Genomic DNA, 71,918 nt, shown 5'->3' with positions numbered 1-71,918 from the left:
AGTGCAACATGACACGACATTTTTTTAAAAATTTCGGCCAGTCGGCTACTATAATTTTCGTCTTGGGGCTTAGACAAGGGGAAGTAGCCATGTCGGGGCGTGAGCCCGCCTTTCGGCACCGGGAGTTGCAGACATTTATATCTGATAACCAGCTACGAGAACAACTTTAGCGCGACTACATGCTTCTTTTGTTTACAAAGAACAGGATTATGTACCCATAAATTTCATATGGCATTCAATTGACCGTAACTTTGGTGTTTCTCAATGGATTTGAGTGAAATTTTGACCACACACTCCTGCCACTATGCTGGCCCTCAGGACATGATTTACAAGTTCTTGCGCCTCACTGACAGGCTTTCCAGGCCGGAAAAACTCAAATTTCCGGCATAGTGCCACGGTGTGCGAGCCACCCAGGAGCCAAACAAATGCATTTACAATTTTTTCACATTTTCGTGCTCATTCTGTTCGTGCGCGGGACTCAAACCTAGAACAAGTCCAGAAGCAGCCATGGGTGATGGGGTAGGGCCCCTCAACGAGGCCCTGGAATCTGTCACAGCGGAACGAGTGGGCGTTCTCTCACACACTCCCACAGACCCAAGTCAATTTTTGAATTTTTTTAGGTTTAGCACGTGCTACAAGGTCGTACCTTTGATACAACATCCAGTGCTGGGACGTGCACAGCAAGCCATTTCCACAGCGCTGCACACCAAATCCAGGATACCCTCAGAAACCGGCAAAGACTACCACTCACGTTTCACTACTGCCTAGTACTGAATCCTACCTTACTTCTTGACACGACTCAAACTTGCCAAAGTCGCTAAATCAACGTCAACTACAATAATCAAGCCACATATCTGCACCGTCACGAGGGTGCTGGCAAAAGTCCTGCTGCACGGCGGCGGGCTTCGCCCGCCGCCGTGCAGCCCAATACGTGGCTCAAAAACCTGATTCAAGCCAATCAAGCCACATATCTGCACCGTCACGAGGGTGCTGGCAAAAGTCCTGCTGCACGGCGGCGGGCGAAGCCCGCCGCCGTGCAGCCCAATACGTGGCTCAAAAACCTGATTTTTTGGAGCAAAATTCTGCACACTTTCACGTGTTTCCATGATACGACAAGTTGCGCACGGTCTGCTCACATTCAAATACAGTGCTGCCAACAAATGACAGCGTGCAACAAAAAAATCTTTCCTTGCAAGGGCACATTTTCCGCCATAACTCTTGAACGGCCGGTCAGATCGGGACACAATTTTCAGAGAATTTGCAGCTATTCATGCTCTTTCAACTGACGTAGCACTCAATATGAATTTACAAATTCGATTTTTCAGCGAATTTTTGGGTAGTCTGCCACCTTAACATAACTTGCACGGCACAAAACAGAAAAGTGAGAAACATCGTACACACTAAGACAATCTGGACGTGATAACAAGTGACACAATACAGCTGACTTTTTGCTCACGTCGCTCTCTTCCGTCTCATCCCGCTCCTTTCCTTCAACCTCCTCCGCCTCATCCTCGTCCTCCGTCTCATCTTCATCATCATCGTCCTCATCACCATAACTTAAGTTATGGATACTGAGCCAGTAATAAAATGTAAAAAAGAGAAGAAACACATGACAATTTATTCATGCATTAACTGGCATCTTTGTTCACAAGATGGCGTGTATCTAGCAGTATCTAGCAGTGTTGTCATGTGACCTTCTTATTTTGGAATTTGTTTGTTTCTGTGTGAGTGGTGTTGCATCGAAGCCCGAGAGCTTGAGTTTCTTATGCTTTAATACCACCGTTGTATTAGAGGGGATGCTATGAAGATTACAGTCCATGCTCGTACACGTATCTATTTCTCGCCAGTGACTAAGCGCTATTATCCTCCCATTCCTACACTGCTACCTTTTATGTTTCCGTTGACACTTTGTGATCCATCAGATGTTTAAGTTCCGTTACTACGCCTGTAAGCTGTTTCGCATCATGGCTTCCTCCCATTTTCCTTCGTACTTCGCAGTACTACGTGCGTGCAAAATGGAGAGTTTTCTTAAAAGCGTGTGTTGATTCCACTGTAGCAACTTTATCTCTCATACAATCACTCAATCTCTCATACAATCATATAACTCTACCTAAAGGGTCACGATCTATTCTCACCACCTAACCTCTGCCCTGGTAGACCACTATACTCACTAGCAGATCCATCACCACATTCATACCATTACCGGCAACTCACACTTTTTGAAATACAAAAGCATAGCTAAAGCATAGTTCATCACAAGGTGCACTTACTGTCAATTTCACAGAGGAGTTTTAGTCGTACTGTTCCCTTGACGTCTACGTTCGTTTTCGACTTAAAAAAAACACTGGTTGACTTTAGGAAACACTGGTTGACTTTAGGAAACACTGGTTGACTGTATTCGTCCTGCACTGTTTAACATTCACAACCACTTAGTCCTTGCAGATTGCTGCGGACCATAACGCACTTGTGAGCAGACCAAGAGCTGTGCCCTGCAAGAGTACCCTTTCCTCGTGTGCCAAAGGTTGGAGGCAGTTCTACTACCGTTGGTTTCGTAGAAGGAGTAATGGCGACGAACGCTACTGCTGATGCTGTTATGCCGGAAGAGGCCGACGATAGTCAAAAGCGGGATGGCATGGTGCCCCAACCAGCTTCAACAAACCAGGTGTGCAAGTGGCGTGTGCCCAACGGTGCAGGTAGCGCTTGTGATCAGCTCTACACAACTGGCCGAAAACTTCGATTTCACATTTGGAAGCAACACCTGAAAGGAAGATCATACGACAGCAAGACGCCGCAAGACCCCGCTAATTGCCGTTGTCTTTGGGAGGGATGTGGAAAGACATACCCGTGTAAAAAATTCCTCAATAGGCACTTGCGCCTGCACACAGGTGAACTCCAATTTATATGCGATCATCAAGGCTGTGGTTGGGCCTTCCGTCGAGCTTCAACCTTGAGGCACCATAAGAAATGGCACCCAGGAGGCAAATATTTCAAGTCTCCAAAGCCTGGCTGCTCTCCTTCATCACATGCTGAGAGTTTATCGGACACAGAGCAGCCATTACCAGGCGTCAGAAGTGCTTCTGAAGCAGATGCTGCATCATTCGCTAACATCATTGCATCAGCACCGCCACCACAACAGAAGCAGGACCCAGCACCGTCACCACCACGGGGTTGGCACCCAGCACATCCACCACCACGGGAATGGCACCCAGCACATCCACCACCACTGGAGTGGTATCCAGCACCTCCACCACCATTGGGTTGGAACCCAGCACCTCCACCACCATGGGGTTGGCACCCAGCACCTCCACCACCATGGGGTTGGCACCAAGCACCTCCACCACCACTGGAGTGGTATCCAGCACCTCCACCACCATGGGGTTGGAACCCAGCACCTCCACCACCATGGGGTTGGCACCCAGCACCTTCACCACCATGGGGTTGGCATCCAGCACCGCCACCACCATGGGGTTGGCACCCAGCACCTCCACCACAGCAGCACCAGCAGGATTCAGGATTGCCATCATATCAGCTGCAGCACCAAGCACCGCCACTACCCCAGCAGTAGCGCCCAGCAACGCCACCACTACGGAATCATCAGTTCCCCGTACTTGCACCACCAGAGACGCTGCACCTGCCAACACCACCACCATGGCAACTGAAGTACCCAACAGCCCCTGGCACCGCCACTCATGCAGCAGCACCCAGCACCTTCAATATCACCATAGCAACAGTGCGAGGCCCCATTATCACCATAGAAACAGTGCGGGACACCACTACCACACCAGCACGTAGCCAATCACCACAGCAGCAAGTCTGTCCACAGCAACTACCACAGTAGCAGCCGATTTCACTGCCACTGACACCAAAATGGCAGCATCCCACGCCTGAGAAACAGCAGCATCACCTTTACCACTAGCATTATCCCGAGTAGTAGAAACAGCATACACAGCAAGATAAACAGTTTGCATCTAGCGTCACCACCGACAAGAATTCCAAAACAGCTTACTCTTCCGCATGATTGTGATCATGGCCTCCTGGTCACGTGATGCTGATGAACAGCAGCTTAGTCACAACGCTCACAACCTGCGTTCACACATCTAGCCTTCAGAAGACATCAATGTAACGAAACATTAGTAGATAGTTGAGTCATTAGTAGATACAAGTACATTGATAAAATTTGAAATAGCTGGCGACTTGTCACTGTTGGCTAACCCACAATCACAAAAGAGTTCAGGATGTCTCAATGGCGAGGTATGCACCTTCTAGTTCTGCTTCACACCCATCTTTGTCGAACTCTTCACGTCTTTTCTTCAAGTTTCTCGCATATCCTACTATTATTGTCTTTCAGATAATCGTGCTGGATTTTATCACTAGCATGAGGCGCCGATAAGAACTTCTTGGCCAGAGTCTCCTCTGCTGTAGCTGTCTTTGATGTCGTTTCTTGTTGTCGCAATCCTGTTCCGTCATATGTTCGTTTGTTTGTCGTAATACCTCAGTTGTATTTAGGTTTAGACCAAACCTTCAGTGTGCAAAGACGACTTATCTGTGTTCACAAACAGTATTTTCATATTTGTGAAGCCAATTGTTGATGGGACAAGAGGTCCGTAGAATCTCAAAACCATAAACCGACAGTTGTTAGTTGTTGCGAAATTGGCCCTTGTCCCATAAGTAAACGAGCAAAAAGAATAAAAGGAAGAGGAGAATGATATGGTACAACCCACCCTACAGCCGTGACTTGAAGACAAACATCGGCGGAAGATTCCTTGCCCTCATCAAGAAGCTCTTCCCCCCACAGTCGAAACCCGGAAATTTTTCACAAACAACACCATCAAGATCAGCTACAGTTGCATGCCAAATATGGCTACACCCATCTAAAGCCACAACAAAGTGGGTCTCCGCCTGCAAACGAAAAAACAGGAAAAGGCCTGCAACTGCCGTGACAAGCCATCTTGTCCTCACAACGGGGAATGCCAAACCACGGAGCGGATCTATGTATCATCCATAACGTCAGGCCCTACCAAGAAGGAATAAACCGATATGTCGGCGCCAGCGTAAAAGTCACGCCATGACAACCACATGACAACAACAAGATACGAAAAGTACTCCAGCAGCACTGAATTCTCCAACTACATCTGGAATGGGTTTGCTCCCACACTGGAGCTCGCGCTATTCCGCGGACTTGACTTGACACTTGACTGACTCACGACTGCCATCCGGAGCACACGGGAAGTCCATCGAACCTTCGACTCGGCAAACCTGCAAGAAAGCACCACTCCCTGCTCAATACACAGTGTTTCGGGGAATTCACCCCTCATCAGTTGAGCTTGAGTAGGCTGAAAAAGATTGTGCCTGAAGAGCACCACTTATATAGTGCTCTCCAGGCACAAACATCACCAGGGATACAAACTTACAGAGACGCTCCGTTTCCAGCGCGGGAAACACCTCGTGAACACCACCAGATGGTTATGCGACAGTTCGTCGAGAACCGATTCGCACCCCAACGTTTCATCGCGCGACACCTCAAGGTGGAAAGTTCGCAGCCTGGACAATTCACAGAGAAGTCGCTTCTCAGCGCGACTTTTGGCAGGGATTTGCTTCACACCGGTACCTTTTCGCAGTGTTTGAGCAGGGAGTGGTGCTTTCTTGCAGGTTTGCCGAGAGGAAGGTGCGACGTGCTCCTCGTGTGCTCCGGATGGCAGTCGTGAGTCAGTCAAGTGTCAAGTTCGGCAAGAAGCGTGTGTTCCTAGTTGGAAAAATCAACTTCATGACTTTTACCGCCGAAGTCGCAACTTCTATGTTCGTGAAGGCATACTTTTGGCATAATCATGTCCTTTTGAGAAGGAGTATAGAATGGAATCCGAAAAACAAGGGCAGATGCCCAATGAGGCTGTTATAAATTTTAATTATACACACCTGCTATTGAACGACCATACATAGCTAGGCTTTTTCCAAATCAGCCCGTTTTTTGCCAACTAGTACATGTATCCGGCTTTTCGCCTAGGTCAAAATACATCAGATTCGGCTGAAACATCAGCCGATTGTTCCAAAATCGGCTGAAAAATTGGAATATATTGGAAAATAGGCTAAAAGAATTGTTGGCATATTGGCTTCAAAATTGGTGAGATATTGGAAATACAGCTCTGCTACATTGTAGCATAGTATTTTACTAGTAACGATATTCCTAATGCCAATGGCTGATGTTTGTTTGAGAGGAGGTCAAAGACACGAGTCACACCACCTCAACGCACTAGTACTACGACTTGTCACAGTACAAGACAGTACAGAAGTAGTTAGGTCCTGTCCAGACTTACTGCCTTAACTCGAGCGGTCATGCTTGCAGCAACATCATTCGTTCATAAACGCACTTTGCGACAACTTCAATAGTTTTGGTAGTTTTGGTAGATTTTTGGTGATTCTCAAAGGAACACTCCGTAATCCGCGAAAAGCTTAGCGATTTTTCGGCAAATCTCGTTGTTGGCGAATTTTTCGGCCGATTTGCGGAAAGCCTATACTATTATTATTATTAGACACAATCTCATAGCATGTGACAAGCATAGCTAATGCAGGGACAGAATCCCCTGAGACAAGGGCGTTGAGCCAGCCACGGCAAAAGTAAGCTAGGAAAACAAAGCAAATATGAATGAAAGCAGAAAATGAATGGAAAATTACAAAGAAAAACGATTAACGGAAGTGAGCACTATCAACGTTCGTGCATCACCCAGGTATTCGAGAATGTTCTTCGATGATAATTATTGCGTCTAGTTCAGTTGTGATAGTAGATCTTTAAACTGACCAATAGAAGAACAAGTTTTCAGACCGTATGGTAATGATAACCAATGAGAGTAGCCGGAAAACAAAGGGGACTTTAGATACTGGGCTGACATAACATGAGGCAGGATGAGCGCGTTACGGGTTGAGCTTGTTGAAAACCAATTGTACTTCATCATGTGTGAAGGGGTTTTATGAAGAAATATTTTATGAACCAGTGTACAGAGATGGTGCTTATGACGAACGGAGAGAGGAGAAGTGTGTGCAAGTCGATAAAGGGCATCCGAAGGAAAACATCGATCCTTGTTGTAAAGAATTTTAAGTATAAATCTATGGTGGACTTCTAATTGGTTCAGAGTTGTGTCAGAAAGGCCACACCAAGCGGTATCGCAATAGTCGCATCCAGTCCTCCTCTACCATCTGGGCACGTTTGCAACCCAGAACGCACTTTCGTGGTTCTCCAGTTACCTTGGTGACCGGCAATTCACGGTCAAAGTCACTTCCTCCGTATCCACAACCCACCCTATAGCCGCTGGCGTACCACAAGGATCCCATCTCGGCCCTATCCTGTTCCTTCTGTACATCAACTCTCTCCCGCAGACCATCCCAGATGAGGACCACTGTCAAGTTCTTCTCTTCGCCGATGACACGACCATTGGAACGGAAGTCGCTGCACCTACCACTCCCTCTTCCCAGCATCATAGTCACCCACTCCAAGTTGCCACGGATGCCGCCCTGAAATGGGCCGACTCGGCAGGTGGACGCTTTAACCCCACGAAGTCCTTCCAAATGACGTTCTCCCCACGTACCAACGGACCGGACCCTCCAAACATCGGGCACCTGCGAATGAACCAGGAAGAAGTGCGCACGGTCGACACGCACCGACATCTTGGCGTGCAAATTGATAGCCACCTCAACTTCCAGTGCCACATCGAAACAATTACCACCAAATTTCGCTAACGCGTGGTACTACTTGCCCACATGTCGAGCCGCCTAACGCAGGAAGTTACAAACCGGCTTTATACTGGTTATGTCCGACCCACCATTGAATACGCCTCGCCACTGTGGCAGTTCCAACTGTCCGCATCCCAAGCGGCGGTGCTTGAGCGTCTGCAGGCCAGATTGGCACGAGTCGTCTTGAGACAGTACGGTGTGTTTCCCTCCGCTACTGAACCGAAGGCATCTCTGTTCGCGCACCTGCAATGGCCCAGTCTGGCATGGCGGCGACACATCCAGTGCCTCCGGGAGCTCCATCACCTGGTCCACCACCAGACCACTGCCCTTATGGAGCTGGGCTATAGTCTCTCCACCAGCGCGCGGCGCCCTCTCCAACTTGTACCGCCTGCCAGGGCGAACAGCTACTCGCGTGCCACCTTCCTCTTTGTTACCGCTGCCACCTGGAATTCTCTCCCCACTGACATTAGAACCACCCAAAATAGTCATTGCTTTGTGTCTCGTGTCCGTACTATCTTTGCCAACACCCGCTTCGAACCCGCTGGTTTCATTCCTTCCAGAGTTTCTATAACATAGCAAAGAATGGTATGGCTGATTTCTGCAGTATGCATTTGTTATAACCCTTCCTCTTCTCAATCTATATGTTATAATTTTGCAGATATATTCCCAGTAAGCCATGAACGGAGACCGACTCGACTTAGGCCTCGGCCTTTGGGGAATCCATAAATAAAATTAATAAAAAAAATAAAAAAATAAATAAATAGTCGAATACAGGGAGAATATAGCACTGATAAAATAATAGTTTACACTGGATACACGTAGTAACATATCGCTTCTTGTCGATTTGGAATAATATTTTAGCAGCCACTATAGGACACCTCCCAAACGTTCAGCGTTTGCTTGTGAATTTGGTATTCCTCTTGTATAATTGTACAGTAAAACCTGTCAAGGCGACCACTCGGACAAGGCGACCACCTGTCCTAGAAGACCACTGAACCCAGGACCAAGGGATCTGATTTCCAGTCAAATGACTCTGGATAAGGAGACCACCTGGTAACAGAGGCCACGTTTTGATGGTCCCTCGAGCGGTCGTCTTAGACAGGTTTCAGTGTATTGTACTTGCAGAAAGCTCCCAGTCCACATCATGACAATGGTCTGAGTTCTTTTTTCATGACGATTATCTGTTTGAAGTATTGGTTGCGACTTCGGCGATAATTTGTAAGAAAGGGTTTGCTCCCCACACCGGAGCTCGCGGAGCTCGCGGAAGTAAAGTCGGCGGAATAGCGCGAGCTCCGGTGTGGGGAGCAAACCCTTTCTTACAGATTATCTGTTTGTTTTTTTTAGTTTTTTTTTTAACAATGCAACACAATAAATATTGTGGAAAGGTCACAACAATAAGAGATAAGATCAAGAGGAAAGCTTTACAATAATAGTAGTAGTAGTAGTAGTATTTATTATTTTACTAGGGCAATCCCCACAGACTGTGAGTCTTTTTACAGGGTACCCTAGGTAAGTGCGTGAAATAGAGCTGAATGAAGAAAGCCGTAAGTGCGTGAAATAGAGTAAAGAAAAAAGAAAACGGTGGCTGAATACTGTGCCATTATGTGTTGCAAAAGAGGCTGCGAAGAGTACTGTTGAACATTGCAAAGGAGGCTGCCTGGCGGCATGCTGCTGGAAGCGAATTCCACCTGTCAGCAGCCAGGTAAGGCAAAGCATAGAAACCGTACTGTGACGAAGCATTAGGCGGGGCTAAAGCCAGGGCGGACTGTCCCCTGGTCAAGGCATTGGTATGGTTGCTATTTGATCTAAGTACAAAAAGCTCGATAATTACAGTAAAACGTAGCCTGTAAAATGTAAAGAGTCACTGAGTACAGTTATTCAATATCCATGTCCAGTATTTACTATTTAGTATAAAAATAATCTGCTGCAATTTATAGATTCTCACATTCGAGCAACCTGGGCCTCGGCAACAACCAGCTCAGTAGACTCCGGATGCCGAACCGATCGCTCTCTGTTCTTTTAGTCTTTTTGGTGAAACATATGAAGGCATAATCGGCTGTTTTCTCTAGCATCCTGCGAGCATCCACTAGAGCATAATCTGGTATATTGTATTTGTATTTATGTCATTATCTCATGGCAAATACATAAAACCTATAATTGAGCAGATATTTTAGCAACAAACGGTCATTTTCTGAGCATAATCCGCTTACTCTGCCAACACACCAGCCTAATTATACTGACCGCACTCCAGCTCCCTTCTACCCGTCTTTGATCCCCTTCGCTCAGCCTTAAAATCCGATTATCAGTTCTCTCCATCTTCCTACGGTGCACTGCTTTTACTATTGTTTTGTCCTATCTCAATCTCAAATTCTCCCCAGTATCATTTGCAAAGCCGGTGCTTCCCTCTTGGATGCACATGTTTCTTTTCTCCTATGTATCGGTGCACAGGAGTAACGATGATTCCGAGACCTTTGGTCGGAGGAGTTACTTTTGCCCCGCCCCCACTTCCATCCAATATGCCACCGCCCCCGCTGTGCAGCATCTGATGGTACTGTGGTATTCAGTAAAAAAAAAAAAAAACTCCTAACTGTCATAAGGTGTGTATGGCTCTGCCAATTTCACTGCTGTTCGAACGGAATCTGCCAAGTTATCGAGAATTATCCGCTAAGGGCTACTGGGTAAGACTTGACCCGGGCAAGTGGTGACAAACACAAGTGGTGTCACCTATCTGCGTTTGTGGTGTTTCCTATGGTCATGGCTAGTGGTAGATGTTCTTGTGGCCAAACGAGACGAGACGAGACGAGACGAGACCAAACGAGACGAGACGAGACGAGACGAGACGAGACGAGACGAGACGAGACCAGACGAGACCAGACGAGACCAGACGAGACGGGACGAGACGAGACGAGACGAGACGAGACGAGACGAGACGAGACCAGACGAGACGAGCCGAGATGAGACCAGACGAGACGAGACGAGACCAGACGACACCAGCCGAGACGAGACGAGAGGAGACGAGACGAGACGAGACGAGACGAGCCGAGACGAGACGAGACGAGACGAGACGAGACGAGCCGAGACGAGACGAGACGAGACGAGACCAGACGAGACCAGACGAGATCAGACGAGACCAGACGGGACCAGACGAGACCAGACGAGACCAGACGAGACCACACGAGACCAGACGAGACCAGACGAGACCAGACGAGACCAGACGAGCCCAGAGGAAGCTTGCAGACACCAGCACGAACACAACACTGCACCAGGCACACTCCATAAAGGCTAGACGTTGCTAATGATAAGCCTTGTTTCGTTCCATTATGATGTTGGAACTCATCAGATGAGAGGTAAATATTGAATGAAATGGTTTGAACTAAATTATACTAGTATTGTTTTATAGAAGATATCGCTGTATTTTGCCTTGTCAGTAACTACAAAACTAATAGAGTCCCGTATAAAAGCATGCCTATACTAGAAGCCGGTACATGCGTGGCAGTGTGCACTGCACATTGCACATGTACACTGATGATGTTGACGTAGAAGCATGTTTTGAATAGAAGTACATATACATGTATAACTTGATAGAAGCGTGGTTTGAACCCCGGCTTATACGGCTATGGACGCAATGTGTGTACACTCACGTACCCATGTGTGACAAATCAACACGAATGAAATAGTTTAGAACGGAGGTGTTGTGAACCCTACCGACACAACTATCACAGGTGCTAAGTCAATCACAAGGAGAAAGAGAGGTACACAGAAAAGGTTGCGCTAAAAGATAAGTGACCACACGCCACAAAGTATAGTGACGTCACAGTGGTGACAAATATGGGTGTAGAGTATAACTAGAAGGTTCGCCGACTTATAATATTTGAGCTTTTGTTCGAGGGTGAGGAATTACGCGTGACAATTTATTCATGCATAAATTGGCACCTTTGTTCACAAGATGGCTTGTATGTAGCAGTGTGGTCATGTGACCTTCTTGTTTTGGAATTTGTTTGTTTCTGTGTGAGTGGTGTTGCATCGAAACCCGAGAGTTTGAGTTTCTTATGCTTTAATACCACCGTTGTATTAGAGAGGATGCTATGAAGATTACACTCCATGCTCGTACACGTATCTATTTCTCGCCAGTGACTAAGCGATATTATCCTCCCATTCCTACATTGCTACCTTTTATGTTCCCATTGACACTTTGTGATCCATCAGATGTTTGAGTTCCGTGACAACGCCTGTAAGCTGTGTCGCATCACGGCTTCCTCCCATTTTCCCTCGTACTTCGCAGTACTACGTGCGTGCAAAATGGAGAGTTTTCTTAAAAGCGTGTGTTGATTCCACTGTAGCAACTTAATCTCTCATACAATCCTACACATCTACCCAAACGGTCACGATCTATTCTCACCACCTAACCTCTGCCCTAGTAGACCACTATACTCACTACCAGATCCATCACCACATTCATACCATTACCGGCAACTCACACTTTTTGAAATACAAAAGCATAGTTAAAGCATAGTTCACCACTAGGTGCAATTGCTGCCAATTTCACAAAGGAGGTTTAGTTGTACGGTTCCCTAGACTTCTACGTTCGTTTTCGACTTTAGGAAACACTGGTTGACTGTATTTGTCGTGCACTGTTTAAGAGTGCCTACTTTGTCCAGAATACCAAGACGACCATTCTCCATATCTGGTAAACCATTCACTACGAGTTAGTCCTTGCAGATTGCTGCGGACCATAACGCACTTGTGAGCTGACCAAGAGCTGTGCCCTGCAAGAGTACTTTTTCCTCGTGTGCCGAAGGTTGGAGAGAGTTCTACTACCGTTGGTTTCGTAGAAGGAGTAATGGCGACGAACGCTGCTGCTGATGCTGTGATGCCGGAAGAGGCCGACGATAGTCAAAATCAGGATCGCATGGTACCCCAACCAGCTTCAACAAACCAGGTGTGCAAGTGGTGTGTGCCCAACGGTGCAGGTAGCGCTTGTGATCAGCTCTGCACAACTGGCCGAGAACTTCGATTACACATCTGGAAGCAACACATGAAAGGAAGATCACACAAAAGCAGGAAGCCGCAAGACGCCGGTAAATGCCGTTGCCTTTGGGAGGGATGTGGCAAGACATACAAGAGTTACGAATATCTCTATGTGCACTTGCGCCAGCACACAGGTGAACTCCCCTTTATATGCAATCATCAAGGCTGTGGTCGGGCCTTCACTCGAGCTTCAAACTTGAGGAACCATAAGAAATGGCACCCAGGAGGCATACATTTCAAGTCTCCAAAGTCTGGCTGTTCTCCTTCATCACATGCTGAGAGTGTATCAGACATAGAACAGCCATTACCAGGCATCAAAGGTGCTTCTGAAGCAGCAGATGCTGCATCTTTTGCTAACAGTATAGAATCTGCACCGCAATCACAGAAGCAGGACCCAGCACCGTCACCACCACGGGATTGGCACCCAGCACCTCCACCACCACGGGGTTGGCACCAAGCGCCTCCACCACCATGGGGTTGGAACCCAGCACCTCCACCACCATTGGGTTGGCACCCAGCATCTCAACCACCATGGGGTTGGCACCAAGCACCTCCACCACCATGGGGTTGGAACCCAGCACCTCCACCACCATGGGGTTGGCACCAAGCACCTCCACCACCATGGGGTTGGAACCCAGCACCTCCACCACCATGGGGTTGGCATCCAGCACCTCCACCACCATGGGGTTGGAGCCCAGCACCTCCACCACCGCTGGAGGGGCATCCAGCACCTTCACCACATCAGCACCAGCAGGATCCAGGATCGCCATCACATCAGCAGCAGCACCAAGCACCGCCACTACCCTAGCAGTATCCTCCTCACCACCGCTACCCCAGCAGTATCACCCAGCACCACCACCACTACGGAATCAGCAGGTCCCCGTACTTGCACCACCAGAGACGCTGCACCTGCCAACACCACCACCATGGCAACTGAAGCACCCAACAGCCCCTGACACCGCCAACCATACAGCAGGACCCAGCACCTTCACTACTACCACCCAGCACCTTCACTACCACCACCCAGCACCTTCACTTCCACCACCCAGCACCTTCAATATCACCAGAGCAACAGTGCGGGGCCCGATCATCACCATAGAAACACTGCGGGGCACCACTACCACACCACCACGTAGCCAGTCACCACAGTAGCAAGTCCGTGCACAGCAACCACCACAGTAGCAGCCGATTTCACTGCCACTGACACCAAAATGGCAGCATCCCACGCCTCAGAAACAGCAGCATCACCTTTACCACTAGCATTATCCCGAGTAGTAGAAACACCATACACAGCACTATAAACAGTTTGCATCTAGCGTCACCACCGACAAGATTTCCAAGCACAGCTTACTCTTCCGCATGATTGTGATCATAGCCACCTGGTCACGTGATGCTGATGAACAGCAGCTTAGTCACAACGCTCACAACCTGCGTTCACACATCTAGCCTTCCCAAGACATCAGTGTAACGAAACAATAGTAGATAGTTGAGTCATTAGTAGATACAAGTTCATTGATAAAATTTGAAATAGCTGCCGACTTGTCACTGTTGGCTAACCCACAATCACAAAAGGGTTCAGGATGTCTCAATGGCGAGGTATGCGCCTTCTACTTCTACTTAACACCCATCTTTGTCGAACTCTTCACGTCTTTTCTTCATGTGTCTCGCATATCCTACCATTTTATAAGTGTCTTTCAGATAATCGTGCTGGATTTTATCACTAGCATGAGGCGCCGATAAGAACTTCTTGGCCAGAGTCTTCTCTGCTATAGCTGTCTTTGATGTCGTTTCTTGTTGTCGCAATCCTGTTCCGTCATATGTTCGTTTGTTTGTCGTAATACCTCAGTTGTATTTAGGTTTAGACCAAACCTTCAGTGTGCAAAGACGACTTTGTGGTATTTTGTGTTCACAAACAGTATTTTCATATTTGTGGAGCCAATTGTTGGTGGGACAAGAGGTCCGTAGAATCTCAAAACCATAAACCGACAGTTGTTAGTTGTTGCGAAATTGGCCCTTGTCCCATCAGTAAACGAGCAAAAAGAATGAAAAGGAAGAGGAGAATGATATGGTACAAGCCGACCTACAGCCGTGACTTGAAAACAAACATTGGTGGAAGATTCCTTGCCCTCATCAAGAAACTCTTCCCCCCACAGTCAAAACCCGGAAAATTTTCACAAACAACACCATCAAGATCAGCTACAGTTGCATGCCAAATATGGCTACACCCATCTAAAGCCACAACAAAGTGGGTCTCCGCCTGCAAACGAAAAAACCGGAAAAGGCCTGCAACTGCCGTGACAAGCCATCTTGTCCTCACAACGGGGAATGCCAAACCACGGAGCGGATCTATGTATCATCCATAACGTCAGGCCCCACCAAGAAGGAATGCACCGGTATGTCGGCGCCACCGTAAAAGTCACGCCATGACAACCACATGACAACAACAAGATACGAAAAGTACTCCAGCAGCACTGAATTCTCCAACTACATCTGGAATGGGTTTGCTCCCACACTGGAGCTCGCGCTATTCCGCGGACTTGACTTGACACTTGACTGACTCACGACTGCCATCCAGAGCACACGAGAAGTCCATCGAACCTTCGACTCGGCAAACCTGCAAGAAAGCACCACTCCCTGCTCAATACACAGTGTTTCGGGGAATTCACCCCTCATCAGTTGAGCTTGAGTAGGCTGAGGAAGATTGTGCCTGAAGAGCACCACTTATATAGTGCTCTCCAGGCACAAACATCACCAGGGATACAAACTTACTGAGATGCTCCGTTTCCAGCGCGGGAAACACCTCGTGAACCACAGATGGTTATGCGGCAGTTCGTCGAGAACCGATTCGCACCCCGACGTTTCATCGCGCGACACCTCAAGGTGGACCGTTCGCAGCCTGGACAATTCACAGAGAAGTCGCTTCTCAGCGCGACTTTTGGCAGGGATTTGCTTCACACCGGTACCTTTTCGCAGTGTTTGAGCAGAGAGTGGTGCTTTCTTGCAGGTTTGCCGAGAGGAAGGTGCGACGTGCTCCTCGTGTGCTCCGGATGGCAGTCGTGAGTCAGTCAAGTGTCAAGTTCGGCAAGAAGCGTATGTTCCTAGTTGGAACAATCAACTTCATGACTATTACCGCCGAAGTCGCGAACTTCTAAGTTCGTGAAGGCATTCTATTTATCATAATAATGTCCTTTTGAGAAGGAGTATAAAATGGAATCCGAAAAACAAGGGCAGATGCCCTATGAGGCTGTTATAAATTCTAATTATACACACCTGCTATAGAAGGCATAATTGATTAAATTGAATGCAAACTATTTGGCATAATCATGTCCTTTTGAGAAGGAGCAAAGTGTGGCATTCGAAAAACAAGTGCAGATGCCCAATGAGGCTGTTATACATACCTGCTATTGAAGGACCATAGATAGCTAGGCTTTTTCCAAATCGGCCCGTTTTTTCGCCAACTAGTACATGTATTCGGCTTTTCACCTAGCTCAAATTTACATCAGATTCGGCTGAAACATCAGCCGATTGTTCCAAAATCGGCTGAAAAATTGGAATATATTGGAAAATAGGCTAAAAGAATTGTTGGAATATTGGCTTCAAAATTGGTGAGATATTGGAAATACAGCTCTGCTACATTGTAGCATAGTATTTTACTAGTAACGATATTCCTAATGCCAATGGCTGATGTTTGTTTGAGAGGAGGTCAAAGACACGAGTCACACCATCTCAACGCACTAGTACTACGACTTGTCACAGTACAAGTACAGAAGTAGTTAGGTCCTGTCCAGACTTACTGCCTTAACTCGAGCGGTCATGCTTGCAGCAACATCATTCGTTCATAAACGCACTTTGCGACAACTTCAATAATTTTGGTAGATTTCTGGTGATTCTCAAAGGAACACTCCGTTATCCGCGAAAAGCTTAGCGATTTTTCGGCAAATGTCGTTGTTGGCGAATTTTTCGGCCGATTTGCGGAAAGCCTATACACGTAGTAACATATCGCTTCTTGTCGATTTGGAATAATATTTTAGCAGCCCCTATAGGACACCTCCCAAACGTTCAGCGTTTGCTTGTGAATTTGGTATTCCTCTTGCATAATTGTACAGTAAAACCTGTCAAGGCGACCACTCGGACAAGGCGACCACCTGTCCTAGAAGACCACTGAACCCAGGACCAAGGGATCTGATTTCCAGTCAAATGATCCTGGATAAAGAGACCACCTGGTAACAGAGACCACGTTTTGATGGTCCCTCGAGCGGTCGTCTTAGACAGGTTTCAGTGTATTGTACATGCAGAAAGCTCCCAGTCCACATCATGACAATGGTCTGAGTTCTTTTTTCATGACCATTATCTGTTTGTTTTTGTTTTTGTTTTTTTTAACAATGCACCACAATAAATATTGTGGAAACGTCACAACAATAAGAGATAAGATCAAGAGGAAAGCTTTACAATAATAGTAGTTAAAAATTCGACGAGGAGACAATAATTTTAATATGGCAATAAGTAGGACGAGCTGAAGCGACATGTGGACTACTTTATTAACAATGTAAGCGATGGAGACGATGCAAGAAACAATCTAAAGGGTAAGGAAAATACATGTAAGAAGAAAAAGGGCAATGGAAAAAAAGATGATTCGAACAAGTTTTCGTACAACACTCTTCAGGAATCACCGTTGTACTAAAGAACAAAATGAGAACAAAGGAAATAATATAGCAATCAAGGTAGGGTGACACGATACAATGACAGCACTGGAATATCGAGGTGCGATTTCTCACAAAAGCGTGCAAATTTGCAAAAAAAAATATTCCAGTGTTGTCATTGTATCGTGTCACCCTACCTTACAACGGTGATTCCTGAAGAGTGTTGTACAAAAACTTGTTCGAATCATCTTTTTTTCCATTGCCCTTTTTCTTCTTACATGTATTTTCCTTACCCTTAAGATTGTTTCTTGCATCGTCTCCATCGCTTACATTGTTAATAAAGTAGTCCACATGTCGCTTCAGCTCGTCCTACTTATTGCCATAATAATAGTAGTAGTAGTATTTATTATTTTACTAGGGCAATCCCCACAGACTGTGAGTCTTTTTACAGGGTACCCTAGGTAAATGCGTGAAATAGAGCTGAATGAAGAAAGCCGTAAGTGCGTGAAATAGAGTAAAGAAAAAAGAAAACGGTGGCTGAATACTGTGCCATTATGTGTTGCAAAAGAGGCTGCGAAGAGTACTGTTGAACATTGCAAAGGAGGCTGCCTGGTGGCATGCTGCTGGAAGCGAATCCCACCTGTCAGCAGCCAGGTAAGGCAAAGCATAGAAACCGTACTGTGACGAAGCATTATGCATTGCTAAAGCCAGGGCGGACTGTCCCCTGGTCAAGGCATTGGTATGGTTGCTATTTGATCTAAGTACAAAAAGCTCGATAATTACAGTAAAACGTAGCCTGTAATGTAAAGAGTCACTGAGTACAGTTATTCAGTATCCATGTCCAGTATTTACTATTTAGTATAAAAATAATCTGCTGCAATTTATAGATTCTCACATTCGAGCAACCTGGGCCTCGGCAACAACCAGCTCAGCAGACTCCGGATGCCGAACCGATCGCTCTCTGTTCTTTTAGTATTTTTGGTGAAACATATGAAGGCATAATTAGCTGTTTTCTCGAGCATCCTGCGAGCATCCACTAGAGCACAATCTGGTATTTTGTATTTGTATTTATATCATTATCTCATGGCAAATACATGAAACCTATAATTGAGCAGATATTTTAGCAACAAACGGTCATTTTCTGAGCATAATCCGCTTACTCTGCCAACACACCAGCCTAATTATACTGACCGCACTCCAGCTCCCTTCTACCCCTCTTTGATCCCCTTCGCTCAGCCTTAAAATCCGATTATCAGTTCTCTCCATCTTCCTACGGTGCACTGCTTTTACTATTGTTTTGTCCTATCTCAATCTCAAATTCTCCCCATTATTATTTGCAAAGCCGGTGCTTCCCTCTTGGATGCACATGTTTCTTTTCTCCTATGTATCGGCGCACAGGAGTAACGATGATTCCGAGACCTTTGGGCGGAGGAGTTACTTTTGCCCCGCCCCCACTTCCATCCAATATGCCACCGCCCCCGCTGTGCAGCATCTGATGGTACTGTGGTATTCAGTAAAAAAAAATCCTACCTGTCATAAGGTGTGTATGGCTCTGCCAATTTCACTGCTGTTCGAACGGAATCTGCCAAGTTATCGAGAATTATCCGCTAAGGGCTACGGGGTAAGACTTGACCCGGGCAAGTGGTGACAAACACACGTGGTGTGTCACCTATCTGCGCTTGTCGTGTTTCCCATGGTCATGGCTAGTAGTAGATGTTCTTGTGGCCAAACGAGACGAGACGAGACGAGACGAGACGAGACCAAACGAGACGAGACGAGACGAGACGAGGCCAGACGAGACGAGACGAGACGAGACGAGACGAGACGAGACGAGACGAGCCGAGACGAGACGAGACGAGACGAGACGAGACGAGACGAGACGGAACGAGACGAGACGAGCCGAGATGAGACCAGACGAGACCAGACGAGACCAGACGAGACCAGACGAGACCAGACGAGACCAGACGAGACCAGACGAGACCAGACGAGACCAGACGAGACCAGACGAGACCAGACGAGACCAGACGAGACCAGACGAGACCAGACGAGACCAGACGAGACCAGACGAGACCAGACGAGACCAGACGAGACCAGACGAGACCAGACGAGACCAGACGAGACCAGACGAGACCAGAGGAAGCTTGCAGACACCAGCACGAACACAACACTGCACCAGGCACACTCCATAAAGGCTAGACGTTGCTAATGACAAGCCTTGTTTCGTATATAACTTGATAGAAGCAGGGTTTGAACCCCGGCTTAAACGGCTATGGGCGCAATGTGTGTACACTCACGAACTCATGTGTGACAAATCAACACGAATGAAATAGTTTAGAACGGAGGTGATAATTATGAACTCTACCGGCTAAGTGAATCACAAGGAGAAAGCGAGATACACAGAATAAGTGGCGCTAAAAGAAAAGTGACTACACGCTACACAGTATAGTGACGTCACAGTGGTGACAAAGATGGCTGTAGAGTATATCTAGAAAGCTCGCCGACTTATAATATTTGAGCTTTTGTTTGAGGGTGAGGAATTATGCGTGACAATTTATTCATGCATAAACTTGCATCTTTGTTCACAAGATGGCGTGTATGTAGCAGTGTGGTCATGATACCTTCTTGTTTTGGAATTTGTTTGTTTCTGTGTGAGTGGTGTTGCATCGAAGCCCGAGAGCTTGAGTTTATTATTTAATACCACCGTTATATTAGAGGGGATGCTATGAAGTTACACTCCATGCTCGTACACGTATCTATTTCTCACCAGTGACTAAGCGCTATTATCCTCCCATTCCTACATTGCTACCTTTTATGTTCCCATTGACACTTTGTGATCCATCAGATGTTTGAGTTCCGTGAATACGCCTGTAAGCTGTGTCGCATCACGGGTTCCTCCCATTTTCCCTCGTACTTCGCAAAACTACGTGCATGCAAAATGGAGAGTTTTCTTAAAAGCGTGTGTTGATTGCACTGTAACAACTTTATCTCTCACACAATCATGCACTTCTACCCAAACGGTCACGATCTATTCTCACCACCTAGCCTCTGCCCTAGTAGACCACTATACTCACTACCAGATCCATCACCACATTCATACCATTACCGGCAACTCACACTTTTTGAAATACAAAAGCATAGTTAAAGCATAGTTCACCACTAGGTACAATTGTTGTCAATTTCACAAAGGAGGTTTAGTTGTACTGTTCCCTAGACTTCTACGTTCGTTTTCGACTTTAGGAAACACTGGTTGACTGTATTCGTCGTGCACTGTTTAAGAGTGCCTACTTTGTCCAGAATACCAAGACGACCATTCTCCATATCTGGTAAACCATTCACTACGATCGAGTTAGTCCTTGCAGATTGCTGCCGACCATAACGTACTTGTGAGCAGACCAAGAGCTGTGCCCTGTAAGAGTACTTTTTCCTCGTATGCCGAAGGTTGGAGGGAGTTCTACTACCGTTGGTTTCGTAGAAGGAATGATGGCGACGAACGCTACTGCTGATGCTGTGATGCCGGAAGAGGCCGATGATAGTCAAAATCGGGATCGCGTGGTACCCCAACCAGCTTCAACAAACCAGATGTGCCAGTGGCGTGTGCCCAACGGTGCAGGTAGCGCTTGTGATCAGCTCTGCACAGCTGGCCGAGAACTTCGACTTCACATCTGGAAGCAACACCTGAAAGAAGGATCATACAGAAGCAGGAAGAAGCAAGACCCCGCTGAATGCCGTTGCCTTTGGGAGGGATGTGGCAAAACGTACACGTGTAACGAATACCTCAATATGCACTTGCGCCAGCACACAGGGGAACTCCCCTTTACATGCGATCATCAAGGCTGTGGTCAGGCCTTCGCTCGAACTTCACACTTGAGGCGCCATAAGAGATGTCACCCAGGAGGCATATATTTCAAGTCTCCAAAGCCTGGCTGTTCTCCTTCATGGCATGCTAAGAATGTATCAGACATAGAGCAGCCATTACCAGGCATCGAAGGTGCTTCTGAAGCAGATGCAGCATCTTTTGCTAACATCAAAGAATCAGCACCGAAATCACAGAAGCAGGACCTAGCACCGTCACCACCACGGGAGTGGCACCCAGCATCTCCACCACCACGGGGTTGGCACCCAGCACCGTCACCACCACGGGAGAGGCACCCAGTATCTCTATCACCACCACGGGGTTGGCACCCAGCACCTTCACCACCACAGGAGTGGCACCCAGCACCTTCACCACCATGGGAGTGGCACACCGCACCTTCACCACAGCAGCACCAGCAGAACCCAGGATCGCCATCACATAAGCAGTATCGCCCAGCACCGCCACTACCCCAGCAGCAGCGGCAAGCACCGCCACTACGCCAGCAGCAGCGGCAAGCACCTCCGCCACTACGGGAGTGGCAACCAGCACCTTCACCACAGCAGCACCAGCAGAACCCAGGATCGCCAATTGCCCAGCAGCAGCGGCAAGCACCGCCACTACCCCAGCCGCAGCGGCAAGCACCTCCGCCACTACGGGAGTGGCAACCAGCACCTTCACCACAGCAGCACCGGAAGAACCCAGGATCGCCACTACCCCAGCAGCAGCGGCCAGCATCGCCACTACCCCAGCAGCAGCGGCAAGCACCGCCACTACCCCAGCACCAGCGGCAAGCGCCTCCGCCACTACGGGAGTGGCAACCAGCACCTTCACCACAGCAGCACCAGCAGAACCCAGGATCGCCACTACCCCAGCAGCAGCGGCAAGCACCGCCACTACCCCAGCACCAGCGGCAAGCACCCACGCCACTACGGGAGTGGCAACCAGCACCTTCACCACAGCAGCACCAGCAGAACCCAGGATCGCCACTACCCCAGCAGCAGCGGCCAGCACCGCCACTACCCCAGCTGCAGCGGCAAGCATCACCACTACCCCAGCACCAGCGGCAAGCACCACCGCCACTACGGGAGTGGCAACCAGCACCTTCACCACAGCAGCACCAGCAGAACCCAGGATCACCACTACCCCAGCAGCAGCGGCCAGCACCGCCACTACCCCAGCAGCAGCGGCAAGCACCTCCGCCACAACGGGAGTGGCAACCAGCACCTTCACCACAGCAGCACCGGCAGAACCCAGAATCGCCACTACCCCAGCAGCAGCGGCAAGCACTGCCACTACCCCAGCACCAGCGGCAAGCACCTCCGCCACTACGGGAGCAATGTACATGTACGCGTTGGGAATAATGCCCTTGATACGTTTGGCGGATGAGGCGGGTGCGGTGCAGTCATGGTTCGCGGACGATTCATCCGCTGCTGCTCGTCTTCGCAGACTCCGTCTATGGTGGGACATAATGGACAAGAGAGGACCGGCATATGGATATTACGTAAACCCAAAGAAATCGGTCCTTGTCGTCAAGGAAAGGTGTTACCAGGAGGCGACTGAATTGTTTCGAGACACTGGTGTAATGATAACGGACGAGGGATCACGATATCTTGGCGCAGCAATCGGAAGGGACAGCTTTCTTCAAAGCTATATCAAAACAAAGGTGGACGAATGGATGGGGGAACTGAAGAAGCTAGCAGTATTTGCACAAACCCAGCCGCAGGCTGCGTATTCTGCGTATGTGACGGGCCTCAGGGGTAGATGGGCGTTCCTCTGTCGTACCATGAAGGTACCCGAACCCATGTTCCAACCGCTGGAGGACATTGTGAAGTCTGAACTGATTCCCGCCTTAACTTGCCGTGCACCCCCAGGCGACACCCTCCGACGGCTTATGGCTTTGCCGTGTCGTCTGGGTGGGCTCGGTTTGATTAACCCTGTGTCCCTATGCCAACAATACGACTCGTCGGTTCGGATGACCAACCTTTTGTCTCGGAGAATCTTGTCAGGGGATGGCTCCATCGGTGACTCGGTAGTGTTAATCAGATCGGCCAAGAGAGACGCCAAGGCATCTTCTCGACGTCATCAGAAACTGGAATTCGACGCGATATCGGGCAGTGCGTCGGAGTCGCTACGACATGTCATAGACGTCGCGAAGGAGAAAGGGTCGTCGAGCTGGCTGACGTGCCGTCCACTTAAGAAATATCATTTTAATTTAACAAAGGGAGAGTTTTGGGACGGACTCTGCCTCCGTTACGGATGGACACCGGCCAGGGTACCGTCACACTGCTCTTGCGGCCAAGAGGCAACTGTCGCGCATTCCCTGTCGTGCCCCTATGGAGGGTTTCCCTCCATTAGACACAATGGTATTCGGGACGTCACGGCCCGGCTGCTGGACGAGGTGTGCACCAGTGTGTCCATCGAGCCCTTGCTGCAACCGCTGACGGGGGAGCGTCTTCGCTACCGGACCGCAAATGTGGAAGACCGTGCCCGGTTGGATGTCGTTGCCAATGGTTTGTGGGGCAGTCGTTTTGAGCGTACACTTATTGATATACGGGTTTTTAATCCTCACTCACGCTCAAATCGATCTGCACCACATACTATTGTGTATCAGCGACATGAAAAAGAAAAGAGAAGGCACTATGAGGAGCGGGTGAGGCAGGTTGAGCAAGCCTCCTTTGTTCCGGCGGTCATGTCAGCCAGTGGCGGAATGGGTCCAGCATCAACAGCACTGTACAAACGAATTGCTCATCTGTTGGCGGAGAAGAGGGGTGAGCATTACTCTCATGTTATGGCATTTGTTAGATGCAGGATTTCCTTCAGCCTTCTGAAATCCTGTATCATGTGCATTCGCGGTTGTAGGCGTTTAAATTTTGGTTTGAAATTTGCACCCTCCTGCGGAGCCCACGCTGCTTTGGCAGTGGCGGAGGCTCGCTTGCCGACGTAACCGTCGGAGATCATCATGAACAATGGACTGACTAATTATTCACTTGTCCTGTCTTTATAAATAACATGTTATTGCATATGTTCTTGGTTTAGTTTTTGGCCTTTTTCGTGCTTTGGAGTTGATAACATTTTCCTCACTGTCAAAAAAAAAAAAAAAAAAAATTTTGGTAAACCTTCAAAAAAAAAAAAAAAAAAAAAAAAAAAAAAAAACCAGCACCTTCACCACAGCAGCACCAGCAGAACCCAGGATCGCCACTACCCCAGCAGCAGCGGCCAGCACCGCCACTACCCCAGCAGCAGCGGCAAGCACCGCCACAACCCCAGCAGCAGCGGCAAGCACCTCCGCCACTACGGGATCGGCAACCAGCACCTTCACCACAGCAGCACCAGCAGAACCCAGGATCGCCACTACCCCAGCAGCAGCGGCCAGCACCGCCACTACCCCAGCAGCAGCGGCAAACACCTCCGCCACTACGGGAGTGGCAACCAGCGCCTTCACCACAGCAGCACCGGCAGAACCCAGGATCGCCACTACCCCAGCAGCAGCGGCCAGCATCGCCACTACCCCAGCAGCAGCGGCAAGCACCGCCACTACCCCAGCACCAGCGGCAAGCACCTCCGCCACTACGGGAGTGGCAACCAGCACCTTCACCACAGCAGCACCAGCAGAACCCAGGATCGCCACTACCCCAGCAGCAGCGGCCAGCACCGCCACTACCCCAGCAGCAGCGGCAAGCACCTCCGCCACAACGGGAGTGGCAACCAGCACCTTCACCACAGCAGCACCGGCAGAACCCAGAATCGCCAATACCCCAGCAGCAGCGGCAAGCACCGCCACTACCCCAGCACCAGCGGCAAGCACCTCCGCCACTACGGGAGTGGCAACCAGCACCTTCACCACAGCAGCACCAGCAGAACCCAGGATCGCCACTACCCCAGCAGCAGCGGCCAGCACCGCCACTACCCCAGCAGCAGCGGCCAGCACCGCCACTACCCCAGCAGCAGCGGCAAGCACCGCCACTACCCCAGCAGCAGCGGCCAGCACCTCCGCCACTACGGGAGTGGCAACCAGCACCTTCACCACAGCAGCACCAGCAGAACCCAGGATCGCCACTTCCCCAGCAACAGCGGCAAGCACCGCCACTACCCCAGCCGCAGCGGCAAGCACCTCCGCCACTACGGGAGTGGCAACCAGCACCTTCACCACAGCAGCACCAGCAGAACCCAGGATCACCACTACCCCAGCAGCAGCGGCCAGCACCGCCACTACCCCAGCAGCAGCGGCAAGCACCGCCACTACCCCAGCACCATCGGCAAGCACCTCCGCCACTACGGGAGTGGCATCCAGCACCTTCACCACAGCAGCACCAGCAGAACCCAGGATCGCCACTACCCCAGCAGCAGCGGCCAGCACCGCCACTACCCCAGCAGCAGCGGCAAGCACCTCCGCCACTACAGGAGTGGCAACCAGCACCTTCACCACAGCAGCACCAGCAGAACACAGGATCGCCACTACCCCAGCAGCAGCGGCCAGCACCGCCACTACCCGAGCAGCAGCGGCAAGCACCGCCACTACCCCAGCAGCAGCGGCAAGCACCTCCACCACTACGGGAGTGGCAACCAGCACCTTCACCACAGCAGCACCAGCAGAACCCAGCACCGCCACCACCCCAGCAGCAGCGGCCAGCACCGCCACCACCCCAGCAGCAGCGGCAAGCACCGCCACTACCCCAGCAGCAGCGGCCAGCACCTCCGCCACTACGGGGGTGGCACCCAGCACCTTCACCACAGCAGCGTCAGCAGAACCCAGGATCGCTATCACATTAGCAGTATCGCCCAGCACCGCCACTACCCCAGCAGAATCAGCCAGAACCGGCACCACCACAACCGGAGCGGCACCCTGCACCTCCACCACAGCACCACAGGCAGAACCCAGGATCGCCATCACATCTGCAGTATCGCCCAGCACCGCGACTACCCCAGCAGTATCGCCCAGCACCACCACCACTACGGAATCAGCAGTTCCACGTACTTGCACAACACGTCAACAGTACCAGAGACGCTGCACCTGCCAACGGCATCACCATGGCAACTGAAGCACCCAACAGCCCCTGGCACCGCCACCCATGCAGCAGCACCCAGCACCTTCAATATCACCATAGCAACAGTGCGAGGCCCCATTATCACCATAGAAACAGTGCGGGACACCACTAGCACACCACCACGTAGCCAATCACCACAGCAGCAAGTCTGTCCACAGCAACCACCACAGTAGCAGCCGATTTCACTGCCACTGACACCAAAATGGCAGCATCCCACGCCTGAGAAACAGCAGCATCACCTTTACCACTAGCATTATCCCGAGTAGTAGACACAGCATACACAGCAAGATAAACAGTTTGCATCTAGCGTCACCACCGACAAGAATTCCAAAACAGCTTACTCTTCTACATCATGGCCTCCTGGAAAGCTGATGAACAGCAGCTTAGTCACAACGTACACAACCTGATTAATGCACTGCCCCTTATCTATGTTCACACATCTAGCCCTTACAAGAAATCAGTGTAATGAAACATTAGTAGATACATTGATAACATTTATAATAGCTGGTTACTTGCCACTGATCGCTAGCCCACAATAACAAAAGTGTTCTCTGTTCAGTATGTCTCACTGTCGAGGTATGTATTCTAATGAAACAATTACGCCTATAGCTGTTCTACTCGACCTCTTCCTGTCTATTCTTAATGTGTCTCGCATATCCTATTATTTTAGATTTTTTTAGATAATCATGCTGGATTCTATCACTAGCACAAGTCACTGATAAGGACTTCTTGGCCATATAAATCAGAGTCGCCTCTGCTGTAGGGAGTCTTCTTGTTTGATGTCGTTTCTTGTTGTCGCAAACCTGTTCCGTCTTATGTCCCATTTTTTTGTCGCAATCCCTCAGCTGTATTTAGGTGTGACCCAAGCCTTAAGTGTGTAAAGACGACTTTGTCCTATTTTGTGTTTAACAAACAGTATTTTTATATTTGTGAAGCCAATTGTTGGTGGGACAAGAGGTCCGAAGCATCTCAATTCCATCAATGGACAGTTGTCCGTTGGTGTGAAATTGGTGTGAAATTGGCCCTTGCCCCATCAGTATGCGTAATACGTTTTGTGAGTAGACTTTGAAGTGAAGAATATTTCAGCGCCTTCTACTGTAGTTTGCGCGTCTCACCCTAGATCACAATTATTGTAAGAGGAATGCTGATAGGAAACAATTCCCCTTAGCATTCCTTCCAATGCTGTACAGCATTCCTTCCAATGCTGTACAGCATTCCTTCCAATGCTGTACAGCATTCCTTCCAATGCTGTACAGCATTCCTTCCAATGCTGTACAGCATTCCTTCTGGCGCAAATACAGTGTTACTGTACTACAAGTACAACCGATGTACATGTACGTGAGGGTATTGCATGGAGCTGCCAGTCACGTGACGGTATTGCATGCAGTTGCCAGTCACGTGAGGGTATTGCATGCAGTTGCCAGTCACGTGACGGTATTGCATGCAGTTGCCAGTCACGTGAGGGTATTGCATGGAGCTGCCAGTCACGTGACGGTATTGCATGCAGTTGCCAGTCACGTGAGGGTATTGCATGGAGCTGCCAGTCACGTGACGGTATTGCATGGAGCTGCCAGTCACGTGACGGTATTGCATGCAGTTGCCAGTCACGTGAGGGTATTGCATGGAGCTGCCAGTCACGTGAGGGTATTGCATGGAGCTGCCAGTCACGTGACGGTATTGCATGGAGCTGCCAGTCACGTGACGGTATTGCATGGAGCTGCCAGTCACGTGAGGGTATTGCATGTAGCTGCCAGTCACGTGAGGGTATTGCATGTAGCTGCCAGTCACGTGAGGGTATTGCATGGAGCTGCCAGTCACGTGAGGGTATTGCATGGAGCTGCCAGTCCAAGTACATATACCCCCATCTTCTACTCGCCTGTGTCTAAGGTTGTGCTATTGTCTCTCCCTTCCTACGTTGCCAGCAAAGTGCAACTTTTGGATCCACACGTTATTTTATAACCGTGGTTACAGTAGAAAAGCTGACTCGCATTTCATCTTCCTCCTCCTATCTCTTGTAAACTTGTGTGAATATTATAGAATTTTCTGTGTGTGGAATACTTTAGCCGCTTCATCTCCCACAAATCCTACACCACTACCCACAACGTTTGGTCATGGTGGACATTTCTCACCACCAAACTTTCCCCTACATTTCTCACCACCGAACTTTCCACTACTTTTCTCACCACCAAACTTTCCCCTACATTTCTCACCACCGAACTTTCCACTACTTTTCTCACCACCTCACTTTCCACTACATTTCTCACCACCTAACGTTCCACTACATTTCTCACCACCGAACTTTCCACTACCGTTCTACATTTCTCACCACCTAACATTCCACTACATTTCTCACCACCTAACTTTCCACTACATTTCTCACCACCCAATTTTCCACTACAAGTACATTTCTCACCACCTAACATTTCACTACAGTTCTCACCACCTAACTTTACACTCCGTTTCTCGCCATCTAACTTTCCACTACATTTCTCACCACCTAACATTTCACTACATTTCTCACCACCTAACCTTCCACTACATTTCTCACCATCTAACTGTCCACTACATTTCACACCACCTAACTTTCCACTACATTTCTCACCACCTAACATTCCACTACATTTCTCACCACCTAACTTTCCACTGCATTTCTGACCACCTAACTTTCCACTACATTTTTCACCACCTAACTTTCCACTACATTTCTCACCACCTAACGTTTCACTACGTTTCTCACCACCATACTTTCCACTACATTTCTCACCACCCAACGTTCCACTAAATTTCTCACCACCTAACTTTTCACTACAGGTCTCACCACCTAACCTTCCACTATATTTCTCACCACGTAATTTTCCACTACATTTCTCACCATCTAACTTTCCACTTCATTTCTCACCACCTAACTTTCCACTACATTTCTCACCATCTAACTTTCCACTACATTTCTCACCGCCTAACTTTCCACTACATTTCTCACCACCTAACTTTCCACTACATTTCTCACCACCTAACGGTCCACTACATTTCTCATCACCTAACGTTTCACTACAGTTCTCACCACCTAACTTTTCACTACCTTTCTCACCACCTAACTTTCCCCTACATTTCTCACCACCGAACTTTCCACTACATTTCTCGTCACCTAACTTTCCACTACATTTCTCGTCACCTAACTTTCCACTACATTTCTCACCACCTAACTTTCCACTACGTTTCTCACCACCTAACCTTCCTCTACATTTCTCACCACCTAACTTTCCACTACGTTTCTCACCACCTAACTTTCCACTACGTTTCTCACCACCTAACTTTCCACTACGTTTCCCACCACCAAACTTTCCACTATTTGAGTACTGTACTCACTATACTAAATCAGTCACCATTATCATACCAATACCGGTCATTTACCTTTGTTGCAGTACTGTGATTATAAGATCATATTTCACCATTAGCTGTTAAAGCGCATGCGAATGTGAAAGCGCATGCCAATGTGAAAGCGCATGCAAATGACCAGCGACATGTGCAAGGAAAGGCGAGAACGAAAAAGCGAAACTTCACCAACAGGCAATAACTGCTCCATGGAACAAGTTTGCAAGTGAAAGCACGTCCGACCTGGCGGGAAGCGGTTAGTCACAACCTGTGTCGGAAGATGTTGTTCGGCGAACCAACGTTGTTGCGACTTTCCTAAAGGCTGGAATGTGGCTCAGTAAGGTGAATTATCTGCGCCCTCTCCCGGAGAGTGGTTACGGACGTCTAATATATAGCACTCACATGGCTCAGCTGATTCCATTCCTGCTCGGCAAGGAGGTACATGTAGATGAACTAAAGAACCAGATACTGGGGGCAACGTATGCTGCTGTCATCTTTGATGAAACTCCCCCGCCCCCCCCCCCCCCCCCCCCTGGGAGAGTCACGTGCAGTGGTTCTGCAGTATATCGATGCGGATTTCAAGATTCAGCAGATACTTGTTCGCTTCCATGCACTGGCAAAGAGTGATTATTTCCCACTGCAAGGATTTCCATTCTGTAGCACTAAGTCTATCAGCAAAAAAAAACAAAAACAAAAAAACAAAAACAAAAAAACTGCTAGCATTGTAACCAGCATAATCGCTCCAAATATCTAGCAGTCGTTGCCTAGGCAGGACTTGACCTCGGCAGGACCTGACCCAGGCACATGTACTTCTGCTTTCATGCATGGTATGGTTCCGTACGATCAAGCTCATCAACCCACATTCACTGGTCAAAACGTGGAGAAGAAAAAAAGAAAAAAAGAAAAGAGGTAGCAGAGGATGGTTTCGATCCATCGACCTCTGGGTTATGGGCCCAGCACGCTTCCGCTGCGCCACTCTGCTTCACACGTAAAAGCAGCATCCTAAACGCACAATATACATGTAGCTGTCGAAGTGCCGACGTCACGTTGCCTGAAAACTCATAGCAAGAGTCCATAAACGTGTATGTACTCTTGCTCATAGTCATAGTTACACTTAGTTACAATTAATACAAGTAACAAGGATACAAACAAAAGTCGCGTCACCTGCCCGCTTGTCGTGTTTCCCAGGGCATCACTTTGCGTGGGGCGCGCTCGTGCAAGATCGCGTGTTCAAAATTTGTTTTGCTTCAAGAAGTCTTTCCTTCGCTCTCAAGCCATTGTGTAGTGATTTCCTGCTGAGTGTTCACCACCATGTACCAGTGCTAGTGCACCACCACCAGAGAGATCTTGTTATTATGTTGTAATGTATGGTCGTGGTGAGCCCTGAAATTCAAAAAGCGTCGACCACCATTTTTGAGAAATGGCGACGGCTGCGGAGACCAGAGTTTGTGCAGTCATAGCGGCTACGCACCCGAGTTCATGCTGATCGATGTACAGCGATATACAGTCTTGTAGTAATACATGTATACCGGTATTTTACGACTCCCTGGTCTAGTCCGCACGGGGTAGTGAACCCAGGACAGAAGCGGACCAGGCATCATGACTTTGCAAATCTATCGTTATGCTTCTTCATTACGCGACCTGTTTCATTATAATATTATTATTATTATTGGTCTAGTCTGTGCACCGGAGGGCCAGTGCCGAAGCGAATCTCCGCTGGCGGGTGTCGACCAAGATATGTCCGTGAGGTACTGGTGAACTGGAGTCCTGGCATCTACAAGAATTTTCCGCGCCTTGCTAACCGATGTTGTCAGTTGAACTCAGCGTTTCCTGATCGCGACTCGGCACACTCTTTTCTGTTTGCCCTCGCAGCGTGAACGGGGAGTTTAAAATAATAATAATATTCGCGGGGTCCGCGTCGGCATCGCTTGAATGTTCAGAAACACACAAACTAGCCTTCGCATCCGCGGGTCACCACTATGCCTGTTCACCTTAATTGCGAATTCAGTGGGGAGTTTCCTGGCCGCAAATGAATCCCTTACTCATGACCATGATGGCAGGTGACTGGTAAGATCCCTGACTGGCCTGAGGCTGAGTCTTTGCTTAGCGCTGCTGCTGCTTGTGTCAACACGAAGGCAAACTCTTCACTTGAAACGCTTGCTGTCTCCTCCATCCTTTCTTGTTGCCCTTGCAGATATGCTGACGGCTGCCAGGTTTTGTTGGTGCGCGCGGGAACGCACGGCCGACCTTGATGTCTTAAAGAAAAGAAGAGTAGAACCGCGGCTCTACTCCGCCGATTCTCACCGTCGATAGCTCCTTTTCAAGGCCTTGGAATTCTCTATCGGTTACCGTCCCCGATTTCCAACTTTCTCTTCATTCACATGTTCGCACGTCTTCGAGTTTGAGTGATTTCACCATCCGATCTCAGCCAAACGAAGGCCAAATCGAAAAATACGAGACGGTAACCCTCCAAAGACACACATTCTGAACACGCTGATTGGTCAAATCCAAATGTCCGTCAATGACGCTTTGTACGGTCGTGGTGAGCCTTGAGTCTGTACTGTTTGTGTGGGTGTGTGTGTGTGTGTTTGTGTGTGTGTGTGTGTGTGTGTGTGTGTGTGTGTGTGTGTGTGTGTGTGTGTGTGTGTGTGTGTGTGTGTGTGTGTGTGTGTGTGTGTGTGTGTGTGTGTGTGTGTGTGTGTGTGTGTGTGTGTGTGTGTGTGTGTGTGTGTGTGTGTGTGTGTGTGTGTGGATCAAGTAAACCTCATCAATCCGTTTTCTGTCATCTCAGTATTGAACAGCTTGCCAAGCGAAATTGTAAGGGCTCCACTCAGCTTGAAGCGGCTCCACACGTTCAAAGAAGATGTCCATAAGTACCTCACGCACCAACACTGGCTGATGGCTACCGACTTCTACGGATGAACTCTTGACTGTGGCACGGGTCATGTTCCTTGGTTCGGCTATGCTGATGATATTGGGCTTCCTTTACCTTTTATTAGTAGTTTGTTTCTGTTTGTTATGATTTCTTGGTTGTCCACCCGGTTTGACTCGGGAGAATGAAGTTGAAGACACTGCAGCTGTACTTATGGTTGATAAATATGGTGGTAAAGACACACCTGGCAATATGGCGGTAAACACACGCCTGCCCACACACGCTCTCTAGGCTGCAAAGTTCTGGCACAGAGCTCTCCTTCTCACCACCACCACCATCAGTTCGCGCCTGGCGCCTGGTCGATGCATGGCTGGCGACGAAACGTTCGTCGCAATCGAGCTATGTCGTTGCTGTGTCATCATCTATGTGCCATGCGCTACTCGATGTACCAGCCTGCTATGGCGGATACCGCCAGCCATGCATCGACCAGGCGCGAGGCGCGAACTGATGGTGGTGGTGGTGAGAAGGAGAGCTCTGTGCCAGAACTTTGCAGCCTAGAGAGCGTGTGTGGGCAGGCGTGTGTTTACCGCCATATTGCCAGGTGTGTCTTTACCACCATATTTGTCCACCCGGTTTAGTTATAATTTAAACTATTATTTGGTGCAGCTTTAGCGCTATTGGCTAAAAGACAGCTGAACTCTTAATCATTGTTGTGATTTGCTTTGAAGCAATGTGCATAATCAGTAAATTGATGTTAAGGTGGCTCACGCCTATTTCAAAAAAATTAACGATTGCTCTGAAAATTTGGTGGGCGGTTGCTCTTAGGTAGTGTATGCAAATGGCGAGTTAAAAAAACGGGGTCTCAATGCTAACTTTTGAGATATAGGCGATGACAATTTCACTAAATTGTCAAATTTGTACAGGATTTATGATGTATAGCGGATGGGTATTTCATCAAGAACCTGATTTACAATCTTCCTCATTTTTTGGTTATTGAATGGACTAACTGTGTACATGCCAATGAGAAGATAAAAAACATATGCTTCAATGCTCAATTTCGCCATATAGGCGCAGAATGCCTTTTTGATAAGTTTGCTTTGCTACATGTACATGCACACCTACATATCCCATGTACATGTCCATATACATCTACCCTTCTCTACTAGCCCACCCCAACCCTGCAATACACATTGACACAAGTGTACACACACATACCACACACAAACACACACACACACACGCATACATGCAAACACACACACACACACACACCTGTCCTGTCGAGCCACTACCACTAGGGTCACGTGGGCCCCGGAGGGGCAGCAGAGAGAGAGAGAAAGAGCACGCCACCCGGTGGCGCTCCAGACACACACACGCACACGCACACACACACATCTTTGGACCTTTGGAAAGCCCATCGTCAAAGGCGATGATAGCTATTAGGCGAGGCAGAACACACACACACACACACACTACTACTACTACTACTGCTACTGTAGCATGGTTGCCCAAGGGCCACACCATTCCGAAAGAAGCCGGAGTCATTGTCAGGAGCAGAAACGGAGATGACGACTCAGGTCACTCTGTCGACGGAACTGACGGCTGCAGCGAGAACAGCGAACACAATATGACGCTCTGTCAGACTTGGTTGCCCGATGGCCACGGTCGCACATGTGACGTCTGAAACCAGGCACTGACTTGAATTGCCGATTGCATGTCAAACACAAGAGAGAAGCATGGAGGCTGAGCGGAATAGATGATGCCGGCGCGGACACTTTCGATGGTTCCAGGGGCAAACAATGATGCACACGCAGGCCACCACGAGAGTGAAACCACCTTCTGCATGTACCACACTGCACAGCACCACGCTGATCCTGGATGGGGAGACTTTGCTCTGCGCCACATTTGTGCCTTGTTTGTCACCTGGCTGGCGAAATGACCGATGGCAGATAAGACAGGCCACCCGCCAGGCAGACCTATCCTGAGCAACCTCATACCAGGCCAGACAGACAGACACACACACACAACCACACACGCACAAACGTGCGTGTAAACAGTGACTAAACACACACACACACACACACACAAGGCACACACATGATCGCACGCCTGCAGACCATCGCTCCAATGAAGATAAGATTACTACTTCTTTGCGTAAATATGTTTGAGATAGAGTGTCACTCTTAGATGTGACTGATGCCATCAACCAATGTCAAGGAAAAAAATTCACGGTTCGCGTCAGACTCGGCTAGAGGCCGAGTTTTCCGCATTCGTAGGAACGCCATCATCCTTCAAGGATCAAGGCGCAGATGCAAGGAAAGAATGTGTTCAATCTTCTTCTGCACACGTAGAAATAGGTTTGGGCATTTTCGATGATTTAGAATGTACGTCGCGTGAATATGACAATGTGACAGAGGCAGCCACAATTTACTGATTACTGTGCATTGATCTAGCTATATACACTGCAAGTGCACTGTAAATATTGTGTTACATGCACGTAGTTGTGAAGGGAGACAGTGTACATGTACATTCACCAATGACACACCTGTCAGACAGCAGGTTAGGGCTAGTCAAAGTTATGAAGGCACAATATACGATACAAAGGCACAATTTTGCGATGTACTTGAGTTTGTGAATATAATAGTGGACTTTGTGTTCACACATACTCTACCAAATTGCCATGCACACCCTTGTAACACACACACACTTGAGCCTGGGGAGCATGATTGCTGTCAGCCAGTGTTGCTTTCAAATGCTTATTCTCGTCAGGAGTGATGTGAAACACATACTGGTAAATATCAATCTCTAAAAAATGCATCCTAAATAAAACGCTCAAGCACTGAGTCTAGTCAGAGTGATAAGACAATAAATTGAAGGAATTTCTCAACAAAAATTCAGTGTACCGCTGTGATCAAGCCGTGGCAATAACTATAGTAGAGTTCTTGGTGGACAGCGATTACCATAAAGAAATGGTGAGATACTACAGTAGTACCCTCTACTGACACAATGCAACCACGTTGTCCAGTACATATTCGAATCAAAAATACTTTCGTACATTCGTGACCATTTCAATTTATATTCAAGCGCGACCTCCACAATTCACTGGCTTCAGAGTCGATTGATCATTATAGAACGGCCATTCTTGACAAAATAGTCAGACAAATTTTGCGAAGAATGGCGTTCTACTGTGGAAGGGACTCGCCAAGTCACTTGAACCAATTCAGCGAAAATACAAAATACTCAGGTTTTACACATTCACGTACCGGTCTGTGCCGTCCCCCATTCCTTCCAAGACATCCACATAGACTCCAACGCTTTTATTCTACTCTTTTTCCGAAGCCGACCATGGGCATGGGCAGTGCCTGCTGGAAGGGACATCCCAACACTTCTCTGACAGGTGACAATTTCCACAAGTAAAAAATGCACCTAAAAAAAAGTAGCCAAGTGAAGGAGTGAAAAAAAGAAGAAAAAAGCTCACTCTCTAGACTCGAGTACGAGAGTTTCGTACTCAGGCCATCTGCTCGAGCTGGACCCTTCGAAACTGGAGTGCGCTACAAGCTCGCTACGCCAACTCCGCATGCACTTTTCTCGAACGTACGATGCGCGAGAACCTGCGCAGAAGACGAGTTTAGAAATAGGCGCGAGCCACCTTAAAAAATGTGGTTTATGATTTTCCTTTTCTTAATTTCGTATTTAGCGCTTTTGAGCGTCATTATTATTTTTTCATTATTTCGCACCAAGTTATTATTTTTGTGGAATTCTCTAGCTTCTGTTTGTTTTGCAGTTGTTCTTGTGCAACCCCCCCCCCCCCCCACACACACACACCCATTTTTCGATGCTTAGTTGCAACGCTGACGCCAAGACCTCTGGTCGGTTGAGTTGCTCCCAGCACATCAGCACGCCGTCCCTAGATCCCCTATGTTTTGTCCTTTTCCTCGTTTCTTTTTGTTCTCCACCTGTTTTCCAGTAGGGCTGTGTCAATAGTAAAAAAATCCATCTTCAATAGCCAAAATGTCGAGAAGGAAGAAATGAAAAAAAGAAAAAAAAGTAGCAGAGGATGGTTTCGATCCATCGACCTCTGGGTTATGGGCCCAGCACGCTTCCGCTGCGCCACTCTGCTTCACACATACACACAGCATCCTAAACGCACAACTATCACCAAGAGTCCATAAACTTTTTTTGTTTTGTTTATGCACTCTTGCAAGTAGTAGTAGACTCAACTCATTTCACCCATGCAATGAGGGAAAGGTCTGGCACGGCTCCGGTACCGAGGTACGGAGGGTTTTGAAAGGATTGAAAGTGCTGCACGTGCATGTACCGGTACATACAACTAGAAAGCACTAAAAAAGGAGTAATTATGGTGAACTCGGTCTCAGTACAAACCGTCCTAGTGCTGGAGAAATTGCTGAATTATGCTTTCCACTATGCCCAAATTATGCCATTGATTATGCTACATTATACTGGAATTATGCCATTGATTATGCTATACTATGCTGCGGTCCAATCTAATGGTATGGTGAACCCAGTACAAACCGTCCTTGACGGACTATGCTCGGTAAATTGCTGAATTATGCTTTTCAGTATGCCCATATCATAGTATGCCAGTGATTATGCCAGTGATTATGCCACATTATTCTGGAATTATGCCAATGATGGTGCTATACTGTACCCTTGCACTTTTGTTGCACTTTGCAACGTTACAACGACTCTGACACCATGACAGCATGGCTTTTAACTTAGGGGAGATTTCACCAGGTTATTTCCTGTAACGTGCCTAAATATGCCTGGAGCATTAACCCTCAGCCAGCACCGTAAGGTTATGCCGACCGTCTGGTCTCAGAAGTCCTTTTATGCCAGGGCATAATTTTTAGACAAAATCCGAAGATTATGCCAAAAATTATGCCAGGGTCATCCGCTAAGAGCTAGTGACATACATGTATCTCTTCCAGTACAGGGTTAGCTCTCCAACCGGGACTAATGGCCACATACATGTAGTACTGAAACGTTCACACCATCTCGAGACATGACTCCGCGTTGATGGGCCTACTTGTCAGATACTGCACTTTCCTATGGGAAGAGTCAGTTGATCTGGGTGGAGAATAGCGTCAGGAAAATCAGCATGAAAAAGTTAGGCAGTTGAACCGCGCATCCATATCTCTATTAGACTACCGAGAACCCCGTCAAACTGGGAATGGCAATAAACCGTGAAGGACATTCGCACAACCGATAAGCTAATGTTACTTGCGCAGCTCTCACCGCGGCACTGAGAAGGGATTTCCACCACGGCTCCCAGCCAGAGCACCTTTATTTACTGCCAGAATGCTGTTTCCGCCGCAGCAGTAAAACATTTCACTCTGGCAAAGTGCCAGTACCGTCACGTGATCAAATCACCTTGAAAACTTTCCCATTCCGGCTCTTTTTAGCGGCAGTCTGAACGCGCTCTTTTCCGGGCGGTCCGCGACCGGGTACTGCCCGCTAGGCACCGGCGGATTATGCCAGCATAATTATTGGCATAATTTGGTGGTTGAAAATTTGGAGCGTAATTTGGCATCCTTTCGGAAGTAGGAGCATAACTGCATGATTGTACCACAGTTCTAGTACGTAGGCTACACAATTGTGTACAATGCACCTGATCAGTGCTGGTAGTCTGCATGGTAAAGGGTTCGGGGGTCATGCAGATGTGTTTTCAATGGAAAGCAGGGTAGAACGCATGGCAATACATTATTGTATGCTCGAACTCGTCTTCTTCAAAGTTCCTTCTCACAATCATTGAATGGGACAGTACATGCAGCAGAAGATGTGAGTGAATCAGCCGTTATCAGGTATCCTGGGGCGGACGAGATAGTGACGGGTAGTCCGCAAAACTCCGCGTACATGGACATGTGCGTTATGCATGTTACGAAGGCATGACCTCTGAATTTTAGCAGCCATGACTGTGCAGGCTATGGATATTGCTCTAATAAAAAAATGAGGTATAGTTGATGTTTGGTCATGATGGAAGAAGAGGTGGAGCTACGGGAGAGATGAGCCGATTAATCGCAGGGTGAGGGTGGCATCGGTTGGACGAGTATGGCGATTATGAAGACAGTTGAACATGATAATTTTCAAAGATAACTCAAACTAATAATTATTTGGCAATGAAAGAATTTTTTCACAAAAGAAGCCAACTAATGAATAGAAGACATAATGTTTCTTCTTTTCCATGTTGACCTCTAGTATGCATGAACACCTTGGTATGGATATACTCGCGTCACATTTTGTTGTACTTGTGGCCACTTGCAAGTACGAAAAGGCACAATTTTCCGAACTTTGAGGCTCCATAAGTACAACAAAGTGAATATGTATCCCCACGTGCCAAAGCATAATACGAGGATTTTGTGAGCATAATGTGAGAATCCATGAAAGCATAATTCCATGATTTCGCGAGCATAATCCACCGGAGCCTACTGCCCGCAACTTAGGAAAGTCCGCAATTCAGAATCGTATACGTTTCTATTGGGAAGGGCCAGAAAATGGGCATGAAATGTCCCTCTGTACACACAAAAGGGCAAAAGAGTAGTAATATTTCCTCCAAAACGCACACACAGGGTGCCCGGTAGACCGAGGCGGCGTAACGTCAAGGCTCGGACAAGATACCGGTACATCTACATACGAGTAACGAGTGCACATGTGATCAGCAATCATAGCTATGGCCAAAGAAAGCAAACCCCACGGAACACGGCCATGAGGATAGATGACGAGAAGCACTGGTGAGTGCCCTTTAACCGGTCATGCATGTAAGATAACGCTGCGCGTTGGGTCTGGGCGACCCAGGGTGAGATGCTGTTCACTGCCTTTGGCTTTGGTTCGAACCTCTTGTCTTCTTTTGTACTTTTTACCATGGCTGGTTATCGCCCTCATCTCTGGGGTTGCTCCCCACATTGGCAATGCGTGCACATGCTACGAGATTGAGTTTAATAATAATAATAATAACCAGGCCAGGGAGTCATGAACGCCACCACCCCCCCCCCCCCTCCCCACCCCCCCCCCCCCCCCCATGTACCATTGTTGCACGACTTTCTGGTCGCTGGTTCAGTATCGTCCCGACTGCACTCTGCATAGGTAAAGGTCACTCACGCTGCTTGACCTATGAACCATTGAACCGTTCTACAAAATATGTTTTCTAAATGACAAAGTTTTCGAAGAAGAAAGTCAACGATAAAACGTGGATTCGGTGGTGGAGGCCCTAGGGCCTAGCAGTAGCTCTAAAAGCCGCGGGTGAAACACTTGAAATACAACCTTACCATTCTTGGACTAATAGCCTGGGTAGGGATGGAGCTCAGAACTGCCTAGTTGTCGACACCCGTACCCGTCTTCGTGTTCGGACAGGCGAGTTGTGGATTGAGCGAGCCGAGCCGTGCCGAGAAGTCATTCTCCGTCCAATGTTTACACTTAGGGTGTTCGCCCTACCAAGCTAGAGGAATATCAGCAGCTGAGTCACACAGTCACGGGAGAGTCAGAGTCAAGCTGAATGAGAGCTAGCTTCATCCATGCATAAAATCCACCCGACGGTTCCCACGGTTTGGTGTACTCAAGTCTTTACCGGTCGAAGGCTGGTGCTGGAGCAGTGTGTGCTTTGAGTAGCGAGCATAAAGCTTGCAGATCTGCATGACAGTGTTCAACAGTTTTGTGCGTGGACACAACAAGCCTGGCTCGCTCAGTGTGCGCTGGAGTAGGTTGCGCCTGCAGACTAGCGTAGTGTCGGTTCGAGGCACTACCCAGCGACAGGCCAGGTCGTGCAGGTGTGAACGTCCAACACACAGGAGCACCGTGAGGAATGTCGCGCTTCAGAGTCAGAAAAGTCGCACAAACGAACAAGACGGGCGCTGGGATCGCAAGTGAGGGAGGGCAGGTGAGAATTTCTGCATGCATGCGCTTGAAAAGGGTGCTAGCGATAGAACCCATTACCACGGAATACTGTTGGTTGTGCCTTTGGCGGTTTCTGAGGCAGCTGTTGGTGCTAGTAGTAGGCAGTAGTATTTTTCTAATACTAGCGAGGTTTTGCATTCCGAAATTCGGCAAAAAGATTCGGCACGCCGGAGCGAGGTCGAAAATGCACGCGAAGATTCGGCATGTTTGTTCGGAAAAAGCTCACTTTGCCGAAAATATTTTTCGGATGAATTTTCTGTAGAAGAGCGCTATAGGCTAGCGCTAGCGCGTGATTTATTCAAAGAGGTTTCTTATCTCGGGATCGCTTCCCAGGCGTCTTTGGCGACATCAGCGTCGTCAGCTACCTCTGATTGCTCCTCCACTGCTTGTCTACTCTCTTTCGCCTGGAGTGTCCTCACCGTCATCTGTGTGACTGGAAAGACTATGGCGATACTCATAAAATTTGACTTGGCCATGGAGTTGGTTTTTCCGAGGCGACTGAGGAGACAGGTTAGGCCCTCGGCTCTTAGGGCGATCAAAGTTCGTTGGAATCAGCAAGAATAGGAGCACGGGACAGGAAGTTGCTGATGCTAGGGCTCACGAAATGAAAACACATCATTTTCGACTTGCAAAACAAACGTTGGCACGAAAATTCGACATTTTGATGTTCGACAAATGACCGAAAAGCGCCGAACCGAAATTCGGAATGCTAAACCTCACTACTACTAGGGGCTGGGAAGAGGTAGCTGCGGTCTTGAGCCCCCTTCTATGTACAAGCACTGCCCTGGACATGGAAATCCTGTCGCACGTCTAGGGGCCCCTAGGGTGCTGGCCTTGCAGCTTTGAGTACTAGTACGCGTGGGGTACGTACACACCTTCATTCAGTAATTTCACAGCAGCGTGAGTTCACTGGGTGTGATGTCATCATACGCAAGGCTATGCGATCATGCTTGTGCCTAGTGAGATAGAAGAAGAGTGATATTATTGGTTAGCAGTTAGCACAGGGAATGTACCGTGCTCCTCAATGAAATCCAGTCGTGTCACTCAAGTTTGCACCTTGCACCATTTTGCAGCCCTGTGTCCGCAGGTCTATGGCTGTGCAACGCCAGGCACATACCAGTACTTGAGTGACGCGACTGGATTTCATTGAGCAGGATTATAATTATGTCAGTGGTTGGTTGATGCTCAAACCAGTCCCCCCCCCCCCCCTGTGCCTCTCTGCTCCCTTTTCCCCTCTCCCCCTCTCCCACCCTCCACACACACCTTCTTATGTACAAGATGAGCACGGCTCGGACTCACGAGCTTGCTGACTCTCTTAGCCAAGGCAGTCCTCTGTATTCGACATCAAATGACTTGAAAAGAATATGAAAGATGTTGACAAAGAATTACTTTGTAACAAATGCAAGTTGGAAGATATTGTAATACACAGTGGTCTAGCAGTGTAATGTCATACAGAGTAGACAGAGGCACTAACTAGTAGGTAGCCATGGTGCATTACTGCATCCCCTGCATGCTGGGGAATCCCCTGCATGCTGGGGAAACTATCCATGAATGCATGTACGTGTATGTGTACGGGTATGAGCATGTTGGGTATAAATACAGGCAGGGATGGATATTCTGTAGTAAATTTAGCAAGCGCAATGCAGAGAGTAGGCCAACTGGTTCACCGTTTGCCTGGGAACAAGATAAATTTGCCGATTTTGTTCACACAACATTGTTATAATTATTACTCAAACGGGCCTGATGGCAGAGGGCACATTGTACATAGAGTCAAGGGCGCTGAGACAGGAACCACTTCAAAGGCCCCCAAGCTACACGTAACGTGTTATGTACATTATACAGCACAGTCGAGTAGCAGACAAAGAGACGTCATGCATGTCACAAGATCATTGTCCGGGCAACGGCCAATCAGCATGTCCATGCATGCATCATTCGTACAGACATCACATCTTTAGAGATTACTCAACTTTGGGACAGGTAGCTGTTATGCAGGCTCAGTGGAAACGGTCCACTTGGTCAGGCCATGACCGGACCAACGTTTTGCCTTCCAACATGTGATTACTGCTGAGGAGGTCATATGTATACCCTCCATACCTTACACAAACTGTATGAAAGGCGAGGATAGGCCCAGACCAATCAAAACCTCATACCGCCAGTCATGTTACTGGATCATTTAGGGTTGTACGATGCACAAGGCGGGTCGCTTGGTGTCACAGGAACCTCTCCTGACAACAGGATGCAGTGTTGGACCTGTGAACTCAGAGATGTAATCACAGCCTGCGCCAGAGAGGTTGTTATTTTTGTAGAGCGCGGAGTTCGTCAGCGCATTGACGGACTGCCCGCCGGCACCTTTGAGCAGTCCATCTTCACCAGTTTGCAAACCTGCAGCAATGAGGACGCATATGATATTATATGGTGGAGAGAAGACATGGCGGTTTGAATCAAGGCCTTGGACTGAGTTTGTATTTTATTTTTTATTCAGTGTAGATTCTCCACAGGTCTTAGCCTGATTCAAGGGAGTCTCCGTTACCTGTTTGCGTGCACAATGAGGACTATGTCTTCTTTAGAATTCATTCGCAATAATAGGTTTGCAGGTCTGAATAGAAACGCCTCTCTGGCAATTGAGAGCTAGCATGGTGTTGATCCACCTACAGTATTTCGTATACTAGTTAGTAGAAATAAAATATTTTTCTGGTGAAAAGCAGTGATTTGAGTGTGAGCCAGTGTTGCTCACAACCAATTTTCTAGTTAGTAGAGTGCTTTCGAATCACATCATGCCGGCCATGTTAATGTCACAGGCTGTAGCAGCTCACATTCCATGATCACTTTCTAGTTTCTACACAAATCGAGGCATATGGCAAAGTTGTGAAACCCCTAGTCGTTATTGGTCATGGGCTGCCATCACGAGGATAAAAATTTGGAAGTTGCACAAGTTGCTAATGCCAAGTTCATGGAACATGTTCGGTTAGACTACTAGTACACATATGAAGCAGAGTGGCGCAGCGGAAGCGTGCTGGGCCCATAACCCAGAGGTCGATGGATCGAAACCATCCTCTGCTACTTTTTTTAAATCTTTTTTTCTTCTCTCAAGAACATTCAAGGAGCATATATGACCATAATGTGGATTTTAATGATGGTGTTTATGCTGAGTGTGCAAATCACTACCCTATTTCCCGGAATATACGCCACGCTTTGAGTACTCAAAATTCACCGGAGCGGCTTATACTCAGAATGTCAGATGATCGAATTAATGGTGATAAATAGGAAAGATGTCTGTACTTTGTGGAAATAAATGGGGGGGGGGGGGGAGGGGTGTGCAGCTTATATTCCAGTACGGCATCTACTCCGGAAAATACGGTAAATTTGCTGCATTGATATCTTTCGTATCTCCAGGGAAATTTGTTTTATTCCTCACTTTTTCTGTTCAGGCCACAAGTGCAGCAGCAATCGCTGGTGATGATGTCATTGATTTCATCCACTCCGGTATGGTGATGCACTGTCAGATTGTCATCCGGGATTGTTCACAGTCATGACTTCTCCCATGCAGGCCAGTTCTGCTTGAGGAGTGCGACCAGTGGTGAGTAATGGGGTATTTACACGACGGGCACTTGCACGTTTTACAGGGAGTGAAATACGAGAAAAGTGGCTGTGTGGATTCACACAGCTGCACTTGACGACCGGCACGTTTGCATTTTTGAATGATTCACCGACCAGTAGCCATGGGGTTTTCAAATTTTCAAAACACGCGTACAATAATTATCATGCTCTAAAGAGCCGCGTAAAAAATCAAGTCTTGTTTCGAGCTTTTTGGTGTAAATGTATTCATGGACGCCACGATTATCGCGTCGTGCACTTTTCAGCCACTTTCAGCCACTTTTCTCATCCAACAGGTAAAATGCCATAGCAACTTTCCAGTGCACGTGGATTTGCCTGTTGTGTGAATAACCCATTACACACTATCTGCTACACTGTATGTTAAACGTAACAACAGATTTTGATCAATTTGACCAGAGAGACAGGGGATGTTGTGGTTGTTGTCCTTTGAAATACTGTATGCTATTCCAACCTTGTGTTTCTAACGCAGCGAGAGCTGAGCTCAGTTCCACGTTTGCATGGGACAGTGTACAGCTGCGTGTGTGAACAGCATAGTATCTAGCTATACAGCTATACAGTCACGCTGCTCAATGAAATCCAACCAAGCGAGTGAATGCCATGCCGGGTGCTGCACAGTCCAACACCTGCAAACACTTGGATGTGTATGGATGTGAGGGGGGAGCAAAAGTTTTTTCGTTGCCACAAAACGTGTACCGCACGCATGGTTTGTGAAATAGCTAGCGAATGATTGGCTGGCCGTGTACTTTTTTCTTTTGTCGTTTGAACAGAATTTTCCGCTGTCCCACTTCCTAATGTATATGCACCGTGTGGTTTGGAGTTTGGACCCAGCATTTACCTTTTTCTAGTGATACCTGCAGAGGTGTACAGTGAGTTGTAAAAATTGTCAGTCACACACAGAGCGATGCTTTACTTCTGTGCACCTTCATACTTTGGGTCTTAGGAAAATGCAAATGCCACGAGACCAGAAAAATAGAAGAAAAAAGTAGCAGAGGATGGTTTCGATCCATCGACCTCTGGGTTATGGGCCCAGCACGCTTCCGCTGCGCCACTCTGCTCACATGTTTTTTGCACACCAAATACGACATGATACACATTCTCTTAACTCTGGTGGCGCAAAAGATTTTCCATTCTTGGCTTTTCAGGCTCGTTCTATATCCGAGTTACAGTTCATTTCGAAAGTGGAGCCCTCTGCGTCTAGTGTTAAAGCCAGTTTCAACTTGGCATGCATTGATGAAACCCGTTACCTGTGAGATGGGGCATGTCCCCTATGTAACATGGGGTACACCACCTGTAAGATGGGGTACAATTCCTTTGTAAGATTGGGTACAACTCCCTCCCCCCCCCCCCACCCCGCCCCTCTCCCATGGCATCACTGGTATGTAAGAGTAGAGGAATTGGCGGATTTAAATTAGAAAGTTCACTGTGTGGAAGGTTTCATATCAGGGTATAGCAAACATGGTGCCATTCACGGGGGGCGGGGGGGGGGGGTGGAGGGGGTCATTAAATGAAGTGGTAGTATAGTCTATGTTGCATGCACTGTTCTTACTTGTCCATATCGACTCCTCCCGGACAGCAAGCGTGAAGGCCATCAGTGCCAACCATCGTGAAGTGATCACGAGGGGCTTGGCTCCAGGTGCACTGCAGGTAAGGAATGGAGGAGCAAGGGTGGGAGAGAGGTGCAAACACAGAGTGTGAGGGAAATAGTGAGAGAGAGGGAGGGGGGGGGGGGGGGGGAGAACGCGTCAGTGAATGAGAGCGTGTGTGTGTGTGTGTATGTCAGAGAGACTGGGAGAAATACAGGGAGAAAGAGGGAGCAGGAAAGTATGCCGGTCTTGTCATTTTAAGCCCCTAGCCATACCAGGCATAAACAAAGCACTCACTTAGCGATCTCTGCACATTTTGAAACGACCAGCTTCATAGGTGAAGATTGACCCAGGTTCAGCCTCACCGATGCACGTTTGTCCAAACTGGATCCAACCTATCAGGACAAGGAGAACACAGAGGAAACCATTTCCCAGCATCAGTTCCACTCACAAGACGAGGCTTAACACAAAGGAAACTATTTTTTAAAGACTAAAACACCGAAGGACGGGCGGGATTGGGGAAGACACTTGCATTGGGGGAAGACGAAGGGCCAAACACAGAGCCTGAGACAATCAACTCCATGTACATCATCATGAAACAGGACTGCCGCCTTGAAGTTGTGCATTGTACTACTGTTGAGGCAAAGAACTCAAACAAATACACAACTGAGGATAGAGAGGGAGTGTGACTATGTCCTTGTGGGAGACACGCGGCGAGACCATTTTCCCTGGCAACCAACCCCCAATGACCTAACCCTATGACCACAATGATAGGTCTCAATGCATAGTTTCTACCAGGTAGAAGATGCTTTAAACATGGTACTGTATAAGTAAAAACTTCGTTTGGAATTAACTTTCGCTACGTTCGTTACGGGGTACGAAATAACTGATGTCGGTACCAAACTAAAGTTTTTTTCTGAACGCTCGGGGTGACATACCTCGACCAAAACCGAAATTTAGTACCTAACGAAGCTGCTGGTGGAGGGATCTAACGAAAGATTTCGTAAACGAAAAATTGTACTTTATATACAGTAATCCTAAAAAGGACACACTTCAGGCTCATTACAAACATCTTGAAAGTTGTACCACCTTCTTGCTGTATTTAATCCACTGTTCCTGTTCCTTTTCCCTTGCCCGTATTTCACCTGACGAGAAGGCTTGAAAGTATACTTGTGAAGACAAAAACTTTCAAGATGTTTGTAATGAGCCTGAAGTGTGTCCTTTTTTTATTTTATTTTATTGGGAACACAGCCCTACAAAGAGACATGTGGAGACAAACACAAAACAAGACACAGGGAATGTAGGGTAATATGAGTATTATCGCATTTTTGTCTCAGAGGAAACTGTATACAGTAATCATAGTGGATTGCTGAGCCAGTTCATCATTGCAACCATGATTCTGTTATCCTAATCATTCGGCATGCTGGTAAGCAAAGCCGTGGACTCCCCATCCCAGTACGGCAGTTGTGTTACTTCACTGCATGCATGCATGCATGCAGTAGTGTGCTGAATAGGTTTAGTGAGTATGGTCCTTGCAGAACATGATTAGTCATGACCTGCTAACTGTGGCTTACCTGTTACTGGGCAGACCCATGGGATACCCTGGACATTCACACACGCATGCACGCACCCCCGCACACACACACACACACATGCACATGCACTCATACACACATGCACACACACATACACACACACACACACAGATAGTGTCAGATACACACACGGACGATCACACTGCACAGATACAGACACATAAACAGAATATACAGTTCAGTAGAAACATTAGAAGTGGTGCCATCATGAGGCACCGAGCTAAGCAATTGAGTTCTTCCACAGGTGTTTGTTAGGCCAACAGCTCCCCCCCCCCCCCCCGACCCATTTTCATTGAACCGACTTTGCACTGGGCAATGGGCTCAATAATCAGGGCAAGAAGCAGAGGGAGGATGAAGAGAGGGGTGGGTGGGAGGGGAGGGGACTCTGATGTCCTGCCTAGACCGCAGATCATGTATTCATGTAGCACTTTCAAACTCGTGGGTGGGTGGGGGGGGGGGGGGGGTGGTATTGAGACAATAATTCATGTCTCAGTCGCCATCCAGTATCCATACTTGTATACCCAGTTGACAGAGAGCAGCATAGCCGAACCAAGTAACATGACCCGTGCCACAGTCAAGAGTTCACCCGTAGAAGTCGGTAGCCATCAGCCAGTGTTGGTGCGTGAGGTACTTTTGGACATCTTCTTTGAACGTGTGGGGCATCTCTCACGAACTCATGTGTGACAAATCAACACGAATGAAATAGTTTAGAACGGAGGTGTTGTGAACCCTACCGACACAACTAGCACAGGTGCTAAGTCAATCACAAGGAGAACGAGAGGTACACAGAATAAGCGGCGCTAAAAGAAAAGTGACTACACGCCACAAAGTATAGTGACGTCACAGTGGTGACAAAGATGGGTGTAGAGTATAACTAGAAGGTTCGCCGACTTATAATATTTGAGCTTTTGTTCGAGGGTGAGGAATTATGCGTGACAATTTATTCATGCATAAATTGGCACCTTTGTTCACAAGATGGCGTGTATGTAGCAGTGTGGTCATGTGACCTTCTTGTTTTGGAATTTGTTTGTTTCTGTGTGAGTGGTGTTGCATCGAAACCGGAGAGTTTGAGTTTCTTATGCTTTAATACCACCGTTGTATTAGAGGGGATGCTATGAAGATTACAGTCCATGCTCGTACACGTATCTATTTCTCACCAGTGACTAAGCGCTATTATCCTCCCATTCCTACACTGCTACCTTTTATGTTGCCATTGACACTTCGTGATCCATCAGATGTTTGAGTTCCGTGACAACGCCTGTAAGCTTTTTCGCATCATGGCTTCCTCCCATTTTCCTTCGTACTTCGCAGTACTACGTGCGTGCAAAATGGAGAGCTTTCTTAAAAGGGTGTGTTGATTCCACTGTAGCAACTCTATCTCTCACACAATCATACAACTCTACCTAAACGGTCACGATCTATTCTCACCACCTAACCTCTGCCCTAGTAGACCACTATACTCACTACCAGATCCATCACCACATTCATACCATTACCGGCAACTCACACTTTTTGAAATACAAAAGCATAGCTAAAGCATAGTTCACCACTAGGTGCAATTGCTGGCAATTTCACAGAGGAGCTTTAGTCGTACTGTTCCCTTGACTTCTACGTTCGTTTTCGACTTTAGAAAACACTGGTTGACTTTAGAAAACACTGGTTGACTGTAGTCGTCCTGCACTGTTTAACAGTTCCTACTTTGTCCAGAATACCAAGACGACCATTCTCTCTATCTGGTAAACCATTCACAACCAGTTAGTACTTGAAGATTGCTTTGGACCATAACTTACTTGTGAGCAGACCAAGACCTGTGCCCTGCAAGGGTACCGTTTCCTCGTGTGCCAAAGGTTGGAGAGAGTTCTACTACCGTTCGTTTCGTAGCAGGAGTAATGGCGACGAACGCTACTGCTGATGCTGTGATGCCGGAAGAGGCCGACGATAGTCAAAATCGGGATCGCTTGGTACCCCAACCAGCTTCAACAAACCAGGTGTGCAAGTGGCGTGTGCCCAACGGTGCAGGTAGCGTTTGTGATCAGCTCTACACAACTGGCCGGAAACTTCGATTTCACATTTGGAATCAACATCTGAAAGGAAGATCATACAAAAGCAGGAAGCAGGAAGACCCCGCTAATTGCCGTTGCCTTTGGGAGGGATGTGGCAAGACGTACAAGTGTAACAAAAACCTCAATATTCACTTGCGCCAGCACACAGGTGAACTCCCCTTTATATGCGATCATCAGGGCTGTGGTCAGGCCTTCGCTCGAACTTCACACTTGCGGTACCATAAGTCAAAGAGATGTCACCCAAGAGGCAAATATTTCAAGCCTCCAAAGCCTGGCTGTTCTCCTTCATCGCATGCTGAGAGTGTATCAGACATAGAACAGCCATTACCAGGCGTGAGAGGTGCTTCTGAAGCAGATGCTGCATCTTTTGCTAACATCAAAGAATCAGCACAGCCAACACAACAGAAGCAGGACCCAGCACCGCCACCACCACGGGGTCGGCACCCAGCACCTCCACCACCACCGGAGTGGCATCCAGCACCGCCACCACCACGGGAGTGGCATCCAGCACCTCCACCACCACGGGGTTGGCACCCAGCACCTTCACCACCACCGGAGTGGCATCCAGCACCGCCACCACCACGGGAGTGGCATCCAGCACCTCCACCACCACGGGGTTGGCACCCAGCACCTTCACCACAACAGGAGTGGCACCCAGCACCTACACCACCATGGGAGTGGCACACAGCACCTTCACCACAGCAGCACCAGCACAACCCAGGATCGCCATCACATCAGCAGTATCGCCAAGCACCACCAATACCCCAGCAGCAGCGGCCAGAACCGGCACCACTACGGGAGTGGCACCCAGCACCTTCACCACAGCAGCACCAGCAGAACCGTGGATCGCCACTACCCCAGCAGCAGCGCCCAGCACCGCCACCACAACGGGAGTGGCACGCAGCACCTTCACCACAGCAGCACCAGCAGAACCCAGGATCGCCACTACCGGGCAGCAGCGGCCAGCACCGCCACTACCCCAGCAGCAGCGGCCAGCACCGCCACTACCCCAGCAGCAGCGGCCACACCGCCGCTACCCCAGCAGCAGCGGCCAGCACCGCCACTACCCCAGCAGCAGCGGCCAGCACCGCCACTACCCCAGCAGCAGCGGCCAGCACCGCCACCACTACGGGAGTGGCACACAGCACCTCCACCACAGCAGCACCAGCAGAACCCAGGATCGCCATCACATCAGCAGTATCGCCCAGCACCGCCACTACCCCAGCAGCAGCGGCCAGCACCGCAACTACCCCAGCAGAAGCAGCAGCCAGAACCGGCACCACCACTACGGGAGTGGCACCCAGCACCTCCACCACAGCAGCACCAGTAGAACCCAGGATCGCCATCACATCAGCAGTATCGCCCAGCACCGCCACTACCCCAGCAGTATCGCCCAGCACCACCACCACTACGGAATCAGCAGTTCCCCGTCCTTGCACCACAGTAGCAGCCGATTTCACTGCCACTGACACCAAAATGGCAGCATCCCACGCCTGAGAAACAGCAGCATCACCTTTACCACTAGCATTATCCCGAGTAGTAGAAACAGCATACACAGCAATATAAACAGTTTGCATCTAGCGTCACCACCGACAAGAATTCCAAAACAGCTTACTCTTCTACATCATGGCCTCCTGGAAAGCTGATGAACAGCAGCTTAGTCACAACGTACACAACCTGATAAATGCACTGCCCCTTATCTATGTTCACACATCTAGCCCTTACAAGAAATCAGTGTAATGAAACATTAGTAGATACATTGATAACATTTATAATAGCTGGTTACTTGCCACTGATCGCTAGCCCACAATAACAAAAGTGTTCTCTGTTCAGTATGTCTCACTGTCGAGGTGTGTTTTCTAATGAAACAATTACGCCTATAGCTGTTCTACTCGACCTCTTCGTGTCTATTCTTAATGTGTCTCGCATATCCTATTATTTTAGATTTTTTTAGATAATCATGCTGGATTCTATCACTAGCACAATTCACTGATAAGGACTTCTTGGCCATATAAATCAGAGTCGCCTCTGCTGTAGGGAGTCTTCTTGTTTGATGTCGTTTCTTGTTGTCGCAAACCTGTTCCGTCTTATGTCCCATTTTTTTGTCGCAATCCCTCAGCTGTATTTAGGTGTGGCCCAAGCCTTAAGTGTGTAAAGACGACTTTGTCCTATTTTGTGTTTATTAAACAGTGTTTTTATATTTGTGAAGCCAATTTTTGGTGGGACAAGAGGTCCGAAGCATCTCAATTCCATCAATGGACAGTTGTCCGTTGGTGTGAAATTGGCCCTTGCCCCATCAGTATGCGTAATACGTTTTGTGAGTAGACTTTGAAGTGAAGAATGTTTCAGCGCCTTCTACTGTAGTTTGTGCGTCTCACCTTAGATCGCAATTATTGTAATTATTGTAATTTCCCTCAGCGTTCCTTCCAATGCTGTACAGCATTCCGTCCAATGCTGTACAGCATTCCTTCCAATGCTGTACAGCATTGGAAGGAATGCTGTACAGCATTCCTTCTGACGCACATACAGTGTTACTGTACTACAAGTACAACCGATGTACATGTACGTGAGAGTATTGCATGGAGCTGCCAGTCACGTGACGGTATTGCATGCAGTTGCCAGTCACGTGAGGGTATTGCATGGAGCTGCCAGTCACGTGACGGTATTGCATTGAGCTGCCAGTCACGTGACGGTATTGCATGCAGTTGCCAGTCACGTGAGGGTATTGCATGGAGCTGCCAGTCACGTGAGGGTATTGCATGGAGCTGCCAGTCACGTGACGGTATTGCATGCAGTTGCCAGTCACGTGAGGGTATTGCATGGAGCTGCCAGTCACGTGACGGTATTGCATGGAGCTGCCAGTCACGTGACGGTATTGCATGGAGCTGCCAGTCACGTGAGGGTATTGGATGTAGCTGCCAGTCACGTGAGGGTATTGCATGTAGCTGCCAGTCACGTGAGGGTATTGCATGTAGCTGCCAGTCACGTGAGGGTATTGCATGGAGCTGCCAGTCCAAGTACACGTAGACCCATCTTCTACTCGCCTGTGTCTAAGGTTGTGCTATTGTCTCTCCCTTCGTACGTTGCCAGCAAAGTGCAACTTTTGGATCCACACGTTATTTTATGGCCGTGGTTACAGTAGAAAAGCTGACTCGCATTTCATCTTCCTCGTCCTATCTCTTGTAAACTTGTGGGAATATTATAGAATTTTCTTCCTGGTGTGTGGAATACTTTAGCCGCTTCATCTCCAACAAATCCTACACCACTACCCTCAACGTTTGGGAACCTTTGGTCATGGTGGACATTTCTCACCACCAAACTTTCCCCTACATTTCTCACCACCGAACTTTCCACTACTTTTCTCACCACCTAACATTCCACTACATTTCTCACCACCTAACTTTCCACTACATTTCTCACCACCCAACTTTCCACTACAAGTACATTTCTCACCACCTAACATTTCACTACAGTTCTCACCACCTAACTTTACACTCCGTTTCTCGCCATCTAACTTTCCACTACATTTCTCACCACCTAACATTCCACTACATTTCTCACCACCTAACCTTCCACTACATTTCTCACCATCTAACTGTCCACTACATTTCACACCACCTAACTTTCTACTACATTTCTCACCACCTAATTTTCCACTACATTTTTCACCACCTAACTTTCCACTCCATTTCTCACCACCTAACGTTTCACTACATTTCTCACCACCATACTTTCCACCACATTTCTCACCACCTAACGTTCCACTAAATTTCTCACCACCTAACTTTTCACTACAGGTCTCACCACCTAACTTTCCACTACATTTCTCACCACGTAACTGTCCACTACATTTCTCACCATCTAACTTTCCACTTCATTTCTCACCACCTAACTTTCCACTACATTTCTCACCACCTAACTTTCCACTACATTTCTCACCACCTAACTTTCCACTACATTTCTCACCACCGAACTTTCCACTACATTTCTCACCACATAACGGTCCACTACATTTCTCATCGCCTAACGTTTCACTACAGTTCTCACCACCTAGCTTTCCCCTACATTTCTCACCACCTAACTTTCCACTACATTTCTCGTCACCTAACTTTCCACTACATTTCGCGTCACCTAACTTTCCACTTCATTTCTCATCACCTAACCTTCCACTACATTTCTCACCACCTAACTTTCCACTACGTTTCTCACCACCTAACTTTCCACTACGTTTCTCACCACCTAACTTTCCACTACGTTTCTCACCACCAAACTTTCCACTATTTGAGTACTGTACTCACTATACTAAATCAGTCTCCATTATCATACCAATACCGGTCATTTACCTTTGTTGCAGTACTGTGATTATAAGATCATATTTCACCATTAGCTGTTAAAGCGCATGCGAATGTGAAAGCGCATGCCAATGTGAAAGCGCATGCAAATGACCAGCGACATGTGCAAGGAAAGGCGAGAACGAAAAAGCGAAACTTCACCAACAGGCAATAACTGCTCCATGGAACAAGTTTGCAAGTGAAAGCACGTCCGACCTGGCGGGAAGCGGTTAGTCACAACCTGTGTCGGAAGATGTTGTTGTTCGGCGAACCAACGTTGTTGCGACTTTCCTAAAGGCTGGAATGTGGCTCAGTAAGGTGAATTATCTGCGCCCTCTCCTGGAGAGTGGTTACGGACGTCTAATATAATTATAGCACTCACATGGCTCAGCTGATTCCATTCCCGCTCGGCAAGGAGGTACATGTAGATGAACTAAAGAACCAGATATTGGGGGCAACGTATGCTGCTGTCATCTTTGATGAAACTCCCCCGCCCCCCCCCCCCCCCCTGGGAGAGTCACGTGCAGTGGTTCTGCAGTATATCGATGCGGATTTCAAGATTCAGCAGATACTTGTTCGCTTCCATGCACTGGCAAAGAGTGATTATTTCCCACTGCAAGGATTTCCATTCTGTAGCACTAAGTCTATCAGCAAAAAAAAAAAAAAAAAAAAAAAAAAGGACTGCTAGCATTGTAACCAGCATAATCGCTCCAAATATCTAGCAGTCGTTGCCTAGGCAGGACTTGACCTCGGCAGGACCTGACCCAGGCACATGTACTTCTGCTTTCATGCATGGTATGGTTCCGTACGATCAAGCTCATCAACCCACATTCACTGGTCAAAACGTGGAGAAGAAAAAAAGAAAAAAAGAAAAGAGGTAGCAGAGGATGGTTTCGATCCATCGACCTCTGGGTTATGGGCCCAGCACGCTTCCGCTGCGCCACTCTGCTTCACACGTAAAAGCAGCATCCTAAACGCACAATATACATGTAGCTGTCGAAGTGCCGACGTCACGTTGCCTGAAAACTCATAGCAAGAGTCCATAAACGTGTATGTACTCTTGCTCATAGTCATAGTTACACTTAGTTACAATTAATACAAGTAACAAGGATACAAACAAAAGTCGCGTCACCTGCCCGCTTGTCGTGTTTCCCAGGGCATCACTTTGCGTGGGGCGCGCTCGTGCAAGATCGCGTGTTCAAAATTTGTTTTGCTTCAAGAAGTCTTTCCTTCGCTCTCAAGCCATTGTGTAGTGATTTCCTGCTGAGTGTTCACCACCATGTACCAGTGCTAGTGCACCACCACCAGAGAGATCTTGTTATTATGTTGTAATGTATGGTCGTGGTGAGCCCTGAAATTCAAAAAGCGTCGACCACCATTTTTGAGAAATGGCGACGGCTGCAGAGACCAGAGTTTGTGCAGTCATAGCGGCTACGCACCCGAGTTCATGCTGATCGATGTACAGCGATATACAGTCTTGTAGTAATATACCGGTATTTTACGACTCCCTGGTCTAGTCCGCACGGGGTAGTGAACCCAGGACAGAAGCGGACCAGGCATCATGACTTTGCACATCTATCGTTATGCTTCTTCATTACGCGACCTGTTTCATTATAATATTATTATTATTATTGGTCTAGTCTGTGCACCGGAGGGCCAGTGCCGAAGCGAATCTCCGCTGGCGGGTGTCGACCAAGATATGTCCGTGAGGTACTGGTGAACTGGAGTCCTGGCATCTACAAGAATTTTCCGCGCCTTGCTAACCGATGTTGTCAGTTGAACTCAGCGTTTCCTGATCGCGACTCGGCACACTCTTTTCTGTTTGCCCTCGCAGCGTGAACGGGGAGTTTAAAATAATAATAATATTCGCGGGGTCCGCGTCGGCATCGCTTGAATGTTCAGAAACACACAAACTAGCCTTCGCATCCGCGGGTCACCACTATGCCTGTTCACCTTAATTGCGAATTCAGTGGGGAGTTTCCTGGCCGCAAATGAATCCCTTACTCATGACCATGATGGCAGGTGACTGGTAAGATCCCTGACTGGCCTGAGGCTGAGTCTTTGCTTAGCGCTGCTGCCGCTTGTGTCAACACGAAGGCAAACTCTTCACTTGGAACGCTTGCTGTCTCCTCCATCCTTTCTTGTTGCCCTTGCAGATATGCTGACGGCTGCCAGGTTTTGTTGGTGCGCGCGGGAACGCACGCCCGACCTTGATGTCTTAAAAAAAAAGAAGAGTAGAACCGCGGCTCTACTCCGCCGATTCTCACCGTCGATAGCTCATTTTCAAGGCCTTGGAATTCTCTATCGGTTACCGTCCCCGATTTCCAACTTTCTCTTCATTCACATGTTCGCACGTCTTCGAGTTTGAGTGATTTCACCATCCGATCTCAGCCAAACGAAGGCCAAATCGAAAAGTACGAGACGGTAACCCTCCAAAGACACACTTTCTGAACACGCTGATTGGTCAAATCCAAATGTCCGTCAATGACGCTTTGTACGGTCGTGGTGAGCCTTGAGTCTGTACTGTTTGTGTGGGTGTGTGTGTGTGTGTGTTGTGTGTGTGTGTGTGTGTGTGTGTGTGTGTGTGTGTGTGTGTGTGTGTGTGTGTGTGTGTGTGTGTGTGTGTGTGTGTGTGTGTGTGTGTGTGTGTGTGTGTGTGTGTGTGGATCAAGTAAAGCTCATCAATCCGTTTTCTGTCATCTCAGTATTGAACAGCTTGCCAAGCAAAATTGTAAGGGCTCCACTCAGCTTGAAGCGGCTCCACACGTTCAAAGAATATGTCCATAAGTACCTCACGCACCAACACTGGCTGATGGCTACCGACTTCTACGGATGAACTCTTGACTGTGGCACGGGTCATGTTCCTTGGTTCGGCTATGCTGATGATATTGGGCTTCCTTTACCTTTTATTAGTAGTTTGTTTCCGTTTGTTATGATTTCTTGGTTGTCCACCCGGTTTGACTCGGGAGAATGAAGTTGAAGACACTGCAGCTGTACTTATGGTTGATAAATATGGTGGTAAAGACACACCTGGCAATATGGCGGTAAACACACGCCTGCCCACACACGCTCTCTAGGCTGCAAAGTTCTGGCACAGAGCTCTCCTTCTCACCACCACCACCATCAGTTCGCGCCTGGCGCCTGGTCGATGCATGGCTGGCGACGAAACGTTCGTCGCAATCGAGCTATGTCGTTGCTGTGTCATCATCTATGTGCCATGCGCTACTCGATGTACCAGCCTGCTATGGCGGATACCGCCAGCCATGCATCGACCAGGCGCGAGGCGCGAACTGATGGTGGTGGTGGTGAGAAGGAGAGCTCTGTGCCAGAACTTTGCAGCCTAGAGAGCGTGTGTGGGCAGGCGTGTGTTTACCGCCATATTGCCAGGTGTGTCTTTACCACCATATTTGTCCATCCGGTTTAGTTATAATTTAAACTATTATTTGGTGCAGCTTTAGCGCTATTGGCTAAAAGACAGCTGAACTCTTAATCATTGTTGTGATTTGCTTTCAAGCAATGTGCATAATCAGTAAATTGATGTTAAAAAATGTGGTTTATGATTTTCCTTTTCTTAATTTCGTATTTAGCGCTTTTGAGCGTCATTATTATTTTTTCATTATTTCGCACCAAGTTATTATTTTTGTGGAATTCTCTAGCTTCTGTTTGTTTTGCAGTTGTTCTTGTGCAACCCGCCCCCCCCCCCCCCCCACACACACACCCATTTTTCGATGCTTAGTTGCAACGCTGACGCCAAGACCTCTGGTCGGTTGAGTTGCTCCCAGCACATCAGCACGCCGTCCCTAGATCCCCTATGTTTTGTCCTTTTCCTCGTTTCTTTTTGTTCTCCACCTGTTTTCCAGTAGGGCTGTGTCAATATTAAAAAAATCCATCTTCAATAGCCAAAATGTCGAGAAGGAAGAAATGAAAAAAAAGAAAAAAAGTAGCAGAGGATGGTTTCGATCCATCGACCTCTGGGTTATGGGCCCAGCACGCTTCCGCTGCGCCACTCTGCTTCACACATACACACAGCATCCTAAACGCACAGCTATCACCAAGAGTCCATAAACTTTTTTTTGTTTTGTTTATGCACTCTTGCAAGTAGTAGTAGACTCGACTCATTTCACCCATGCAATGAGGGAAAGGTCTGGCACGGCTCCGATACCGAGGTACGGAGGGTTTTGAAAGGATTGAAAGTGATACACTTGCATGTACCGGTACAACTAGTAAGTACTAAAAAAGGAGTATGGTGAACTCGGTCTCAGTACAAACCGTCCTAGTGCTGGAGAAATTGCTGAATTATGCTTTCCACTATGCCCAAATTATGCCATTGATTATGCTACATTATACTGGAATTATGCCAATGATGGTACTATACTGCACCCTTGCACTCTTGTTGCACTTTTCAACGTAACAGCAACTCTGGCACCATGACAGCACGGCTTATAATGGGTAACATTCAACAGATTATTTCCTGTAACGTGCCTAAATCTGCCTGGAGCATTAGTCCTCAGCCAGCATCGTAAGGTTATGCCGACCGTCTGGTCTCAGAAGTCCTTTTATGCCAGGGCATAATTTTTAGACAAAATCCGAAGATTATGCCAGAAATTATGCCAGGGTCATCCGCTAAGAGCTAGTGACATACATGTATCTCTTCCAGTACAGAGTTATCTCTCCAACCGGGACTAATGGCCACATACATGTAGTACTGAAACGTTCACACCATCTCGAGACATGACTCCGCGTTGATGGGCCTACTTGTCAGATACTGCACTTTCCTATGGGAAGAGTCAGTTGATCTGGGTGGAGAATAGCGTCAGGAAAATCAGCATGAAAAAGTTAGGCAGTTGAACCGCGCATCCATATCTCTATTAGACTACCGAGAACCCCGTCAAACTGGGAATGGCAATAAACCGTGAAGGACATTCGCACAACCGATAAGCTAATGTTACTTGCGCAGCTCTCACCGCGGCACTGAGAAGGGATTTCCACCACGGCTCCCAGCCAGAGCACCTTTATTTACTGCCAGAATGCTGTTTCCGCCGCAGCAGTAAAACATTTCACTCTGGCAAAGTGCCAGTACCGTCACGTGATCAAATCACCTTGAAAACTTTCCCATTCCGGCTCTTTTTAGCGGTAGTCTGAACGCGCTCTTTTCCGGGCGGTCCGCGACCGGGTACTGCCCGCTAGGCACCGGCGGATTATGCCAGCATAATTATTGGCATAATTTGGTGGTTGAAAATTTGGAGCGTAATTTGGCATCCTTTCGGAAGTAGGAGCATAACTGCATGATTGTACCACAGTTCTAGTACGTAGGCTACACAATTGTGTACAATGCACCTGATCAGTGCTGGTAGTCTGCATGGTAAAGGGTTCGGGGGTCATGCAGATAGTGTTTTCAATGGAAAGCAGGGTAGAACGCATGGCAATACATTATTGTATGCTCGAACTCGTCTTCTTCAAAGTTCCTTCTCACAATCATTGAATGGGACAGTACATGCAGCAGAAGATGTGAGTGAATCAGCCGTTATCAGGTATGCTGGGGCGGACGAGATAGTGACGGGTAGTCCGCAAAACTCCGCGTACATGGACATGTGCGTTATGCATGTTACGAAGGCATGACCTCTGAATTTTAGCAGCCATGACTGTGCAGGCTATGGATATTGCTCTAATAAAAAAATGAGGTATAGTTGATGTTTGGTCATGATGGAAGAAGAGGTGGAGCTACGGGAGAGATGAGCCGATTAATCGCAGGGTGAGGGTGGCATTGGTTGGACGAGTATGGCGATTATGAAGACAGTTGAACATGATAATTTTCAAAGGTAACTCAAACTAATAATTATTTGGCAATGAAAGAATTTTTTCACAAAAGAAGTCAACTAATGAATAGAAGACATAATGTTTCTTCTTTTCCATGTTGACCTCTAGTATGCATGAACACCTTGGTATGGATATACTCGTGTCACATTTTGTTGTACTTGTGGCCACTTGCAAGTACGAAAAGGCACAATTTTCCGAACTTTGAGGCTCCATAAGTACAACAAAGTGAATATGTATCCCCACGTGCCAAAGAATAATACGAGGATTTTGTGAGCATAATGTGAGAATCCATGAAAGCATAATTCCATGATTTCGCGAGCATAATCCACCGGAGCCTACTGCCCGCAACTTAGGAAAGTCCGCAATTCAGAATCGTATACGTTTCTATTGGGAAGGGCCAGAAAATGGGCATGAACTGTCCCTCTGTACACACAAAAGGGCAAAAGAGTAGTAATATTTCCTCCAAAACGCACACACAGGGTGCCCGGTAGACCGAGGCGGCGTAACGTCAAGGCTCGGACAAGATACCGGTACATCTACATACGAGTAACGAGGGCACATGTGATCAGCAATCATAGCTATGGCCAAAGAAACCAAACCCCACGGAACACGGCCATGAGGATAGATGACGAGATGCACTGGTGAGCGCCCTTTAACCGGTCATGCATGTAAGATAACGCTGCGTTGGGTCTGGGCGACCCAGGGTGAGATGCTGTTCACTGCCTTTGGCTTTGGTTCGAACCTCTTGTTTTCTTTTGTACTCTTTACCATGGCTGGTTATCGACCTCATCTCTGGGGTTGCTCCCCACATTGGCAATGCGTGGACATGCTACGAGATTGAGTTTAATAATACCGGTAATAATAATAACCAGACCAGGGAGTCATGAACGCCAACACCCCCCCCCCCCCCCTACCATTGTTGCACGACTTTCTGGTCGCTGGTAGAGTATCGTCCATCGTCCCGACTGCACTCTGCATAGGTAAAGGTCACTCACGCTGCTTGACCTATGAACCATTGAACCGTTCTACAAAAATATGTTTTCTAACATTTAATGACAAAGTTTTCGAAGAAGAAAGTCAACGATAAAACGTGGATTCGGTGGTCGAGGCCCTAGGGCCTAGGAGTAGCTCTAAAAGCCGCGTGTGAAACACTTGAAATACAACCTTACCATTCTTGGACTAATAGCCTGGGTAGGGATGGAGCTCAGAACTGCCTAGTTGTCGACACCGTCTTCGTGTTCGGACAGGCGAGTTGTGGATTGAGCGAGCCGAGCCGTGCCGATAAGTCATTCTCCGTCCAACGTTTACACTTAGGGTGTTCATTCTACCAAGCTAGAGGAATATCAGGAGCTGAGTCACACAGTCACGGGAGAGTCAGAGTCAAGCTGAATGAGAGCTAGCTTCAGCCATGCAGAAAATCCACCCGACGGTTCCCACGGTTTGGTGTACTTTACCGGTCGAAGGCTGGTGCTGGAGCAGTGTGTGCTTTGAGTACATGTAGCGAGCGGAAAGCTTGCAGATCTGCATGACAGTGTTCAACAGTTTTGTGCGTGGACACAACAAGCCTGGCTCGCTCAGTGTGCGCTGGAGTAGGTTGCGCCTGCAGACTAGCGTAGTGTCGGTTCGAGGCAATAGCGACAGGCCAGGTAGTGCAGGTGTGAACGTCCAACACACAGGAGCACCGTGAAGAATGTCGCGCTTCAGAGTCAGAAAAGTCGCCGCGTGACAAACGAACAAGACGGGCGCTGGGATCGCAAGTGCCGGAGGGCAGGTGAGAATTTCTGCATGCATGCGCTTGAAAAGGGTGCTAGCGATAGAACCCATTACCACGGAATACTGTTGGTTGTGCCTTTGGCGGTTTCTGAGGCAGCTGTTGGTGCTAGTACAGTAGTATTTCTAATACTACTAGGGGCTGGGAAGAGGTAGCTGCCGTCTGGAGCCCCCTTCTCTGTACAAGTACTGCCCTGGACATGGAAATCCGGTCGCACGTCTAGGGCTAGTAGGGGCCCTAGGGTGCTGGCCTTGCAGCCTTGAGTACTAGTACGCGTGCGGTACGTACACACCTTCATTCAGTAATTTCACAGCAGCGTGAGTTCACTGGGTGTGATGTCATCATACGCAAGGCTATGCGATCATGCTTGTGCCTAGTGAGATAGAAGAAGAGTGATATTATTGGTTAGCAGTTAGCACAGGGAATGTACCGTGCTCCTCAATGAAATCCAGTCGTGTCACTCAAGTTTGTACCTTGCACCATTTTGCAGCCCTGTGTCCGCAGGTCTATGGCTGTGCAACGCCAGGCACATACCAGTACTTGAGTGACGCGACTGGATTTCATTGAGCAGGATGATAATTATGTCAGTGGTTGGTTGATGCTCAAACCAGTCCCCCCCCCCCCCCTGTGCCTCTCTGCTCCCTTTTCCCCTCTCCCCCCCCCCCCTCCCCCCTCCACACACACCTTCGTATGTACAAGATGAGCACGGCTCGGACTCACGAGCTTGCTGACTCTCTTAGCCAAGGCAGTCCTCTGTATTCGACATCAAATGACTTGAAAAGAAAATGAAAGATGTTGACAAAGAATTACTTTGTAACAAATGCAAGCTGGAAGATATTGTAATACACAGTGGTCTAGCAGCGTAATCTCATACAGAGTAGACAGAGGCACTAACTAGTGAGTAGCCATGGTGCATTACTGCATCCCCTGCATGCTGGGGAATCCCCTGCATGCTGGGGAAACTATCCATGAATGCATGTACGTGTATGTGTATGTGTATGAGCATGTTGGGTATAAATACAGGCAGGGATGGATATTCTGTAGTAAATTTAGTAAGCGCAATGCAGAGAGTAGGCCAACTGGTTCACCGTTTGCCTGGGAACAAGATACATTTGCCGATTTTGTTCACACACCATTGTTATAATTATTACTCAAACGGGCCTGATGGCAGCGGGTACATTGTACATAGAGCCAAGGGCGCTGAGACAGGAACCATTTCAAAGGCCCCCAAGCTACACGTAACGTGTTATGTACATATACAGCACAGTCGAGTAGCAGACAAAGAGACGTCATGCATGTCACAAGATCATTGTCCGGGCAACGGCCAATCAGCATGTCCATGCATGCATCATTCGTACAGTCATCATATCTTTAGAGATTATTCAACTTTGGGACAGGTAGCTGTTATGCAGGCTCAGTGGAACCGATCCGCTTGGTCAGGCCATGACCAGACCAACGTTTTGCCTTCCAACATGTGATTACTGCTGAGGAGGTCATGTGTATACCCTCCATATCATACACACACTGTATGAAAGTCATGTGACTACCCTCCATATCATACACAAACTGTATGAAAGGCGAGGATAGGCCCAGACCAATCAAAACCTCCTACCGCCAGTCATGTTACTGGATCATTTAGGGTTGTACGATGCACAAGGCGGGTCGCTTGGTGTCACAGGAACCTCTCCTGACAACGGGATGCAGTGTTGGACCTGTGAACTCAGAGATGTAATCACAGCCTGCGCCAGAGAGGTTGTTATTTTTGTAGAGTGCGGAGTTCGTCAGCGCATTCACGGACTGCCCGCCGGCACCCTTGAGCAGTCCATCTTCACCAGTTTGCAAACCTGCAGCAATGAGGACGCATATGATATTATATGGTGGAGAGAAGACATGGCGGTTTGAATCAAGGCCTTGGACTGAGTTTGTATTTTATATTTTATTCAGTGTAGATTCTCCACAGGTCTTAGCCTGATTCAAGGGAGTCTCCGTTACCTGTTTGCGTGCACAACGAGGACTATGTCTTCTTTAGAATTCATTCGCAATAATAGGTTTGCAGGTCTGAATAGAAACGCCTCTCTGGCAATTGAGAGCTAGCATGGTGTTGATCCACCTACAGTATTTCGTATACTAGTTAGTAGAAATAAAATATTATTCTGGTGAAAAGCAGTGATTTGAGTGTGAGCCAGTGTTGCTCACAACCAATTTTCTAGTTAGTAGAGTGCTTTCGAATCACATCATGCCGGCCATGTTAATGTCACAGGCTGTAGCAGCTCACATTCCATGATCACTTTCTAGTTTCTACACAAATCGAGGCATATGGCAAAGATGTGAAACCCCTAGTCGTTATTGGTCATGGGCTGCCATCACGAGGATAAAAATTTGGAAGTTGCACAAGTTGCTAATGCCAAGTTCATAGAACATGTTCGTTCAGACTACTAGTACACATAAGAAGCAGAGTGGCGCAGCGGAAGCGTGCTGGGCCCATAACCCAGAGGTCGATGGATCGAAACCATCCTCTGCTACTTTTTTTAAAATCTTTTTTTCTTCTGTCAAGAACATTCAAGGAGCATATATGACCATAATGTGGATTTTAATGATGGTGTTTATGCTGAGTGTGCAAATCACTACCCTATTTCCCGGAATATACGCCACGCTTTGAGTACTCAAAATTCACCGGAGCGGCTTATACTCAGAATGTCAGATGATCGAATTAATGGTGATAAATAGGAAAGATGTCTGTACTTTGTGGAAATAAATGGGGGGGGGGAGGGGTGTGCAGCTTATATTCAAGTACGGCATCTACTCCGGAAAATACGGTAAATTTGCTGCATTGATATCTTTCGTATCTCCAGGGAAATTTGTTTTATTCCTCACTTTATCTGTTCAGGCCACAAGTGCAGCAGCAATCGCTGGTGATGATGTCATTGATTTCATCCACTCCGGTATGGTGATGCACTGTCAGATTGTCATCCGGGATTGTTCACAGTCATGACTTCTCCCATGCAGGCCAGTTCTGCTTGATGAGTGCGACCAGTGGTGAGTAATGGGATATTTACACGACGGGCACTTGCACGTTTTACAGGGAGTGAAATACGAGAAAAGTGGCTGTGTGGATTCACACAGCCACGTTTGCATTTTTGAATGATTCAACGACCAGTAGCCATGGGTTTTTCAAATTTTCAAAACACGCATACAATAATTATCATGCTCTAAAGAGCCGCGTAAAAAATCAAGTCTTGTTTCGCGCTTTTTGGTGTAAATGCATTCATGGACGCCACGATTATCGCGTCGTGCACTTTTCAGCCACTTTCAGCCACTTTTCTCGTCCAACAGGTAAAATGCCATAGCAACTTTCCAGTGCACGTGGATTTGCCTGTCGTGTGAATAACCCATTACACACTATCTGCTACACTGTATGTTAAACGTAACAACAGATTTTGGTCAATGTGACCAGAGAGACAGGGGATGTTGTGGTTGTTGTGGTTGTTGTCCTTTGAAGTACTGTATACTATTCCAACCTTGTGTTTCTAACGCAGCGAGAGCTGAGCTCAGTTCCACGTTTGCATGGGACAGTGCACAGCTGCGTGTGTGAAGAGCATAGTATCTAGCTATACAGCTTTACAGTCACGCTGCTCAATGAAATCCAACCAAGCGAGTGAATGCCACGCCGGGTGCTGCACAGTCCAAGACCTGCAAACACCTAGATGTGTATGGATGTGAGGGGGGGGGGGGGGGGGGAAGCAAAAGTTTTTTCGTTGCCACAAAACGTGTACCGCACGCATGGTTTGTGAAATAGCTAGCGAATGATTGGCTGGCCGTGTACTTTTTTCTTTTGTCGTTTGAACAGAATTTTCCGCTGTCCCACTTCCTAATGTATATGCACCGTGTGGTTTGGAGTTTGGACCCAGCTTTTACCGTTTTCTAGTGATACCTGCAGAGGTGTACAGTGAGTTGTAAAAATTGTCAGTCACACACAGAGCGATGCTTTGCTTCTGTGCACCTTCATACTTTGGGTCTTGGGAAAATGTAAATGCCACGAGACCAGAAAAAAAGAAGAAAAAAGTAGCAGAGGATGGTTTCGATCCATCGACCTCTGGGTTATGGGCCCAGCACGCTTCCGCTGCGCCACTCTGCTCACATGTTTTTTGAACACCAAATACGACATGATACACATTCTCTAAACTCTGGTGGCGCAAAAGATTTTCCATTCTTGGCTTTTCAGGCTCGTTCTATATCCGAGTTACAGTTCATTTCGAAAGTGGAGCCCTCTGCGTCTAGTGTTAAAGCCAGTTTCAACTTGGCATGCATTGATAAACCCGTTACCTGTGAGATGGGGCATGTCCCCTATGTAACATGGGGTACACCACCTGTAAGATGGGGTACAATTCCTGTTTAAGATTGGGTACAACTCCCCCCCCCCCGCCCCTCTCCCATGGCATCACTGGTATGTAAGAGTAGAGGAATTGGCGGATTTAAATTTGAAAGTTCACTGTGTGGAAGGTTTCATATCAGGGTATAGCAAACATGGTGCCATTCACGGAGGGGGGGCGGGGGGGGGGGGGGGGGGTGGAGGGGGTCATTAAATGAAGTGGTAGTATAGTCTATGTTGCATGCACTGTTGTTACTTGTCCATATCGACTCCTCCCGGACAGCAAGCGTGAAGGCCATCAGTGCCAACCATCCTGAAGTGATCACGAGGGGCTTGGCTCCAGGTGCACTGCAGGTAAGGAATGGAGGAGCAAGGGTGGGAGAGAGGTGCAAACACAGAGTGTGAGGGAAATAGTGTGTGTGTGTGTGTATGTCAGAGAGACTGGGAGAAATACAGGGAGAAAGAGGGAGCAGGAAAGTATGCCGGTCTTGTCATTTTAAGCCCCTAGCCATACCAGGCATAAACAAAGCACTCACTTAGCGATCTCTGCACATTTTGAACGACCAGCTTCATAGGTGAAGATTGACCCAGGTTCAGCCTCACCGATGCACGTTTGTCCAAACTGGATCCAACCTATCAGGAAAAGGAGAACACAGTGGAAACCATTTCCCAGCATCAGTTCCACTCACAAGACGAGGCTTAACACAAAGGAAACTATTTTTTAAAGACTAAAACACCGAAGGACGGGCGGGATTGGGGAAGACACTTGCATTGGGGGAAGACGAAGGGCCAAACACAGAGCCTGAGACAATCAACTCCATGTACATCATCATGAAACAGGACTGCCGCCTTGAAGTTGTGCATTGTACTACTGTTGCGGCAAAGAACTCAAACAAATACACAACTGAGGATAGAGAAGGAGTGTGACTATGTCCTTGTGGGAGACACGCGGCGAGACCAGTTTCCCTGGCAACCAACCCCCAATGACCTAACCCTATGACCACAATGATAGGTCTCAATGCATAGTTTCTACCAGGTAGAAGATGCTTTAAACATGGTACTGTATAAGTAAAAACTTCGTTTGGAATTAACTTTCGCTACGTTCGTTACGGGGCACGAAATAACTGATGTCGGTACCAAACTAAAGTTTTTTTCTGAACGCTCGGGGTGACATACCTCGACCAAAACCGAAATTTAGTACCTAACGAAGCTGCTGGTGGAGGGATTTAACGAAAGATTTCGTAAAAGAAAAATTGTACTTTATATACAGTAATCCTAAAAAGGACACACTTCAGGCTCATTACAAACATCTTGAAAGTTTTACCACCTTCTTGCTGTATTTAATCCACTGTTCCTGTTCCTTTTCCCTTGCCCGTATTTCACCTGACGAGAAGGCTTGAAAGTATACTTGTGAAGACAAACACTTTCAAGATGTTTGTAATGAGCCTGAAGTGTGTCCTTTTTTATTTTATTTTATTGGGAACACAGCCCTACAAAGAGACATGTGGAGACAAACACAAGACAAGACACAGGGGATGTAGGGTAGTATGAGTATTATCGCATTTTTGTCTCAGAGGAAACTGTATACAGTAATCATAGTGGATTGCTGAGCCAGTTCATCATTGCAACCATGATTCTCTTATCCTAATCATTCGGCATGCTGGTAAGCAAAGCCGTGGACTCCCCATCCCAGTACGGCAGTTGTGTTACTTCACTGCATGCATGCATGCATGCAGTAGTGTGCTGAATAGGTTTACTTAAGTAGTGAGTATGGTCCTTGCAGAACATGATTAGTCATGACCTGCTAACTGTGGCTTACCTGTTACTGGGCAGACCCATGGGATACCCTGGACATTCACACACGCAAGCACGCATGCACGCACCCCCGCACACACACACACACATGCACATGCACTCATACACACATGCACACACACACACACACACACACACACACATACACACACACACAGATAGTGTCAGATACACACACGGACGATCACACTGCACAGATACAGACACATGAGCAGAATATGCAGTTCAGTAGAAACATTAGAAGTGGTACCATCATGAGGCACCGAGCTAAGCAATTGAGTTCTACCACTGTTTTCTGATGATCGCTTAGTGCGTGAAACTCTGAGTAAAAACACTTCCTCTGTCCCCCTATTGTTTGTTCTTCCACAGGTGTTTGTTAGGCCAACAGCTCCCCCCCCCCCCCGACCCATTTTCATTGAACCGACTTTGCACTGGGCAATGGGCTCAATAATCAGGGCAAGAAGCAGAGGGAGGATGACGAGAGGGGTGGGTGGGAGGGGAAGGGACTCTGATGTCCTGCCTTGACCGCAGATCATGTATTCATGTAGCACTTTCAAACTCGTGGGTGGGTGGGGGGGGGGGGGGGGTGGTATTGAGACAATAATTCATGTCTCAGTCGCCATCCAGTATCCATACTTGTATACCCAGTTGACAGAGAGCAGCATAGCCGAACCAAGTAACATGACCCGTGCCACAGTCAAGAGTTCACCCGTAGAAGTCGGTAGTCATCAGCCAGTGTTGGTGCGTGAGGTACTTTTGGACATCTTCTTTGAACGTGTGGGGCCGCTCTCACGAACTCATGTGTGACAAATCAACACGAATGAAATAGTTTAGAACGGAGGTGTTGTGAACCCTACCGACACAACTAGCACAGGTGCTAAGTCAATCACAAGGAGAAAGAGAGGTACACAGAATAAGCGGCACTAAAATAAAAGTGACTACACGCCACAAAGTATAGTGACGTCACAGTGGTGACAAAGATGGGTGTAGAGTATAACTAGAAGGTTCGCCGACTTATAATATTTGAGCTTTTGTTCGAGGGTGAGGAATTATGCGTGACAATTTATTCATGCATAAATTGGCACCTTTGTTCACAAGATGGCGTGTATGTAGCAGTGTGGTCATGTGACCTTCTTGTTTTGGAATTTGTTTGTTTCTGTGTGAGTGGTGTTGCATCGAAACCCGAGAGTTTGAGTTTCTTATGCTTTAATACCACCGTTGTATTAGAGGGGATGCTATGAAGATTACACTCCATGCTCGTACACGTATCTATTTCTCGCCAGTGACTAAGCGCTATTATCCTCCCATTCCTACATTGCTACCTTTTATGTTGCCATTGACACTTCGTGATCCATCAGATGTTTAAGTTCCGTGACAACGCCTGTAAGCTTTTTCGCATCATGGCTTCCTCCCATTTTCCTTTGTACTTCGCAGTACTACGTGCGTGCAAAATGGAGAGTTTTCTTAAAAGGGTGTGTTGATTCCACTGTAGCAACTCTATCTCTCACACAATCATACAACTCTACTTAAACGGTCACGATCTATTCTCACCACCTAACCTCTGCCCTAGTAGACCACTATACTCACTAGCAGATCCATCACCACATTCATACCATTACCGGCAACTCACACTTTTTGAAATACAAAAGCATAGCTAAAGCATAGTTCACCACTAGGTGCAATTGCTGTCAATTTCACAGAGGAGCTTTAGTCGTACTGTTCCCTTGACTTCTACGTTCGTTTTCGACTTTAGAAAACACTGGTTGACTGTAGTCGTCCTGCACTGTTTAACAGTTCCTACTTTGTCCAGAATACCAAGACGACCATTCTCTCTATCTGGTAAACCATTCACAACCAGTTAGTACTTGAAGATTGCTTTGGACCATAACTTACTTGTGAGCAGACCAAGACCTGTGCCCTGCAAGGGTACCGTTTCCTCGTGTGCCAAAGGTTGGAGAGAGTTCTACTACCGTTCGTTTCGTAGCAGGAGTAATGGCGACGAACGCTACTGATGATGCTGTGATGCCGGAAGAGGCCGACGATAGTCAAAATCGGGATCGCTTGGTACCCCAACCAGCTTCAACAATCCAGGTGTGCAAGTGGCGTGTGCCCAACGGTGCAGGTAGCGTTTGTGATCAGCTCTACACAACTGGCCGAAAACTTCGATTTCACATTTGGGATCAACATCTGAAAGGAAGATCATACAAAAGAAGGAAGCAGCAAGACCCCGCTAAATGCCGTTGCCTTTGGGAGGGATGTGGCAAGACGTACACGTGTAACAAAAACCTCAATATGCACTTGCGCCAGCACACAGGTGAACTCCCCTTTATATGCGATCATCAAGGCTGTGGTCAGGCCTTCGCTCGAACTTCACACTTGAGGGACCATAAGTCAAAGAGATGTCACCCAAGAGGCAAATATTTCAAGCCTCCAAAGCCTGGCTGTTCTCCTTCATCGCATGCTGAAAGTGTATCAGACATAGAACAGCCATTACCAGGCGTGAGAGGTGCTTTTGAAGCAGATGCTGCATCTTTTGCTAACAGTATAGAATCAGCACCGCAATCACAGAAGCAGGACCTAGCACCGTCACCACCACGGGAGTGGCACCCAGCATCTCCACCACCACGGGGTTGGCACCCAGCACCGTCACCACCACGGGAGAGGCACCCAGTATCTTTATCACCACCACGGGGTTGGCACCCAGCACCGTCACCACCACGGGAGTGGCATCCAGCACCGCCACCACCACGGGAGTGGCATCCAGCACCTCCACCACCACCGGGTTGGCACCCAGCACCTTCACCACAACAGGAGTGGCACCCAGCACCTACACCACCATGGGAGTGGCACACAGCACCTTCACCACAGCAGCACCAGCACAACCCAGGATCGCCATCACATCAGCAGTATCGCCAAGCACCGCCACTACCCCAGCAGCAGCGGCCAGAACCGGCACCACTACGGGAGTGGCACCCAGCACCTTCACCACAGCAGCACCAGCAGAACCGTGGATCGCCACTACCCCAGCAGCAGCGCCCAGCACCGCCACCACTACGGGAGTGGCACGCAGCACCTTCACCACAGCAGCACCAGCAGAACCCAGGATCGCCACTACCCGGCAGCAGCGGCCAGCACCGCCACTACCCCAGCAGCAGCGGCCAGCACCACCACTACCCCAGCAGCAGCGGCCAGCACCGCCGCTACGCCAGCAGCAGCGGCCAGCACCGCCACTACCCCAGCAGCAGCGGCCAGCACCGCCACTACCCCAGCAGCAGCGGCCAGCACCGCCACCACTACGGGAGTGGCACACAGCACCTCCACCACAGCAGCACCAGCAGAACCCAGGATCGCCATCACATCAGCAGTATCGCCCAGCACCGCCACTACCCCGGCAGCAGCGGCCAGCACCGCAACTACCCCAGCAGCAGCAGCCAGAACCGGCACCACCACTACGGGAGTGGCACCCAGCACCTCCACCACAGCAGCACCAGTAGAACCCAGGATCGCCATCACATCAGCAGTATCGCCCAGCACCGCCACTACCCCAGCAGTATCGCCCAGCACCACCACCACTACGGAATCAGCAGTTCCCCGTCCTTGCACCACAGTACCAGAGACACTGCACCTGCGAACGCCACCACCATGGCAACTGAAGCGCCCAACAGCCCCTGGCACCGCCACTGAACAGCAGCACCCAGCACCTTCAATATCACCATAGCAACAGTGCGAGGCCCCATTATCACCATAGAAACAGTGCGGGACACCACTACCACACCACCACGTAGCCAATCACCACAGCAGCAAGTCTGTCCACAGCAACCACCACAGTAGCAGCCGATTTCACTGCCACTGACACCAAAATGGCAGCATCCCACGCCTGAGAAACAGCAGCATCACCTTTACCACTAGCATTATCCCGAGTAGTAGAAACAGCATACACAGCAAGATAAACAGTTTGCATCTAGCGTCACCACCGACAAGAATTCCAAAACAGCTTACTCTTCTGCATGTGATCATGGCCTCCTGGAATGCTGATGAACAGCAGCTTAGTCACAACGTACACAACCTGATTAACGCACTGCCCCTTATCTATGTTCACACATCTAGCCCTTACAAGAAATCAGTGTAATGAAACATTTGTAGATACATTGATAACATTTATAATAGCTGGTTACTTGCCACTGATCGCTAGCCCACAATAACAAAAGTGTTCTCTGTTCAGTATGTCTCACTGTCGAGGTGTGTATTCTAATGAAACAATTACGCCTATAGCTGTTCTACTCGACCTCTTCCTGTCTATTCTTAATGTGTCTCGGATATCCTACTATTTTAGATTTTTTTTAGATAATCATGCTGGATTCTATCACTAGCATAAGCCACTGATAAGGACTTCTTGGCCGTATAAATCAGAGTCGCCTCTGCTGTAGGGAGTCTTCTTGTTTGATGTCGATTCTTGTTGTCGCAACCCTGTTCCGTCTTATGTTTCGTTTGTTTGTTGCAATCCGTCAGCTGTATTTAG

General features: G+C 48.0%; 6 protein-coding genes, 2 long non-coding RNA genes and 4 other non-coding genes across 12 annotated transcripts; 7 read left to right on the top strand and 5 right to left on the bottom strand.

Moving 5' to 3' along the window:
* Positions 1-10,480: 10,480 nt before the first annotated feature.
* Positions 10,481-10,999, bottom strand: LOC135819042 (uncharacterized). Its single transcript, XM_065332192.1, has one exon. The coding sequence runs from the start codon at positions 10,997-10,999 to the stop codon at positions 10,481-10,483; it is 519 nt and encodes a 172-aa protein (XP_065188264.1).
* A 1,255-nt stretch (positions 11,000-12,254) lies between these two features.
* Positions 12,255-13,641, top strand: LOC135819095 (metal regulatory transcription factor 1-like). The gene has a single exon (XM_065332244.1). It carries the CDS (start codon positions 12,563-12,565, stop codon positions 13,556-13,558), a length of 996 nt encoding a protein of 331 aa, XP_065188316.1. The 5' UTR covers positions 12,255-12,562; the 3' UTR covers positions 13,559-13,641.
* Positions 13,642-20,562: 6,921 nt separating this feature from the next.
* LOC135819001 (uncharacterized) lies at positions 20,563-22,604 on the top strand. Its single transcript, XM_065332153.1, has one exon. The coding sequence runs from the start codon at positions 20,820-20,822 to the stop codon at positions 22,602-22,604; it is 1,785 nt and encodes a 594-aa protein (XP_065188225.1). The 5' UTR covers positions 20,563-20,819.
* Positions 22,605-24,393: 1,789 nt separating this feature from the next.
* On the top strand, positions 24,394-26,111 carry LOC135818779 (uncharacterized; the record flags this gene model as incomplete). The annotated part of the gene is made up of 1 exon (XM_065332028.1): positions 24,394-26,111. A coding segment is annotated over one exon (1,620 nt), but the record flags the coding sequence as incomplete, so codon positions are not given.
* Positions 26,112-30,570: 4,459 nt separating this feature from the next.
* Positions 30,571-30,642, bottom strand: Trnam-cau (transfer RNA methionine (anticodon CAU)). Its single transcript has one exon. It is a non-coding gene; the product is annotated as a tRNA-Met (tRNA).
* A 5,938-nt stretch (positions 30,643-36,580) lies between these two features.
* Positions 36,581-36,652, bottom strand: Trnam-cau (transfer RNA methionine (anticodon CAU)). The gene has a single exon. It is a non-coding gene; the product is annotated as a tRNA-Met (tRNA).
* A 5,099-nt stretch (positions 36,653-41,751) lies between these two features.
* On the bottom strand, positions 41,752-45,757 carry LOC135819094 (uncharacterized). The gene is made up of 2 exons (XR_010553867.1): positions 45,602-45,757; positions 41,752-42,822 (listed from the first exon to the last, which is right to left on the bottom strand). It is a non-coding gene; the product is annotated as an uncharacterized LOC135819094 (long non-coding RNA).
* Positions 43,429-43,500, top strand: Trnam-cau (transfer RNA methionine (anticodon CAU)). The gene has a single exon. It is a non-coding gene; the product is annotated as a tRNA-Met (tRNA).
* Positions 45,758-48,797: 3,040 nt separating the features above from the next.
* On the top strand, positions 48,798-50,793 carry LOC135819041 (skin secretory protein xP2-like). The gene has a single exon (XM_065332191.1). The coding sequence runs from the start codon at positions 49,123-49,125 to the stop codon at positions 50,791-50,793; it is 1,671 nt and encodes a 556-aa protein (XP_065188263.1). The 5' UTR covers positions 48,798-49,122.
* Positions 50,794-61,973: 11,180 nt separating this feature from the next.
* LOC135819111 (uncharacterized) lies at positions 61,974-69,649 on the bottom strand. The gene is made up of 5 exons (XR_010553868.1): positions 69,293-69,649; positions 67,404-67,431; positions 66,121-66,217; positions 65,841-65,932; positions 61,974-63,059 (listed from the first exon to the last, which is right to left on the bottom strand). It is a non-coding gene; the product is annotated as an uncharacterized LOC135819111 (long non-coding RNA).
* On the top strand, positions 63,666-63,737 carry Trnam-cau (transfer RNA methionine (anticodon CAU)). The gene has a single exon. It is a non-coding gene; the product is annotated as a tRNA-Met (tRNA).
* Positions 69,650-69,654: 5 nt separating the features above from the next.
* On the top strand, positions 69,655-71,022 carry LOC135819040 (uncharacterized). Its single transcript, XM_065332190.1, has 2 exons — positions 69,655-69,666; positions 69,943-71,022. Exons 1-2 carry the CDS (start codon positions 69,655-69,657, stop codon positions 70,891-70,893), a joined length of 963 nt encoding a protein of 320 aa, XP_065188262.1. The 3' UTR covers positions 70,894-71,022.
* Positions 71,023-71,918: the final 896 nt, after the last annotated feature.

This window comes from Sycon ciliatum, chromosome 6, assembly GCF_964019385.1.
Source record: "Sycon ciliatum chromosome 6, ocSycCili1.1, whole genome shotgun sequence".
NCBI lineage: Eukaryota > Metazoa > Porifera > Calcarea > Leucosolenida > Sycettidae > Sycon > Sycon ciliatum.
Note: the sequence above shows the minus strand (reverse complement) of the source record. Positions and strands in the feature narration are given on the sequence as shown.

Coding starts and splice junctions, on each gene's coding strand:
- LOC135819042 (XM_065332192.1), bottom strand. CDS start 10,999: ATGGAGTGTGCCTGGTGCAGTGTTGTGTTCGTGCTGGTGTCTGCAAGC.
- LOC135819095 (XM_065332244.1), top strand. CDS start 12,563: ATGGCGACGAACGCTGCTGCTGATGCTGTGATGCCGGAAGAGGCCGAC.
- LOC135819001 (XM_065332153.1), top strand. CDS start 20,820: ATGCCGAAGGTTGGAGGGAGTTCTACTACCGTTGGTTTCGTAGAAGGA.
- LOC135819041 (XM_065332191.1), top strand. CDS start 49,123: ATGGCGACGAACGCTACTGCTGATGCTGTGATGCCGGAAGAGGCCGAC.